This window comes from Argiope bruennichi, chromosome 8, assembly GCF_947563725.1.
Source record: "Argiope bruennichi chromosome 8, qqArgBrue1.1, whole genome shotgun sequence".
Lineage (NCBI taxonomy): Eukaryota > Metazoa > Arthropoda > Arachnida > Araneae > Araneidae > Argiope > Argiope bruennichi.
The window spans coordinates 68,440,857-68,512,945 of record NC_079158.1 but is presented as its reverse complement, the minus strand read 5'-3'; the positions used below and the strand labels follow the sequence as shown (position 1 = coordinate 68,512,945).

Genomic DNA, 72,089 nt, shown 5'->3' with positions numbered 1-72,089 from the left:
TCCACAGAAAGAGTTGTACCGTGGCCAGTGATGGCACTTAGAGTTCAACTTTAGTTCCCGCTAATGTTGTCGCAACAGTCCGGCTATTCATATTAAATCCATATATCTTATGGATAGGGCGGGTGAAGTAGTCTTGTATGGTTACTTGACTTACTATTGCTTTCGCAATTGAAGGAGGAAGTGACTCTTCCGCAATTTTTGATGCAGTCTTGAAAGTTACTACGACGCATTTGATTAATATATCTTGCTCAGTACATTTTTCAAAGTGCTCTTGCATCGTGGAGTGACTTTTTAGTGCCTTTGTGCCAAACTTATTAGTATCTAATCTATCAACTTTTGTACACAGTAGAAATAAGGCTTTACCTCATGCTCTTAACTGTAAATAAAATCAAAATACTGATTATCGCTCTACCGACAGGAACCAAGATTCATTCTCATGTGAAGCCAAATGCGCCACTTGAATTTAAGTTTTGCGAACTATTCTGTTCTGCTGACGGAAAAGGTATGGCTTGTTATGGCGTTAAAATTTAAGTGTAAGATAATGTATAATGTCACATTAGATGCAATACGCAACTGCTTTTTCGAATGAAACATATATACATCTATTGAATATATTGAATTCATTCTGTTTAACTGTGTCCTATCCAAAAACTCTGAAATGCTAACAAAATTCCTATTAATTATGACAAAAGAAATTTCTTGAGAGTTATTCACGCATATAAAAAGAAAAAACTAAGCATAATTAATGATTTCCTTTGGCAATCAGTTGATGCCCAGACTGCATATTTGAAGTATGTAAATGATCTGAAAAAATTTGCTCTCTCAATGTTGTACACCTTCCAAGTAGACAGCGTCGGCATGGGATAGTAAAAATTATGGGCAATTTTTTACAGTAAACAATGTTTTTCCGCTAAGAGTAAAAGTCCAAATATCTCTTAAAGTAATTTTTTATTCTATTATAAAACTGCACAGTTCTTACCTAATATCGTTTAACGTTTAAAGAGTGATGTAAATAGGGCTGTCGTTGCAAAGGCCATCCTTCAGATTTTATCATCTTTGTAGACTCGAAATTTGTGTTAAATGTTTGGTGGCATTATCATCTTTCCAGTTAATAGTAGAATAGCGTATATCTTAAGTACCAAATACATGATCATTCTTTTTATATTAGTGGAGGTTTTATATTACGAAGTGCGATTATTACTAGCAAAATTATAACTCAGAAACTGAGCATTAATGAAAAATTGTTCATAAATTCTTCAAATTTGAAAAAAATATATTAATACACTAATTTAAAACATGATAAAAATATTGAAAACTGAATGTAAAACAAATTATAAATAATAGGATACTTTTAATCAGTTGATTACATCGAATAAAGGCATGCCGCTTCTATATGTATATTGACCTAGTCTTTTATGAATAGATACAATTCAGCCATCAAAATTAATGATGGAAGTTTGCATTATGTAAGATTTCAAACTATTCTGGCTAAAAGTGAATAAGAGCTGTTTCGTACCGATTGCTAAAACAAAGGATTTATATATGTCCTGGCTACGAATAAAATATTTATGCTTATATTTCAAAATGATGATAATACCAATGTCGGAAATGATTATGATAGCGGCTGTAAAATAGGACATTCTATCCCACCATAATTTATGAGCGCATTACTTATATCTTTTTCTTTTTATAACAGTCATGGGAAGGGGAAAGAATAGATGCATTATCCACTTCTGTATTACATGGTACTCAAAGAATAGTATGGTCTGAGATGTCCGGTGTGTTTAAAATGTGGAATAAAATAATATTCCGAAGAAAGCTATCTAAAAATTTAAGCAAATATCTTGGAAATTATGATATGTTAAAATAAATTTGATACTACTACTACAGAAGCACTATCCCAATTATTTTTAAAATACTTTTTGTTAAAAACAATAACAATAAAAAAATAATTGGAACAAAAATAAGTCACCTTGCCAGAACCTTTTTTCGTCAGTACACCAATAGTGAAGATGGCCAATGGTGGCCCATCAAACGTATTATTGAACAGAAATCCAGCTTGACTTATGCTCTTTGCTTTCGTCAAAGCAAAAGCAATGCAGATGCAGATGGCTCCATAAGCGAGAGCTGTGAAAAAAACCCAAAACATTGGAAAACTTAAAATGTGTTTAAGAATTTCCTAGCAACGAAGGTTTGGCGGATGCTAAATTTGAAAATAAAATAGATTACCATGTTGAATCAAAGATGTTATCTAATAATATGATGATTTTGATCTGATAATTTAAAAAATAAACCTTAGTGTGAAATCTATCACTTTATGGAACATCGAATTGAAATTTTTTCTACAATTTATCCTCTACTATCTAGTATTATAAAAGTTCAGTGTAATTCATTTACTAATTAAAAAAAATGTTATTTCAGTAGTATATTTTAGCATATTGTTTCGAATCTGAAACATTGCTACCCAACACAGTTAGTGCCATCGTAAGAAAGATAGTTTTATGTACAGCTCTATTGGATGCTGCTTGTATGTCGGATCGATGACCTCCGGACTTGGCGACTATTTGGTGACAAATTGAATGATATTAGAATCTTTAGGAATTTTGGCGACAAGACCGATAGGAGACGAATTATGTTGATGTTACGAGATTATTCTGTGATCTACTCCGGAATCTATAAGAGGCCGGCAGACTAACTGGTTCAGGTGTGTTGAGTCGCACAGTTAATCAGCGTTGAATCAGCGACAAATTAGTTGGCTTAATCCAGCAGAGCGCAAGCAATGTGTAGAACTCAAGCGATTAGTATATTGAGAACTGAACCGTGCCTTGAGAACTCAAGCGATTAGTAGATTGAGAACTGAACCGTGCCTTGAGAACTCAAGCGATTAGTAGATTGAGAACTGAACCGTGCCTTGAGAACTCAAGCGATTAGTAGATTGAGAACTGAACCGTGCCTTGAGAACTCAAGCGATTAGTAGATTGAGAACTGAACCGTGCCTTGAGAACTCAAGTTTAGTTTTGAAGCAGCATTGAGTCGTGTGTTGAATAGTCAGTCGTATAGTAGAGAGTCGGCAGCTGAGTACAGCTAAAGCGAGGAGACAGCGAAGAATAGCAGACCTTTGAAGAGACGTTAGTGAATTCACTTTCTGGAGGGAACTTTGTTACTATTACTGTTATATTTTCGGTGCATTCGTGCATTAAAATACCAAATCAAACTATTATAAATAAAAAGGAGAATCAATTTTGTTATACTCACAAAGTCCTTTAGCTAACATCAAGGATTTGTTTTCGTTCCTTTGAAGAGATTGGAAGATGGGATGAATGAAATCTACGACCGTGATGGTTGCTAAAGAATTCAGAACGGAAGAAACAGTAGTGAGAGATGCACTGAAAATTCCTGATAGAGAAAGCCCAGTGAGTCCAGGAGTGGAATGAAATGTAGAGATGAGAAAATAAGGTACGATCTATAATGAAAAAAAAAAGATGAAGATTAATAAATTAGAATGAATAACTATCGTAGGAAACGTAATTTTGTTATTGTAAAATGGTATATGTAATGGTATTTTTTTAATCTAAATTAAATTCTAATTAATTCCCTAGTTGTTATCTTAATTTAATCCTTATTAACTCAATTCGGAGATGTTCTCTTATATCCTGATCCAATTCCTATTTTTTATTTAAATAATTCAGCATGCGCTCTATAAAACTACTCACTTCAGCGTTTTCTCACGCTCTAAGCGAAGGAATAAAAATGCACAATGCTTAAAACTTTAAATGAAAGTTCCCTAAATTTCCCTTTTCTAAGACTATACATGTCAAAGGAATCCCTATTAAAATCTCACAGTAAAGAGTCTGAAGGAAAAAAATTTGGTTTCTTTTGCTCTTCTTCTGTTGTGTCGCGATGTAGATTTCGTTGCTTCTTCCTTGTACATAAATTAGGCCTCTCAGCATGGAATAAATCAAAGTTAAAAATTCAAAAGTGTCTTCTTTTCGATCACGCAACTGTTATATAAAGTTTGGTAACTCTAAATCAAGCGGTCTAAGTTGTAGAGCGCCAACGCACACTACAGATATACATTCATCTTTATTATTAATAGAATCGTGATCCTCTATCTATACTTTTTAAAATAAGTGCAACCGTACATGTACGTTGTCTTTGGAAAATAATGAAAACTTTACTTTCTCTTTGTCTTTACATTTATAATTCTATATATCGATTCCTTCTTCAAGTATCTTTAAGTTATACTTGTATATAATATATAGAAAATAGATTGTTATTTATTTATTCTTATAATAGACTTATAATACATTTCTTATAATACACTTATATTCTTATATGTATTATGAGAATACAATATAATATTCTTATAATACACTTACAAAAATAAGCTGAAATGATATTTTTTACATTAGATTAGTATGATAATGAGTTTTGTTAAATGATATGAAAATAAACAAGAATCTTAATTCACTATCGTTTCAAAAGGCACTTTTATATTTGACAAATTTATATTACTACCAATAACTAGTAATCGAAAAACTTACTTGATCATATTTTGTTAATCCTGTTTCTCTGTTGTTCAAGATTGGGTCACACATAAAATAAACGGCATACAAAATGACCCCGTGCAGGGAAGATAATACGCACAGCAAAGAAACAAGTGGGGCACTAATCAAAAGAGCCCTGTGGATTAAGAAAATTTTACATGGTTTCTTAAAATTTTAATAAATTGATACATAGTTTATTCAATAACTATGCAAGTTGAAATAGTTGGAATTTTGTTTATTTTACAAAATTTAGATAGCACCAAATCTTTTTTTACCCTTTAAATTACTTCTCATTTGGAGAATTTTCTTCACACTCAGTTTCTATAGTTTAAAAAATCCATGCCGGCGTCCTGGCATAGGGGTAGCGCGTCTTTCCCGTGACCTGGGCGTCCTGGGTTCGAGCCCCGGTTCGGGCATGGTTGTCCTTCCTGTTCTATCTGTGAGATGAGTGAATGTGCCCCCCCCCCCCTGTAAAAAGGGGTTGTGCAAGCGAATGTGATGCGTGAGTAGCTAAGACGTACTCTTGGCCCTAGTTGGCGCTACTAAAATAAGAGACGCTCCCTCGGCTTAAAATCACTGACTTCGTCAGCGAGCTTGTCCATGGCAAGTGCCATTATAAACAACAACAACAACAAAAAATCCATGAAAGTTCTTTATAATCAACCCATTTAAATTTTCGCCTTATTTCACGTTTCATCTTCTGCACATTATCCCAGTGTCAATACTGTTTTGCGTATTAGAATCAAAATAATATAATCGAGTTTTATGTCTGATGAATTGGGGGTGGTGGGTGATCTAGCATAGTAATAGAATCATAGTAAAAAATTTACAGGTTTGAGAAGAGTCTTGTGCATAATATTCTAAATTGCAAACATCTTACCACAATCATGATCAGGGATCAAATTTACTTCATCATCAGTCATTCGGATAGTAAAATATCGATCAGAAAGCACAAAAGGTTACGTAAGGAAGATGATTATCTTAACCTTTTCATTCTTCGTACTGTCATGGAAATATTTGATCCTCTGAAAAATGTCTGCTTTATTCGGTTTTCTCAACGAAAAATCTTTTACATTTCATAAATTTTCTTAGAATTCTTTTTTTCATACTTCATTAAAAATTAATTTTAAATTTTTGTTTTCTCTGTTCATTCATATCATTCGTCAAGTCAGGAAAAAAAAAAAACACACACACACACACCAGCGAAAGTGGTCTTCCAAAAACGTTCTCGCATGCTCACTAATAAATTAGTCATATCAGTGAATGCCTTACAAGGCACTCGCGTACAATAGTTACGAAATATTAACTTTTGGCGTGAATTAGCGTTTTTACTGTCATCTCTTTCGAGTTTTTTTGGCGATTAATCCTTGCCATGCTATTAATAGTACCTCAAAATCGAATTTTTATTTTAGACAAGTTTTTCTCAATTAATGGAAGCAAAAAATTGACACAAAACTTCACTTATAGTCAAATCTGTAGTTCCATACCAGATTTGAAATATTTACATCATTGTGTTTTTGAATTATCGAGTTTACCTGAAAATGCAGACCGACAGACAATTAACCCTTCAATAGATTTGTCACAAAATTTGTCAGGTGTCTGCTTTATAGATGTTAAATCTGTGTAACGAATTTTAACTATACAGCTCACTTCGTTTTGTAATTATCGTGCTAACTTATATTCGAACAGCCGAACAGACGGACTTCCTCTGAACAAATTTTACTCAAAATTTGATAGAAATTTACCACTGGTGTAAATGCCGTATATCAAATTTAAACCATCCAGCCCAAAGTGTTTTTTGAGTTATCTTCGTCACAGATAGACAGACTGATGAACATTTTTTAAAAATATGTTAGTACCTTCTGCTACGGGTTGCATTTAGCTTGATTTTGGACTTTCTTTACAATCTATTTTGATATGCTGTTAACTGCAAATTCAAATTTCATAAAATACTCATTGGTTTTCAACTGCATTCAAACGGAATTCAGTTCATAGATATAAGAGGAAAGTTAAATTGCGTCGTATTGGTGCAAGTTAATACACATTTTTTGCTTCTTACAAATAATGTTCGTAATATTAACAATAATTTTTCTTTTGCTGGAAATAATTGTTCGTTTTTTGCTTTATATATTATTTAATACATTATTGAATATTCTTATATAAGATTTTTCCTGAAGTCACCATTTTTTCATGTATTAAAAATTTGTCTAATTTTTGATGGGAAATTTCATGGTTATTTAGATAATTTTGGATTTCAGGACGATTGGTTTGTCATTTCAAAGTTAATTAAGATTATCAAAGGTAATTTAAACTTTTTGACCACTTGAAAAGTTTTTCAATTTGTAATGCATTATTTAGTTGATTTTACTAAAACTAACATATTTTTTAATACTTTATTTCTTGTAAATTGACGTAAGTATATGGATCAGTGCATTGGACAAATTCTTATGTGTACAAGAACACTGGAAAAATTTTTGTATTCAGAAAGATTATGTAAAATAGAAACACGTATGTACACTGAAGTGCCAGAAAAACTGTTACACCAATCTAATATGATGTAGAGCGCCCCACGAGCAGACAGAAATGCCGCAACACGGAGTGGCATGGATTCAACTAATTTGTGAAGATATTCTGTAGACAGTTCAGACCCTGATTCCTGCACTGTCCATAAAGCCCTGAGATGGCGAGATGATGGAGATCTCCTAAGAATAGCACGTTGCAAAACATCCCAGATATGCTCGATAATGTCAGGGGAATTGGTGGCCAAGAAAGGTAACAAAATTCAGAAGAATGCTCCTCAAGCCACTCGGTAGCTACTGTAGATCTGTGGGGTGGCGCATTATGCGCATTATTATCCAGGAACGCACAGAGGACATGAATGGATGCAGGTGGTCTGAAAGGGTGTTAAAAGGGCGTTCCTACGACCTGTCCGCCTATAGATGAAGCACGCTTTCCCCTGTTTCCCCTCTCTTGCAGTTTTCTGCTTTGATGTTTGTTCAGTTTACCGACCCCAGAAAACCGCAAAAGAAGGTCGAGGGGATGGGGGAGCTTGGCTTCGTTTATAGGCGAACAGGTCGTAGGAATGCCCTTAACATACCGCTGACTTGTCATAGTTGAGTCTAGACGTATCAATGGTCCCATTTCATGCCAAATGAACAAGCCCCATACCATCACAGAGCCTCCAGTAGCGTGAACAATTCCTTGTGGGCATAAGGGATCCATGGAATCATGGGGTTTCTCCACACCCGTACACGGAGCGATACAATTGGAAATGTGATTCGTCAGACCAGACAGCGTTTTTCCAGTTATTAATAGTCCAATGACGGTGTTGGTGTTGCCCTAGACAAGGTGTAGAACTTTGTGCCGCTGAATCAACAATGGTACACGAGATGGTCTACTGCTATGAGAGCCCTATCAATTAAGGTACGTGCGCTGCCACTTGTTAATAGGCCTGCATTCAAATCCGCAGCAATTTGAGGAAGCGTTGAACGTCAATTTCATGTAACGATTCTTTTCAGCCGTCGATGATCCCATTTTGTGAAGGTCTTTTTTCGGCGTACCGCCGTCGGAGATTTGAAGTTCTACTAGAAACCTGATATTCGCTGTACATACTGAAAATGTACGTGCGCGAAAATCCAAATTTTATCGCTACTTCGGAAATGCTGTACTACATGTTTCATACGCCAACGTTTAGCCCCCGTTGAACATCACTTAAACTTCATGGTTGTAACAGCAAGAATCGATGTAATAATATCCTCAAATATCTGTTGTCTTATATACTCACAGTCGACCGCATCAGTTACGCTGATTGGTTGAACATCTCCATTATTTGCATATGACCTGCTATACCAGTTTTTCTGACTCTTCAGTATATAATAATTGCTTTATGATTTTTCTTCATATTATGAAGTTAAAAGGTTTGATAATTAATTTTTTTAATATGATAAACCACTTTCCATTTTATATTAGAACAGACAAAAACCAAACAATAACACATTTTCTTTGTACTCAGAAAGATTGTGCAAAATAAAAACACACTACTTGAATTAAATTGATAAGCACTTGCACTCAAAATAAAATTATTAGAGATTTATTTAAACATTCAGATATGCTTAGATGTACGTTTAGGTTTCATTTGAAAAAAAAGTTTAGTGTGACTGAAATAAAAATATTACTTTCGTTTTTAGGAACATAAATGTATTAAGTACAGTACACTCCTGAGTACCCAGATTAATGTGGCGGAAGGGTAGACCGGATAATAAAAAAGCTGTATAAGCCGGAGTTCTATGAACTCATTACTTTGCCCACCAATATCAGAAGACAAAGTTTTTATACCAAAACTCACTGTTTCAACACGTATTTTCTCACCTCGATAAGAGGTGAGAAAAGGTAAGCCCTCCATTTATCTCAAGCCAAGTAGAATGGCCGGGGGGATCACAGAAGCAATTTCCGGTTTTTGCTGTTACACCAGAATCTAGTCGCTGTATAGAGCATATTTTCTCCTCTATAATCACTACAACTTTTTTTTTTGTTTATCACCCCTTTTGAAATATTCTCTGTGGTACACTTAAAAAACATTAAGTATACCCCAAGAACAATTACGAATACAATAAGTACTGTGCAGTGTTGTAAGCAGAACAGTGGTAATAACTGAGGTTCGTTACATACGCACGAAACAATGAACAACGAGCAGAATTCTGCTCTTTTCCTATCATGACTTGTATTTTGCACACGACACGTAGGAGGATCGTAGCAGACGCCTGCTTTCAATTGCCTTGGCAATGCTGCCAATGCAACGAGTGCTTTCATCATTTGAGTACAGTATAGAAAACTAGGCCGAAGAATACGAAAACCAGATAGTTGCGAAACGGATATTCGGGAGTGTACTGTAGTTGACTTTATCCAAATACTTATAATTTTATCATACAGGTTTTACATATATACCTACAACTTTATCATATAGGTTTTAAGTATATGCCTATGACGTTATCTTGCAAATTTTATTCGTATTTTAAATATTATGAAGACTTTTTCACCCTATATCTTACGAAGTTTTCATGCATATTTTATTCGTATACCTACGACTTCGCTCTTTCAGTTTTGCTCAAACTGAGCAACCGTTGAACTCCGGTCTGATTGGCACCGTATGCTACAACAGCAAAGGACATTCCTTGAAATAATCCGTTCCAAAATGTGTATCTTGTAGTAAAATCTGCTTGGAAGCTGTAAAAAATTTATTTTGCATGATTTTTTTTTAATAAATGAAAAAATACTTAAAAATGTTACTCATAATATTTAAAAATATTGCTAGCCACTTTCAGCAATTTAAAATCTAATTATCATTGTCAGATGTAAATTCTAATTAAGTTTAAATTGACTTAATTCTTTTCTGGCTTTAGTGGCTAAAGAGATTGCTTTCAAAACTGAGAAGGTCTTTAAAGTGCACATTCTTATCAGTATTAATATATATAATTCTTTTCTAGATGCTCTAGAAATAAATCTTTTTATTCACCAATTTCCTTTCCTCGAACTGTTATGTTTCCATGTTTTTTATCCCTCTGTTTCTTATTTTCTTATTTTTCTTATTTGATTTAAAATAAATAATATAATATTAAATAAAATATATTAAATAAAAAATTGTCTGAAATCTAATCTATGCTTTTCTTGATAATAATTGATATTTTTATAGAATAGCATTTAAGATAACATATAAAATAAATAAATAAAAAGAAACAAAGTGGTTTTTTCACTAAAACAATGAAAAAAGCAAACATCGAAAGAACTCTAAAAATAATTGTATATCTATCGTATACATTATATGTATATCTTTCTATTAATGCAACTTCAGATTGATTACTCTCATTATTATTATTATGTACTTCTAAGAAACTATATCAGTCTTTTTTTTCATATTAAAAGAGAAATTCATCGATTATAACACAATTTTGAATACAATCTTGATTGTTAACAACAACAAAAAAATAATATTAAGAAACCATTAAACTGAGCTGCCATTATGCTTTAAAATATAACTTTATTTCTATAATTAATAACTTTAAAATTGGAAAGCAGGAATCTACAGAAATCATTTCTTTAAAATTACGTCTAGATAATCTATATTCGATTTTTTAAAGCTTATAATTCTTTTATAAAGAAAACGCAGGAATATCTGGGTTTCTTTATTCTTTGTTTCTAGATTTGCATTTTTGCAAATCTAGAATTGATAACTAGCATCGTCTCTGCTTATTCGAGGCTTTTAGTTCTATAAAGTGTAATTTTTAGGCGACATTGGTTCATGTTTTTTAAATTTAGAATGAGCATACTTGAAGGCATTTAGTCTTCCTCCTTCTTTAGAGCGGTCCAAAACATTCGTCCATCCGCCCGCGTTCACGATTCCAGCTATGAGTAGTATAAGGGCAGTAAAAAACATCAGAAATGTTTGAAAAACATCTGTCCATAAAACAGCTTTCAAACCTCCCTGTTAAATAGGAGAGTGTCATTCCTCTTATAAGAATTTTTTTAAAAAAATTATTGAATTTTTAAATAATCTGCTTCTTTGAAACATTATATTTGATAACCATATATGAATTATATAAATAAATGTTATATGTGGATTACAAACGCACACACAAACTTAGTTAAAATTTTAATCAATGATAATTGGGCTAAACTTGATTTCGAAATTGTTTATTTATAAAATATTATATTTTTATTATTAATATAATTCTTGAAATTAAGTGTGAAATTTTCTTTAAAAATTCGATTACAAATTGATTTGAATTTCTTATTCTGAAAAATTAATGAATGTTATTAATTTGATGAAAAAATTAATATAAATTACATTAGAAGCAGTTAAAAGAAATGACTGAACTGAAGAAAGAATCAAAATCAAGAAATGAAAGAATCAAAATGAAATAAACTTTCAGGTAGAATAAAAATTAATAGATTTTCATAGAATTCAAAATAGAAATAAAAAAATACAGGAGAATAGAATGGAATATAGTATTAATTTTATAATATTAAATTGATATTTAAAAATTGTCTTTTGCTAAGTTTATAAAGAAGTCTTTTTTTAAAAAGAAAGAAGTGTGAAAAATAAAAGGAATTTAGAATTGTTTGTGCTATTATTATTTCATTGTGAAAAATTAAGAAAAATATCTTTATTTCACAGTAAGTCATAATATTCATCTTTTTCTGGTAATTAAAGCATTTATAAATAATACCATTTTATAAATGATATTTATAAAATGGCATTTAAAGTAATTTAATGTTAAAATATATGAATAATACAAAATAAAGCTAAGGTTAATTGCATATTTTCTCATTCATTTTAAAAAGATACATATTGTTACATCTTATAAAATATATGAAATGAAATGTATTACTTACGATTGCACAATAAATTGAACATATCGTTCCAAACACTAGGATTGATATTTCTATGGGCAAGTCAGTGACTGCATTTATAGCTAACACTGGAGTGTACAGAACTGAGCTATTCCATAATATCTAGGAAGGAAAAGCTTATTTGTGAAGAAACTCAAGACAAGATTTACATAAGCAAATAATTGAATAAAATTATGAAAACTTACCATTTGAATTATGAACATAGTTGAAATGATGTACCTTGTAGTCTTATCAAATCTCATTTCTAAATACTGAAATAAAAATTATAGTACTTGCATGGATTAAAGTAACAATTTTTAAATATAGAGAAAGACATTTTTCTTTTTAACTTTAATAGATTATCAAGAAGTTTTATATGTAATATATTATGTAAAAATTTGAATTATAAAAAAAATGAAGATTTTCTTCGATATAATAATATAGTGAACAGAATTGAAAGATTGTCTACAGTTCAAGCGAATTAATAAACCTCATTATAAAATGCAAAATACTCCTAGTTATAATACAAAATGCATGAAAATTGCATAATGTAGCGATTATTTTTCATATTTTAAAATTTCTTTTTCCCATTAAAATACAATTTTTTATATATATATTTCCTATCTATATTACAATATTAATTACATTACGATACATTTCCTATTTATATATCTTATTTAGGTATTACGAATTTTTTTTATACTGAGCTATTAAATTTTATTCATTTCATTTCAAAAATAATAAGACATTCTAAAAAAATAGTTTAACATAAATTTGCTTAAGGAAACATACATTAACATAAATTTGAATTGCATAATATTTGCATACTTTAACATAAATTAGAATACGAAATATAAAATGATTTCCATTCTATTTATAATGATTAAATTGGAAGAATTTAAGTATTGTGTCTTAAATAATCTTTTATACTACAAATTGCAGATTTATATAATTTCCGAAATAAATATGTTGAACTCACTCCTCTATTTGGCGCACCACAGTTGCTTTCTCTTTTCTTCTTAGTCTGTCTAACGCTAGTGATTTTCATGTTACAGATATCGTTCTAATGCTATTAATTGTTTTTTGCTATGGAGGACAAATTCCAATAAAAAAAAATGGTGTTTCCGTTTGAAATTTTGTCACTATAACTGTAACAGATTAACTGTTGTTCTTCATATGATTATTGAGCGCATACCACAAAATACCTTGAACCAAAATTTTATTTCTTTCCTGTGAATGGTATAATAGTTACGATCTCATATATGGGGACATTTTTTATAATCCCTCAGTATATATGTTTTAATAATAAAGCATCTTCTAATGAATTAAATTGTTTTAACGTAGCAAAAACATTTTTTATTCAACATTCATCATTAATGCATGCTGAATGGCGACATTTGTCAGCGTAAATCTGAAATTATAATATTTAGTTAATGAGTGAGAAATAATGATATTTAGTTAAAGAGGGAGAAATAATGATATTACTACACTAAACGACTTTAAGAATACTGATATTTAACGATGAATATCTTCATTTGACAAATATCAGCGTTTAACAATAACACATATAACTAAAAATGATGTTTTCATTGTTGAATCGATGGAGTATCGAACAAAATTAACCAACTTCTAGTAAGACGTACCCACGTTACCATTCAGAAAAACATAAATAATGTAGTTTATAAAATGTTAAAATAACATTTATTACAAAAGTATCGTAATATGAAAAATAGACATTCCAATCAGCTTACCTCATACACTGTACATACACCACATTGGAAATAAACAGGTATGAATACATATGCAGCTAATATCATACCAACACCGATACCAACACCCAACATCCAATTCTGTATGCCATACTTATAACTCTCAGCCGGTATACCTATTGTCGTTACAGAAGAAACCATTGATGAAGTGGCAGACATGATCACTGGAAGCATAGACATGTTTTTTCCGGCCATGAAGTATTCTCGCATTTTTCCGGTATCTTTACCAATAGATTTAAATTTTATGCCTATTGCCGTTGAAATTATAAGGATAAGAAATAAGATTAAATAATCAAGAGTTCCCAAATAATATTCAACAGCCATGGTCGGATCTGCAGTAGGGCCAAAAGAGTTTCTTAACAGGATTTAATCAAGATCGTTCTGTGTTTAAATATCTATGCAGTAATGCACACAAAAGAGATTTTTTATTTTTCTAATGATTTTATGGTCCATAAATTTGGATTACGATGTTAATTGGGAGTCGTGTTTGAGATTTAAGAGGTTGCCTTCAGTTTTTAGCATTGAATGAATCTGTAAATTACTTCTTGATTTATGCTTGCATTCTGTTATTAAAGAATAAAAATATCAGCCATAATGATGGGATGAGCAGTTTAAGTGATGTAAAGAAACAGAAGAAAAACTGCTAAAAGTAATAGAAATAAATAATTGGTATTTTTTTTATGTAAAATGCTTTATATCGCAGCTAATAACTGGTTTTATTTTTCAGAGTATTCAAAGGCTATGTACTGAAAATAGAATTTTTTGTATAATTTTGTGGACTAAGAATCGGATAGTAATAAAATAAAAGGGATGTCCTAATAGATTAATATTGTGTTGTTGTACAACTGACAAAAAATACCTTTTATAGATTTAGAATTCACAATTGAAAATTATACATAAGCCTGCTTAGCTTTGTCTTGGAAACTGAACTAACTAAAATTCATTGTATAATTGGCGGTTTATAATGTAATAATTAATTATGGAAACATACAGCATTTTAATATTTTTGTTTCAAATTCGTTCTCTGTAATATAATTGCGTTATATCTATTTTGAGCATTTGGCAATCATTGTCAGCATCACATTGATATTCAATTTAGTTTATTTTTAATAAAAGAATACAAATACAAAAAGTTTCTTCATATGGACCCATTATAATTTCATCAATGCAATATTTATCTGATGCTAAAACACAATCGTTTTTTATATTTCTAGAAAATTCTCTCTGTTATTTGTCTATCTCTCTCTACATATTGTTTCGGATTTTACTACTCCGTCGTGGACCTTTTAAGATTTGATGGTCGATGTAGAAATAAACAGTTCTTTAGTAGAAAACAACGACGACTTTTATTTAAACGAAGAACACGAGTAAACAGACGTTGTCGAGACAAATACAAAGACGACAACTATATACAGCCGAGACGAATACAGGAAACACACAGTAGCACACTACAACAAACAGTAGCCCACGAGTCGTAATCGATAGTTATAATAGCCACAGCACACAAAGCGACCAGATAGAATTCAGTAGAAGAGGGAATCTTCATAGCTTCACTCTACGGTCTCTCCAAACGGCTGTAATTCTCCACTGTCTCCACGCTTTAGCTGTATCCAGCTGCCGACACACTACTACACTACTGGCTACTCCTCACAGGATTCGATGCTGTTCCCAGAATAAACAACGGGACTCGGCACACAGCTCAGTTCAGCAACCGCTTGAGCTCCATACAACACTAGGGCTCCGTTGTTGCTTCTTTTCCTCTCGACGACTCGTTTCTCGACTCCGACTGTTTACTTTTCATTGCAGCTTGAGGCTTCCGGCCTTTTATAATTCCTGGGAGGCGGGCTGAAAAAGTTCGGGATCAATCAGGAGTATCTTGGTTCTTATTGGATGGATCGCTAAAATTCTCGAAGTTTCCAGCAATATCTATTTTGTCACCAAAGTCACCAACTTCGTCGCCAAGTGGCCAAATGATCCCCAAGCTTTGAGATCACTGACGCGGCACCCGATCAGCACCTAACAGAGCTCACCGTGAAACGGTCTTTCTTAAAATGAAACTATTCATGCTGGGAAGCAACATTACAGGTGTGTAGCAATATATTATAAAAATAAATTTTATTTACATGTCTATTTTTATTCATTCAAAAACTAAATTTATGTAAATTTTTACTTTTTTTGGCGCATCAATTAATTGTAAACTTTTTCATGTATTGTTTTAAATATCTTCATATATAAAATTGTCTATTTGAATATTATATAGCTCCACAGCACTGAATGAATTCAAGCACAATTTGGCGCATGTATAACTTAATATCTAGAAAGATTAATTATGCTATTAAAATTTCTCATTTCCCCATAAAAGAAGTTAAATGGAAGTTAACAATTTTAATGATTTTCTGATCTACCTTTGCAACTGATTATCGCACAAAAAGCTCTTAAAATTAGTTTTTTAGTAGCACATATTCCACTTCTGTGCAATTTTTTCTGTAATTTTTCCATCGTTATTAGCTTAATTATGTAGAATGAATATTACTTTATACACGGATGCAATAATTAACTTTCAAACACGTTTTTTTTTAAATTATTGAAATGTCTTTAATTATTTGCTTAATTTTGATCCATACCTTAACACTTTTAAATTTTAATTCTACAGCTATCCTTTTTCCACTGGGTGATGTTTTTACATTTAAAAAAATCAAATACCAATTATTCCCATAAAATTTATATATATTTAAAATAATCCCCAAGTTCCAATTAATAGAGTTGATATAATTTTTAAAGCAGTTTTTCATATGTAAACTTGTTTTCAAACCAATTGGTTTATTTTTGGAGTAAAATATACAACAGTTTAATGGATAGTATATTCTGAGTTTGAATCGCCAAGTAAACCCGAGAGCAGTGAAAATAAGCATAATTAGTAACACTTGAAAAAAGTTTCTCCCCTTGGACTATCTCGCATACTTGTATAATGAGGCGAGTTTTGCATAATAAAGAAAAACGACTGCGCGTTTTAAAAGTTTTCCCCTAGATCATTATTATAGAAATAACGTACATCTTCAAAAAAGGAACAGAAAAGATGCTAATAAAAAGAAATGATAATGATGCCAATTATTTTTCTTTTATCTAATTATGTCTTACGAATAATTATTTTAAATCAATATGAAGCAAAAAACTTTCCATCATGTTTCAAACAAGAAAGTTTCCGACAAGCTACATCTCACATAAAACATTGAAGGTTTCGTTGTTGAACAATTAAATTTCTGCAGAATATAAACATAATTACAAATAAACAGAATAATCTGCATCATCAACAACAGCAAAAAATCTCAAAAGAGGGACAATTAAATTCACAATTAATAGATGATCGTTATTCCTAAAAAGATTATATTCACTTTTCTGAAAAAATATATTTGAAACACAATGGTTTCATTTTATTGTTTGTTAAAATAATCTATATTCAAAACCACAAAAACATTCAGTTACCGAATGTTCATTTGGAAAGTAAGTACTGTTTCATTGTACCCCCCCCCCCCTCCGCAACGTTGCGGTCGGCGTTCCGTGCAAGTGCACCTTGTTCACTGGCTCTCAATTGACGCCATTTTGGTTGTTCTACGTTAAGTTTTCAGTTTGCTGTACATATTTAGATAATTACTGATCCCACCGACTTTAAGATTCGCGCTGTAATTCAATTTCTGAACGCAAGGAATGTGAAACAGTTGAAATCTGTTGTCAAGTTAAAGAGGCTTACGGTGAAGACACGATGAGTGATGATATAGTAAGAAAGTATGTTCGAATGTTTAATGAAGGTCGTCCACGATGAGGCTCGGAGTGTTTGGAGTTCTGTTGTCAGCTGATGAAAAACTCCATGAGAATAGATGTTTCACAATGATGATGTTTTCAGACGAATTTCTTCAAATATCATGTACAGTTTTGTGCGAAATTGTTACAGACCGCTTAGGTTATTACAAAGTGTGTTCCCAATGAGTTGGCGGGAAGTTTCTAAGAAGGTATAGTAATAATATTACAGCATTGAAGAAAGATAATCGAATCTCCATGGCCGAATGGTCATGGCACTGGTCTCATAATCATTAGACCTTGAGTTTGAATCCCGCTAGAGACAATGTTGCTCATAGTATGTGTAAATATTTAATTCATTGATTTTATGTTTTCCTTTATTTCATGTTCCAGAAGATACTGGACATTTCATTAGTTTACCAGACAAGTGTTCTGGACTTTTCTTACTGTCTCCAGAAGAGTATTCTGGAACTTTCCCTGCTTGTATTAAAGCAGAGGATTTGTCAGTCACTGTATTCTCAGTTGTTTGTTTGTTTCTTATGGCACTTGCCACTGACAAGCCCGCTGTTACGAAGACAGCGATTTAAGCCTGAGGGGGAACGTCTCTTATTTTTTATAGCAGCGCCAACTAGGGCCAAGAGTACGACTTTGCCACTCACGCATCATTCATTCGCTTGCACAACCCCTTTTTACAGGAGGGCACATTCACACATCTCACAGATAGAACAACAGAAGAACAACCATGCCCAAACCGGGACTCGAACCCGGGACGCCCAGATCACGGGGAAGACGCGCTACCCCTATGCCAGGACGCCGGCCTGTATTCTCAGTTCTGAGTTAAGTTAATAAATTGGTTTAGCTCTACTTCTTGTGTGCGTCATTGAGTTCAACACTAGAGTATCTACGTGACAATATCTATGAAGAAGGTCATAGTAGAAGGTATGTTCAAACACTTGTCATAGCTGGTAACTCGCTATGACAAATGTTTGAACATTGGCGGAAGCTATGTAGAGTTTAAGGTAGTAAGGTAAAATACTTTAAGGTATGCTCTTTCGTGTAAAAATAAAATTGTCTTGAAAAAAAAATTTTTTTTACTATTTTTTTTTTTCAAAACGGTACTAGTAATATGGTTTAGTGGCATAATATTGCAACTCATGCAAACCTTCTAATGAATTTAACAACCAAGATATTAATCAATTATTGATAATTCTAACAAAATATTTAGATATACTACCACTTGAAGTGAATTTCAGCGTAATAGATGGATAATGCGTAATTAGTAAAGCTATCAAGTTGATAGGAAAACTTTTCAAGTTGACAGACAGTACAGGGAAGTCTAGATAATGTATTATTTTGCTCAATTAAGCAAGCTTAACTATGATCGTACTAAACCTATTGAAGTCATCGTGCATAGCTTTCTAATTATTATCAATGATTATAATCATTGACAATAATTAGAACAGTCATTAACGACAGAGAATATTGAAGATCATCGATGCTGCATGTTTCTATTAAAATAAATAATCTATTTTGATAAAAAGTAAGTCAGCTTATGACTGACTTGCTTCGATACCTATATTTATAGCAGTTAAAATTCTTAAATTGATTGCTTTTAAACTTATGAGCTATGGTATATGGTCAGTGATAATTTGTAGCGAAAGTTTCTGTATATTCTTATATCCGGCTAAATTATCTTGAATATAATCTTAATGTAATTAAAAGCATTTGAAACATTTGTAAAGAATTTTTTTAAGTATTCATAGAAATTTTATTATAAGTATGGAAGTTTTTTAATTTATGGAATGAATTTAAATATAAATTGTATTTCAAGCTATTCCTCGATATTATATAAAGTGAAATGTAAATTGCATTCAATTCGTTCCTCGGCCCTAGTCAAGTAGTTAGATTCAGCCCTGTAATTTTTTACATAATATAAAGTTGAATTATCACTGACATATATAGCTTTAAAGGTAGTCCATTATCAGTATTTAAGTATAATTTAGATAAAATTTATTATTATATTTTCCGAAATTTGGAATCATTATGCTTCCTGATATCTATTTTATTTACAGATAATAAAAATGAAACTAACAACAACAAATGTACAGGTACAAACAAATATTTTTTATTTTATATTATATAAAAACAATATCTTACAAGTTGTTTACATCTCTTTCTTTATCTGCATAGTTGTAGTTATAACATTTTTTTCATAAAAGTTTTTACATTTTTAGGTTAAAAATTGTATGACAAAAAATATAGAAAGTATGTGAAAATAATATTGCTTTAATAAAGAAAACCCTTAAACCTTACATGCACTTATTTTCAGTTTAACGATTTATAAAACATGCTTTAAAAAATGTATAAAAATATGATAGAATAATGGCAGTAACAACTAAATTAATTTTCAAAAATTCTACCTTATCTCAAAAAGTAGATTCATAAACAAATAAAATAATGATTAAAATAAGAAAATGAAAAATTGTTTTTCTGAAAAAATGAAATAATTTCAAATAATTTTATTATTTAACCTTCTCTAATCTTTGAACATGATTAGATAAATATTTTGAATTACGTACTAAAATGTTAAATCTATCAATTCCACTGTATGATGAAATGATGTGGTTTTTCAACAGTTTCTATAAGAAAATATAATAAATGAATAATTTGGAATAAAGGGATTTTCGATACTCCTGTAAAAATTACGCAACGAGGTATTAATTTGCGTAATCTTGAGTTTCAAAAACTATGAAATGAAATTTAGATTCATACATATTAACGCATGAAATCTAATTGAATACATGCTGAAGTCTCAATTACAAACGTGGAACTTCTAACGCTTCAAAAAAAGTAAGCTTATTTGGTATAATATTTGCATCAAATACTAAGAACACTTCATAACAAAATAAAAGAAGTAAATATTTTTAGATATACGAATTGAACCGGAATACGGATCTTTGATTTCCGGTGTTTATTTCAAGGAAAATAATAATTTATATCTATTATAGTTGAAATTAGTTACAGAAATATTAAACGATTGAGTGCGGTTATGGATTTGTTTCAAATTGACCAATATCAAGGGGATTTTATTCGATCATTAGAGGTGTTTTTAATGCTGGTATACAGCTTACAGAACTCATATCTATCACCAGTACCTTCGATGGAAAATTCACCAAAATCGCTAAGAGGTATAGCATATACAAAGAAATGTGTGTATTGTTTAAATTTATGATGCCACAGAAGCATAATGGTACTTGAATTGTCTTAGAGATTGACTGAATTGACTTTAATATGACTGAAATAGAAATTTCCACACAAATTATTTTTGGTCGACCAAAGAAGGTAATTTACGATTGACTGATCGCGGCTTCTCCATGAATTCATCACAAAAGATATTTAGCCTTTATGGATATACACTGGTGTATAAAACTTAAGTAATAATGTAAATTTTAAGCACGTAGCCATGAAATTGCAGAAAAGGGGTTATTGCGATCAGTGCAGTTAGCACTCAATTCAATAGAAAGGTGATGCGTATGCAAATGTCAGGAGCAAAACATCATAGGCGACGTGAGTGAACGCAAAACGCGTACAGTCGGTGCGCGCAGCTCAAGACTACAAGGAAAGGAAGAACGGAAGTGCAATTAAAGACATTCGCTACAAGTGCAACTGAGTTCTATTGTGAAATATATCTAGAAGAAATCATCTGGATGTCTTCACACGTGGAAGAATGATCGGAAAGCTGGAGGAGGGGCGCAGTTTGACCAGTGTAGTTGAAAAGTTCGGAATCAACAAAAGTGTCATTTCGCTCGCTTGGGAAGCTTTCCAAACCATAGGTATAGTTCTTAGAAAGGTTGGTGGTGGCCGCCCTAGGAAAACAACTGCAGTGGATAACCGATAAATCGTCTTATAGGCGAAAATAGCTAGATATCAGTCAGAAAGCGCCGCTGCTCAGCAATTGTGCACAGCAACAAGGCAACAATTATCGCGGTTTACTGAGGCCAGACGTAAGGTGGCCAATTCGACCTCCGTCCTGAACGCTGAATCCCTCGAAAATTGGCCATCGGTAGTACAGTTTAGAGTAGTGTAAGGAGCACGAAAACAGGACATCTCATCAATGGAGTCGTGTCCTCTTTACAGATTAGAGTCTTTTCAGTGCCCCAAGCGATTCTCAACGCCATTTGATTTAGAGAGAGGTCGGGACACGGTTTCATCCCAGTAACATCACGGAAAGAGACTGCTACGGTGGTCCTGGAGTTGTCGTCGGGGAGGAATTTATGCTGAATGGGTGGACTAAGCTCCTCGAGTTTGTGGAATCGGAGATCGCTATTGTAAGGAGGTGATCCATCCTAATATGCGTCTGTTCGGAGGTGCTACTGGACCCGACTTCGTTTTTATGGACGACAGTGCACGACCACACATAATTGATGATGTTCATCAGCTACTGGAAAGTGAAGATATCACTAGAAGGGATTGGCCAGCATTATCTCCCGATTTAAATCCGATAGAACATGTGTGGGATGCATCGGGGAGACACTTTGCGGCACGATTACATCCTCCGGGAAACGCCCAACTACTGAAACAGATGCTGATTGAAGAATGTGCCTTCTTACCTCAAAAACTGTTGTACCGTCTGGTGCTGAGTATGGACAGACGGTGCGAAACAACCATTGCAATAAGGGAAGGGCATATCCCATACTAAGGAACATCTGTTTATTGTTCTTTCTCTTGAACAGACAATAAAGTGTGGAGATACTATGAATTCAATAAAACTTTTTTTTATTTGATTCCATACTATATGCATTGTATTCATTTTTGCAGAACTATACTTTTGTCATTGTTTAAGTACAAAATGTTGTCTCTCATTTCTGAATTTCATGTCTCTCGGATGATTTCTCGCGGAGTTATGGCAAAAAAGCACCTGTTGCTTAAGTTTTGCACACCAGTGTAATAACATCATTCTTGGACACGGCATGACTATGGCCATGTATCTTCATTAAAGAGCTAAGATTCAATACAAAAAGTGATTCTAGATGAAGCTTCATATAATTGCTCTCTCCGAATAAGGAAAACAAGTACCTTGATGGAAGAGAAATTCTTGGAAGATTCGTATTGGATGTTTACTATACTTTACTGCATATTAGAAATGGGGTTACTGTAAGAATACAGTTATAGGGATGATGTTCATGGACTTTCTTTGAGGTTTGTCTTAAAATCTATTAAATATTGAAATATTTTCGTCTAGAGTTTGAAAATATTAAAATGATATACTCTCAGCCAAGAAACACATACAGGTGTCCTGAAATAGAATGATGATTTTCAGAAATGCATAAAGGGAAAATGATTAAGATAAAAAAAAAAGCAATTCTTGCAACAAATTCAGTGACAGAGCATACGTTTTTCCACTTAGAGCTTTTGGCTATAGTCAAGAAATTTGTTGACAGATGGTGATGCAGACAGGATCACGTAAAAAAAAGAAATAATTGAAGATTACATCACAATTTTTTCACATATTTCAATAAATGATTGGAATTTTCCTACAGAGTCTGCTGTTCAGTTCTCTACTGTCCGTCCAGTCACAAAACACTTCTTTTAAAGTCAAAAGAGTAAACCCTTCTGAGGCTGTGTATTTTGATTATTTGTATGCTGGAAAAACAATAAAAGGGACTTTCAGCCACATCTATCGATAATTTTTTGACCTAAAACCAAAAACTGTGGGAGGAAACATTTATGCCCTGTCACATGAATTTGCTACAAGAATTATTTTTTTTAACCTTAGCGGTTTTCCTATTATGCCTTTTTGAAAATCTTCAGTCTATTTCCGAACAACCTGTATGTTTCAAACTTCTAGTACATAAAGCAATGTATGAATGTATGAAAAAAAACGATTAAGATTTCCATCTTTACTAAGAACAGGCCAGGTTGAATAAAAAAGTCAATTGTTAGATGAACAAGTCAAGTTGTGTAAAGATATTCTCTGTAAAAGGCAAAAATGAAGAAAATTATTGGAAAAGTGCACGATTAATTTATCTTAGCTCGGAACTCAAAGTCTGAGATATATGAAGGTGTTCGAAGTTATTTTTCAGTTTTATAGACAATTTGAACGGAAGGTAGTCTTCGATATCAGCTTCATAATGAAAGTTTATATATATCCAAAGCATTTGTTATATCTTGACAACTTCAATAGTTCTTTCAAATCCGTTCATGGTAGTCAAAGCTGCTTGTTCCTCTGGTGTTCCTGGCGGCTCATGGAGCCGAGTTCTTCTTATCCATAGTTTTGTTATTGGACTCAGACATTTTGAATTAGCAGGGATTACATTGTATCTCCAACTCCCTGTATAAAAATATTGCTAATTATATATTTTTAAATACGAACATGATTTATTATAAATATGAAATAAAAATTATATGATATATGTTATATACAAGAATGATTTTGCTGTGGCAGGGTTCATCTAAGTTTCAGAGTTGCAATCTTCCATACATTATATTAAAAATTTAATTTTTCGTTTTAATCCGATTTAGTAATTTTCTCACACTTTCTTTCTTTCCGCCACAAAATATCTCCGAATAGGGAATCTCTAGGATTTCCTATTCCTCCGGATAGGGAATCTCTATCGGTTCGATGGATATACGTGGAAAAATTTATTAAGAAAAAGAAAGGGTTTAAGTTTACATGCAGGGCATAAAATATTAACGCAATAACTATAAACAATGCAATGATGAAAAAAGGGAGTGTCTGGTGGGGAATATTAGTTCAGGAATTTTGATGAAGTTAATATTTCTTGGAGAAGGGCTTGATTGAGGAAAGAGACAAAAATTATTCTGGGCTTGTGCCTGGGGAAATTAGATCTTCGCTATCTTGCAGAAACCCCACAAAATATCTAGTTTTGATTTTGGACATTTTGTTTGTCATCAAGTTGATCTACCAGATTCGTTCGAAGTCGTGGATGGGTTTGCTGAGATGAAAAGATGTGGTGAGAAGGCAGCTAATGATATAATAAAGTGAATCGGCCACTTGCCCACAGCCAAAGTGATCCGATTCTTTGATGTTGAATTACTTGAAGTAAGAAGGAAATGGGCCACGGCCGGTTTCAAAGATTATATCGTTACGGATTTCCCTCCACTAGGTTCGTAAAGTCAAGCGGTTCGCCTGTAGTGGGTGTATGGTGTAAAACAGACAACAGGTTTCGACAGCAAATGACGATGTTTCTGTCTTAGATTTAGATTTGTGTCAAATTTTGAATGAAATTCCTGACAAGAAAGTCTGTCTGTCGGGTTGTTTGATTGCAAGTGAATTCAATAACTATAAAACGCAAGAAGCTATATGGATAAAATTTGATACACAGATTCAACATCTAAAATTTAGATACTTATCAGATTTTGAACTAAATCCGTCAAATCGTTAATCGTCTCTCTGTCTTTACTTTCGAATGCATGTAAATCCAATGGTTTATATCAACAGATTTTTGATAAGGGATTTTGTGACTTCAATTGTAGTTACATATCAAAATTTGGTGTCAGCAAGCTGACAAAAAGACATCAAACTACATATTTTCGAATTAATTCAGTAAAAATGTATGTTCATCTAAATTCCCCAAATGTATGCAGAGGAAAAGAGAATAATCTGTATTAGAAATGGATCTTTATTGGAAAGTAATCTTTTCAGAGGGACCACTCTCGTTGGCTTTCAAGAGTATGCACTTTTTATTCTTTAATCCCCCCTCGTTCCTTCTTTTAATTAAAAGCAGAAATCTGGTAGACGAAAGGAATGGTTCCACTAATTTAACTAGAGACCTTGCGTGTCACTAAGAGATATCTCATAGTCATTTCCAGGATTTATTCTAACGTCATGTTTATAGATCAAACATTTCGTGTTAGACGAAAGTCATTAGTAACAGAGATGCCTATTATGCAGAAATTAACACTTTGAGAAATTTTGCCGTTTAAAAAATTAAAAATATTTATTAGGAACTATAAATCGTACATTAATAATTCAAAAGAAGATTACTTACCTGTGACTAAAATTGCGAAGAAGACGGCACACAAAGTGAAGAAAAGCCCGATGGGAGCAATCCACATAAATGATATTTTATACAAAATGAAAGGATCGCTGCATTAGAAAAAAAACTGTTTAGAATGATAAAATATCGAATTTTTACTCACAGTAAGTGCTAGGAATCCAGACAAATCAATTTATATGAGTGCAGCATTGAAAAAAAGTGACCCAAGTAAATTTATTAATGTAATTAAATTAATTGTGTATAATATGAAATGCTTATACAAGGTAAAAACAAAGGCACGTGACTTGGAATTCTAAAAATAGATAATTGCTAAGAAAGTAAGAAAATGACATGAACTGTCCTGGAATATGAAATATTAATATTCAATTGGAAAATGTTTTTTTTTTCTTTCTGTTTTATTGATGAAATTCTGAAAAACAGGAATATTTGCACTGATGGCTTTAGAAAATATGCAGAAGTTACACGTTGACTTCATTTCGAATTTATATTCATTTATTATGTCATAAATCCAGTATTTTTCTATTCATATAATATTGTAAATAACTTTTAGATAAGGTAAATAGCTTTAAGAATAAAAGATGCGATATTATAATAAAAGGACGTGAAAGCGAATTGAAAAAACAACTAAAAACATGGTTTTATTAGTATACTAGAAAGTAGAAAATAATTTACCACTTTGCTGGAGTCGATATTCTGATGACAATGCGCATAAATGTCAGTAATTGTTAAATGCAATTCCTTTATCGCGTTTGATTTGGACGAAAAAACAACAAAATTTGATGTCTAATTTGTATATGAAAAGAAGCCAGTTTCTTTTGTTGAAGACTGTTTGGAAAATACCATACAACGTAATGTTTTACTTTTTAAAAATCTATTTCGGTTCATAAGTTATTTTCATATTTTAAAAATGTATTATTAAATTTTCTGTTTAGATATGCCAGCCTTGAATTGAAGTCAAGATTATCATAAATAATCGTTATTTTCTATGAGTATAAACGCAATTTCAAGAAAATGGCTAATAGTCGGTGTCTTGGATAAGGCGGCGAAGTATGAAATGATTGGTAACCATCATATTAAATATCGTATCACTCTTTGAAACTATGAGATGGCATCTAATAAGAAATATATAGAGACAGTTAATTGTTTGCCATAAAGAAAAATTATATTCTATTATCTTTGAATTATTAATTTATTTTAATTATCTATTCCAAATTACGTTTCATATCCCACCCTAACTAACAATCCTAACACCCCTAAGATTTCAATCTACTGATATAGTTTGAGAGCATCTTGGAATGAAATATCCTGTCTCTTCAATTATATAAAGTAACTTGACTCTTTGGATTAGTTGAGTTTTGCTCTGAAATGAAAAGTTATCCAGATTTGTTTTGTTTCACCCGTTTATTTTCTTACTAATAATTAGTTCATATTAGAAAAATATGACAAATTAGGAGCTTTGCTACTTGCTTGTTTTCGCTCGCTAACCTCGATGTTGCCCGATGCCGTAGATGTTCGATTCTGTACCCAATGTTCTTCAAGTTAGCAAGTTTTTAAACTCTACTGGGCATTCATTCAACGTGGGAGCTTAATCTTTCCATAATGATAACATACATTAGTCAATCGGCCCATTTCCGATTCAAAAGTCAAAGACCCACAATGTGAACATTCTTTTCTCATATCTCCAATATCTAAATATTGATTCAATTTTTCGCATTTTGCCGCCCATTTAGCCGCTCAATGATCAGATTTTCTTTTCAAATTGGCAGATTCCCGTACGGTCTTTTTTAGCATTTTTTCATCATATGATATCGCTGGATGACCCAATACTATTTTAAAAAACAATGCAGGTAGGGTTTATACAAAAACCGGTTTTCGAATTCAGTATTTCCAAAAAACTGGTTTTAGCCGGTTTTCGAATTTTTGTAAAAAAAAAAAAAAAAAAAAAAAAAGGGAATAGGGAAAAATATTTTATTTAATTTATAAATTTATATAAAATAATAAAAAACAAAATCAATGTCAAAGTCAAAATATAAAAAAAAGAAGAATTATATATACATATTACTTACACAAAATTACGAAAACTAAAATAAAAATTTAAAATAATATTTATATTATTTTAATTTCTCCTAAGAAAATAGGATTTTAAAAAACATAAAATATCCATTGAACAGTGGCTAAGTCTTTTTCTTATTTTGAACACAATATTGCCTGAAATTGAAAATACTCGTTCACTAGCTACTGAGCTTGGTTTTATAGTTTTCATGGCATCAAATAACAAATCTAAGTTTTTTGTTCTTTTATTCATTGACTTAAATAATGAAAATTTAGCTTTCAATGTCTTTGGATTTTTAAGTTTTTTTTCAGGGATTTCAAAAAACTTTTGAATTGATTTTTCCATGGCTTCTTTTAAAAAACTCTGATGAGTAGTTTTTTCGATTTGCTCTTTATCAGAATCGGTTTCCATATAAGAATTCGGAAATATTCTAGACAGTATCTTTTCAGATAACTCAATAATTTCAGTTTTTGAAGCTAAAGAAAGTACACTAGATTTCTTCGTTGAACTATAAATGTGCAAATACAGCAAAAGAGTTGATAATTCTTTTCTTTCTTGAATTCGTTCTTCTAAAGCATATAATAATTTCAAACTTACTTCAGTGTTTAAATTTTTTAGTTTATTTAACAGAAATTCAGATATATCTTTTCTTAATAAATTGATATCTAAACCTTCAGCTGCTAGACAAATCGGTCCCAACCAATATTTTTTTTTTTTTTTGAAGAGGAATATTCAGGCGTTTAGGAAAATCGGTTTTCTTAATTTTAAAACCGGTTTTTCAAATATGACAAATTTACTTAAAAAAAAAAAAAACCGGTTTTTTAAAACCGGGTTTGAAATACAGCCAAACCCTAAATGCAGGGTTAGCATGTGTATTGGTTAGGTATTCATACGATTAGTAGCTGGGAGACTAAAATATTTCGTTATTCGATAAAGGATACAAGTCGGAAAACTATTCATTAGTATTTCCACAAATAGTGTGTCTTAAAAGTAGAAATAAAAAATGATATTGCTTTAAACTTAGTTGCTTTGTTTTATATTACTTTGTGTTAATTAAAGCTTTATATTTCCTTTTTTGCCACTATTTCACCGTCAAGGGCAATTTAAATACTTACTACGATGTAATAATATTTTTGATTAAATATTTCAAACAATACTGTCGAAACAAACCTCAAATGTCATGGATCAAGTGTCTCACTATCTATCCATTTCAAAGTGAATAAAACGCATTGATTACTTAATTTTTTTATTTAATATATATATATATATATACTAGCCGCCTTTGGCGACCAGCCGGTTCGCCCATCTTAATGTTCGTTAAAATTTTAATAATTAAATATTTTATGCAATTCCTACTTTAATAACTTCTTCATCAAAATATTTTAAAACTTCAAATTTTGATATATAATTCACTCATAATATTATAAACGCCTTCAGTCACAACGTAATATATATCTCTCTAATTTTCTGTTAGTTCCCGTAGAATTTATACTATATATTAAAGTGGAAAGGATTAATCTGCAATTAATATAATAATATTTTTTTACTGAAACAAAGTATTTTTTTGTAATATGATTACTGAAAAGAGTCACTGAGCGTTTAAACTTTATGGGCACTAAAGAATATCTTTCCTAATTTATGTAATATTTCAAGAATTTGTCAACAAAATATTCTCAGATTCATCATGACCAGAACGATTCATTAACAATGTTTAATTTTAAATGCATCAAACATTAAGAAAATAAAACGAAGCGTTTAAAATAATCGGTTGAAAACAGGTTAAAAAAAACTACTTAAAAAACGATGTACTTAAAACTATAAGCGTATACAAAAAATATATAACTAACTTAAATACAATTTAATTACAAAAACATGCAACGAACCTAAAAATAATTTAAATCGAGTCCGCTTCCGTTGAAATGTAAAGAATCATAATACAATGCGCATGCGTGAATTTTCAACGCCAGTTGCGGAACGCAAATGCGTGATTTTTTCTACGCCAGTTGGGGTAACGCTATGCAGATTAGAAATTTTTAATTTCCTTTATTCTGTTTTATTTTAATTCAAAAGTACTTAAGAATGAATCTGAAAGATCGATTCATTAACAATGTTTAATTTTAAATGCATCAAACATTAAGAAAATAAATAGAATCGTTTCAAATAATCAGCCGAAAAATCTTAAGCCTAGCCTCATGACTGTTGGGAAAAAAAATTGATGCCGTACTCATTTGGCGATTTGAAGATTTTTTTGGCGGGAAAGTTAGTTTTTAATTAATAATTAAAATTCTAATTAAAAATTCAAAAAAAGGGCTATCCTATCTTTTAAGTTAGATCAAACTGCACACGGTGTGCAAATTTGATTAAAATCGGTTAAGTAGTTTAGGAGTCCATCGCGGACAAACAACGTGACACGTAATTTATATACATTAAGATATATATATATATAAATAAATAAATAAATAAATATATATATATATATATATATAATTTTTTTCTGTCTAACTATCAAAACAAATAAAGTATAATCTCATATAGAATGGCATTTTTTAAAATTTTATCCAACCAAGTTTCTTCCTGGTGCTCCGGATTAAAGTTCAGAAACTGTATTTATTTTAATACTCACTTTTTAGCTGGGATAACTGGTGTAACTTCTGCGGCACATTGTTCTAAACCGTCGCATGCAGAAGTGACGTTTTGAAAGATGGAAGTTGAATTGAGAGACGAACAACCACTTGAATCAACTGGCAATGAAGGTGAGTGATAACCACTAAAGACGATTCCGTAACCAATCCATCCAGTCATAGAAAAACCCACAATGAGTCCAAAGAGTATACACTAAAAAGGCAAAATTCAGTAAACAATTTATTTTACTAATTTCATATTGTTGGAATTTCTGACCTAACCCTAATGATGTAACTCCTTTGCGCATGCGCGCTGGTGACGTCAGGAAAAATTTTTCCCATGATCCCACAGAGTAAGAGATGTAAGTTAGAAGCGGATAGCGAGAGAACGATCATGTAATGTTAACGGACTTAGAAAATTTTTTCGGGAGAAATATCCACCAGGCAGCTCTAATCGATAATATTTCGCTAAAGTGCTTGATTTTTGCATCCATTTCACACTACGCACCCTGGATCAGATATAATATTATTTAAAGTTTATTATTGTATGCAAATACTTTTAGACTATTTGTTTTATTAAGTCTATAATTTGTTTGCTTTGATTTAGATTTTTGTTTAACACTTTAAATGTGTCATTATCTAGAATTAGGCATATATATGTATAGATAGGCATATAAATAATTTTAATTGAATTATTCTATGCAGTGATTTAAATTAAAATTTTAATCCTTTGAGTGATTAATTTTATCAAATTTTTGAAACTGCAATTATTAAAAATAAAAATTTACACTATTTTATTTATTATCTTTTTCTCCTACTGAATCATATGTATTATCTTACTATATATATATATATATATATATAAGTAACCAATCTAAAGTAAGAAAAAGTTTGAAAACGAAACTAAAATGAAAACGAAACAAAACAGTTTCGAAATCGCAACTAAAATTTATTATCTATTTAAACTAAAACCAAAAAGGAACTTCATAGTATTTAGAGAGCGCAATTGCAGCTACTTCTAAAACACAGATGAATTTATACAAAAGTATTAGAATCAAGTTAATAGGAAAAACAAAATCAAATAAAAATTAAACCAAAAAAATTATTAAAAAATATTAAAAAAGAATCCGGCCTGAAGACTTTTTCAAGGGTCACCCTCAGGCAGGGATTCAAATAAAGGGATTTTTTCTGTGAGGACATACAGACATTAAGTCTAATAATGATTCCTCGTGACCCGAAAATCCCCCGAAATTATGCTCAAGAGATATACCATTTTAACAGAAAGGAAATACAAAATAACAAATTAGAAAAAAACCACAAAGTAAAAATACAATGAAAACAATAACAATAAAAACAAAAACAGCATTAAAATTAAAATTAAAATTAAAAACAAAAAGGCCAGAACATACCTTCCAACAGTGAATGAAACTTTAAACAATCGATTGTGATTTCCTGTTTTTGAAAGTTAACGGTTAAATTATGTAAACAGAGGTAGGCACCCAGCGCCATCTATTGAGTGATCCAATATGCAAGTAAATTTCTATTTTTATTTAAGCCAAAAGATTAATCCCAAACCATACCTTGTTTAATTAAAAAATTGACATTACAGTAATTTCTAGGAAAATCATTTTTAATTAAATTTTTAAGGAGGATATTTGATGCTTCAATATAAGAATTTTTATTATTGCAAACCCTTTTGATCCTGTTAACTTGTGAGAAAATTAGATTTTTGAAAATTTTAGAGTTTAGATTGGAATGGTAGTTACATAGTTTTGTTATTTTAAAGTTGAAATCATCCCTTTTATCGTATATACCAACTATTGTTTTATCATTAGCAATTTCGATTTTTAAATCCAGAAAGGTAGCCTCAAGTTGATTTATATTTGTATCTTTTAGAATTAAATCTTTTGGATAGCAATTAGTAATAATATTAGTATTGTCGAAGTTAATCAAAAGTAGGTCATCAATATATCTCCACCCGTTTATTAAATTATATTTAATTATTTTTTTCTCATAGTAATGCAGGAAAATATTAGCTAAAGCACTTGAGAAAGCTGTCCCCATTGGAATGCCCTTGACTTGTTTATAAAAATTAATACCATTAAACACGTAATTTTCAGTAATATTAAAATTACATAACTCAAGCCAGTTATTTTTAGGAATGATATTTTCATTTAAATATTCGTCATATATAAAAGTGCAGACCTTTATTAATTTTTCATGAGGTAGATTAGTGTATAAATTTTCGAAATCAAAAGTATTAAGTTTATTAATGTTGTTATCTTTAAGAAAATCCAATACTTCTTTGTTACTAGAAATAATAAAGTTGTCTTCATTTTTTATTTTGTCCAGGATAATTTTTAAGTATTTAAAGAAATGTTTACCCGTATAGTAATTATAACTACCAGTGCTACAGGTTACGAATCTGAATTTTAATGGATTTTTATGAAATTTAACTGTTGGGAATAAATAAGGATAGTTAAGAGAGCAAGTCTTAGTTTTGGTTTTTTTTGCAATGCTAGCTTTTTAGAAAATTACGTGTTTAATGGTATTAATTTTTATAAACAAGTCAAGGGCATTCCAATGGGGACAGCTTTCTCAAGTGCTTTAGCTAATATTTTCCTGCATTACTATGAGAAAAAAATAATTAAATATAATTTAATAAACGGGTGGAGATATATTGATGACCTACTTTTGATTAACTTCGACAATACTAATATTATTACTAATTGCTATCCAAAAGATTTAATTCTAAAAGATACAAATATAAATCAACTTGAGGCTACCTTTCTGGATTTAAAAATCGAAATTGCTAATGATAAAACAATAGTTGGTATATACGATAAAAGGGATGATTTCAACTTTAAAATAACAAAACTATGTAACTACCATTCCAATCTAAACTCTAAAATTTTCAAAAATCTAATTTTCTCACAAGTTAACAGGATCAAAAGGGTTTGCAATAATAAAAATTCTTATATTGAAGCATCAAATATCCTCCTTAAAAATTTAATTAAAAATGATTTTCCTAGAAATTACTGTAATGTCAATTTTTTAATTAAACAAGGTATGGTTTGGGATTAATCTTTTGGCTTAAATAAAAATAGAAATTTACTTGCATATTGGATCACTCAATAGATGGCGCTGGGTGCCTACCTCTGTTTACATAATTTAACCGTTAACTTTCAAAAACAGGAAATCACAATCGATTGTTTAAAGTTTCATTCACTGTTGGAAGGTATGTTCTGGCCTTTTTGTTTTTAATTTTAATTTTAATTTTAATGCTGTTTTTGTTTTTATTGTTATTGTTTTCATTGTATTTTTACTTTGTGGTTTTTTTCTAATTTGTTATTTTGTATTTCCTTTCTGTTAAAATGGTATATCTCTTGAGCATAATTTCGGGGGATTTTCGGGTCACGAGGAATCATTATTAGACTTAATGTCTGTATGTCCTCACAGAAAAAATCCCTTTATTTGAATCCCTGCCTGAGGGTGACCCTTGAAAAAGTCTTCAGGCCGGATTCTTTTTTAATATTTTTTAATAATTTTTTTGGTTTAATTTTTATTTGATTTTGTTTTTCCTATTAACTTGATTCTAATACTTTTGTATATATATATATATATATATATATATATATATATATATATATATATATATATATATATATAATATAAAGCTTTATATTAAAACTGTTTATGTTGCTTCAGCCATATAAAATTCTTTATGGTTTTGCACTATTTATCAATATATGCTTTATTAATCACATACTTCCACAATTACATATATCACTTTCATTATTATTTAATTTTTGTATATTTCTGATTAGTGCATATCCAAAAGCAATATTTTTTTTGCTCTTTTTTTCAATTATAACACTAGGAATATGATGATAAGGTTTCATAAGGAATATAATAATCTTACATATCTTATTTTAAATTCATTTATAAATTTTACATTATTTTATTCTCTATCAAGTCACTCATGTATTGCATAAATTTTTTTAAATGTATATAATTTTAAATTTTTATTATATTGTTGTTTGAATTTTTGTATTACTGATTACTTCATGAAAAATAGCATTGATTTTCAATAATGGCACAATGTATGTTATATTTTATGTATATTTGGTTGTAAATTTTATTTTGAACTTTCTATCTTGTCAATCTAGAGTTCTATTACTATTCTGCAATTTTTTTCCTCAAAATCTCTTCAATTATATTGTTTGAGTTTTTGTATTATTAATTAGCCCAGAAGATTCAGAATTTGTTATGCTTTTTAATTTTTATAATTTGTATACAATGGCAATTATATTTATGTTGCGTGAGTTTAAGATATTTTAGAGAATTTATCTTTTTTTCTTTTTCTTACCTTGATTTTTATCTTTTCTACCTATACATTGTAAAACTTTTGTAAATTCTACATTAAATTATACTCATAATAATTTATTTTATAATTTCAAAATTTGTTTTGTTATTTTGATATATTAGAAAAATGTTTATAACTTAGTGCAGTATTCATCTTATATTTTGTAAAGAGTAATCAGATGCATTTTGTAGTTCTGATGTCTGTAATGAAAATTTCAAAATTGTTTATAATTCTTCTAATTTATTATTCTCATTCAGTTTTACATTTCAGTACACTTTTTCTTTCACTTAGCTTCGAAAAGTGTCAAGCAAAAATATCAAAATATTTATTGCTTAAAATAAATAAAATGAATATGATGATATAAGAAATCTCTTATAATGTTTCTATAAAAACACTAACATTTTGGTATGGCAACATAATATATCTTATCAGATTTTTATAAAAATATAAAATTATTAATATTTATAATTCATAATTTCAAACAAAAATATTGAAACTTTTATTTAAATTAAAATGTTCAGAAATCAAATTTTTAAAAACATATTTGCATTATTTAAATATATCTGAAAGAATGAGATAGTAAATTAAATTCTCTGAATTAAAAAAAAAAATGCTGAAAAATCTTGGCAGCTACACCAGTAGTTCTGGATGGACAAAAGTTGAAATCATATGAGTTATTAAGGTTTTTTTTAAAAGAAGAAATGGTTAATAGTTATTCTTTATTTCCGATAAATGCATATCAATCATGGTGGTGAAAACATGTAGATTTTCAATTTTATCTTACTTGCCTAACTACAGAAAACTATTTCAGCAAGACATGACCAAGATAGTTATTCCATGATTGACTCCCTTTTGAGTATTTAGTCATGTTAAATTTTATCTAAATATTGTTTATTTTTAAGAATCCAAAGAATTTGGGGAGGGGATCTTGTTAAATTTTATTTTTGTCTCTTTTGATAAACATTTTATTATTAATTTAAACTGATGATTTTTTTTCAGGTTATCTTTCTCTGATGCTACCATAATAAAAACTTAAGTACTCATCAAACTTAAAGTATATGCAGTAACAAAAAGTGTATATGTTTTAAAAGAAAGTCCCTGCCACTGAAGGAAAAAAAAAAATGCAGCTGCAGAATAGTTCACGGTTATCCCAGTTAATTGACAAATGGCTTTTTTTCCTTTGCCAAAACTGAATTTCAAAACTATAATTCATTATTATTATTTTTTCAATTATTTATTAGACTGAAATAAAATTTAAGGAGTGATTGAAATCAGTAGAAGTTTATCCCCTTAAATTCCTTGCTCAAAAAAAGGTTTTAGATCAAAATTTTGCTCCATTAATAGGATGTAGATGCTTATTATATTTAAAATTATTATGTACTTTTATTGCAAAAATAGTTAAAGTGATTATTTCCTTAAAAAATACATTGATTAAATGGAATTTGGATTGATTTCATGCAATCTTTAAGTGGAAGATTTATTAAATTCTTAGAAAGGTTAGGAAACATGATGTAAATAATCCTGTTTTTTATGAATTAGGATTAGTATGATAGGAAATCTTTAGTATTATATATAATTATTGTATTTTTTTTTATTCTCACTTCAAATTACTACAAAAATAAGATCTAGAATTTGTAATTTTTTATCAGCTCATCTTTCAATTTAAAAAAAAAGATCTTCTTTTAACTAAAATACTCAACAAAAGAAGATATGAAGAAAAACAACAGCTTCGATTAATATGCTGGTTGATACTTCCTTGTTGCTCAAGAGCCCTTTTTAAAATGATTTCAAATGTTATTCTCAGAAATTCCTCAAAGGAAGATAAATTTCTTTAAATTTTCTAAATTATTGTATTAAATTCATATATATGGGTATTTGATTACTAACATTTTTAAATAAAGCATTTAAAAATTAAAAAAATAAGGTAAACCTTTATTTTACTTTAAACATAAGGAAAAAAAACATAACCATACTTTCCTTACTTAAATCATCAATATAGTACTGAAGATACATTAATTTTACTGTCATTTTTCAGGAAGTCTCATTAAATATTTAAGAAACCAAAAATCAGCCCTATTTTTAAAGTTAGAATTATAAAACATTTTATTTATAAAATACTTTTTTAATTAACTTTCAAAATACATTAAAAAAAAAACGTTCCTACTTTTTTTAATAGTTGTAAATGATAAGATATAACATTTATGATTTTCTAAACACGAAAATATTCTTCATCTTGATGATGCTCCTGACGTAAGCGGATAGCGAGAGAACGATCATGAACCATAGTGAATATTACTTATTTTCTCCAGTAAAATCGGAGCATGCGCAGAGACACTCATTTCTGTTCAGAAAATTTCTAAGTTCGGTAACATTGTATGATCGTTCTTTCGCTATCCGCTTCTATGCAAGTTTAGGTTTGAGCTTTGGATTGAGAAGTGATGTATGTTGAGATTTAAGTTGAGGTTCGCGTTTGAGTTGTGGATGAAGCGTGTATGATGCAATCAAAGATGGTTTTGTGCTGTGTAAAGAATTCGTGCATGTGAAATGAAATATATGTAAATATTTTGTATATAATTATCTGTGCCTGTGTCCTCGTCCTGCAAATAAAAAAAAGATGACAGAAATGAGAACACTTGGATTAATGATTTCAATGTTCATGTTCACGATCTGATTCACCTTGGAATACCTCGATTCTATTTCATTTAGAAGATCCCGGAATGACAAGGTAAGAGAGAAATTTTTCTTACATTTCGAGAAATTTGAATTTGGGGCCTAGAAATCCCAAAACGTATGTTATCTAACAAATAATGCGAAGTTCTCTTATTCCGTAATTTATTTGCTAATGACAGCTTATTAATACTTTGTATTGGAACTTTGGGTTAACTCTTTCAATCAATTCATTAGTTTCTTTACTATTTGATAAGGAAGTAGATAAATTGGTATGCATTATTATATAAATATATAATCTCGTTTTCTCGAGATTATATATTTATATTATTTTCTTGAATCTCGATTTCTTCTTCTAATAAAGAATACATTCATACAAAGAATTCATCTAATAAAGAATATTATATGAAAGAATTCATATAATAAAGAATAATACATTCTTCTAATAAAGAAGAATGTATGTATATATTGACAGTGCTTTACAAGACAGAGCGTTGTATAGATCGAACTCTCATAGGATAGAGCGTTTGAGCGAGAGCTATCAAATTCGGAATACTTATATTTTGGAGGATGGCGATTATTTTTATAGTTTTAATTTATAAAAAATTAATCGAGATTTTGGGAATTCTTTTTTTTTGAGATAATTGCCGAAAGTATTATTGTATATAATTAAATTTCAAAATTAAAAAAATCTTTTGAATGATACCAATTTAATTGTCGTACATTCCTCCTGAAGTCTGGAAATTTTAAATTTCTTTTCATTGTAGCTCAGAAATTTAAATAGTTTTCATTATTACAAATACTTAGCTGCTTGATTTTCTTTAATTGCTATACGAAACGGAAGAAGGACTCTGTTTAATATCTGCGAACTACACCACACGTAAAAAGTGTAAATTCACAATATAGTAAGGAAGATAAAACGAAATTAAAATTTCTTCATAAACAATATTGTTTGATATAGATTACCCAGACATTAAAGTTTCAAATGGCACTATGGAGTCGAGAGATTCGATTTATTAGAATAGTTCATGAATACAATGAATTCAACATGTGTAAGAATATCAAAATAGCATGACTTTTAATATCTGCCATAATTTGATGCTAATTTTTTTTTTTTTGGAAAAAAATCATTAACATTAAACTATGCATAAGGGGTTCAAATGAAAGTAAATACAAACAGTATTTTTGCCAATCAATTGGGTGCCAAAGATGGATAATAAATATAATTAAATAAGTAATAAGTTAAAATTCTTTTTATTATGAGAAGACAATGCTCGTATTTCTCATGTCAAAGTTCCAATTTGTGTGTTAATGAGACAACATACTATTTTAAAAGTTTTTTATATGACCAGGTATGCCATTGCGAATACCCTGGATCCGCTTGGATATTTGAATTGTTAATATAGAACAGTGGAGCGCACAGCCAGTAGTATTTCATATTAATTTATATTAGTGAGTAATTTTTTGAAAAATCACCGTAAAAATGATCTATGTTTACCGAATGGAGGGTGAGTAGACATGAGTTATTGGAGTGAGTGTGTTATAGATGACAGATGAAGTGCACAGACTGACCAAGTTTAGATTGGTCGTCTCTCAAGAGAGTGAAGATCATATTCAGAGGTAGATTTAGACGATATGTGGTCTCATGTAGTGTAAACTATTCAGTCTCTCTTTCAAAAAATTAGTTAATTTAATTTATATTTCAATACATTTTTAACTTAATCAATATATTAATGATTTAATCAATATTATTTTTTAATATAATAACTTTGTGGAAATATGAATGACTATTTGTTTATCATGATTCCTTACACGGTAGTATTCATGTTGATAAATAATATTATTTAACCTTCTCATTCCTAAGATCATTCGAGTTCATGTGTTTCAGAATATTGGAAGCTCGCGTTTCTTTTTCAAAAATAATGATAATAAAAATAATTCCTCTTTTCCTCAAAAACTACAATGACAGCTTGTGTTCTTTAGCGATTGATATATAAAAGAGGATCTCACTTAGCCGATAGGTAATAAACAAATATATTCTCAGACGTCTTTTAGAATTCTCAGAAAACTATCCTATCTCTCAAACCTTGAACAATTCAAACGAACAAAGCGCGCTCCGTAGGTATTCAATAAATTACACTTAACGAAAGAAGAAGAAATTTAGCAGTCATATTCAGGCATTTCGGGCATCCACCATAGTTCCTTTGAACAGGCATTTGAGGCCTTTTAGTTCTAATAGAGTTAAATGGACATTTGAATTTTATATATAATGTAATAATTAAATTAAGAATATAGAAACAAGAAAAATGATACTTGACATAATGTTCATATTATCCTACAATGCAGAATTCATAGAATTTGTAGTTTTTACAAATTTATTTATTTGGTTACTAAGCTGGTAACATATTTCAATCGACTTGTTTGTGGCTCTCCTCAATCCAATAACTCTATCTTTTCGCCGTTTGTCTTATAATAATTTAGCTCGCAGTTTGTTATTTATATGAAGGATGTTATTTATATGTAAGAAAAGACTTTAATCTCTGTCTTTATGTTATAATTTAGCTAAACAACGCTTTGCATTAAAAGTTGTTTTTAATAGTTCGAAAATTTGGATAAAAGTTTTGATGCTGTACAATATCCGATGGCTTTCAAACTTACGAAAGTAAAATGTGGTATAAAAACAAACTATATATTTATATGAAAGAAATGATTCATTGTAGTTCATTATGTTGATACCATAAAACCTTTGCGGTTTTCAGTTTGTGTTGTATTTTATTCTTACTTTTTATGACATCAGAACCTCTTAAAGAATACGTAACTGACACACCTTTAAGAACAAAACACCTTGGTTTCATTGAAAAAAAAATTTTTTTTTCTCATACAATGAATGTGAAGTAATATTTTAGTCCTAAGTGCAAGTTTATTGAAGACATGACATTTTTGCTTGAATTTTATTTTTATGATTTAGATTTTAATTTATAAATTTATAAATTATATACTTTATTTTAAGTAAAAGCATATATATATATAATTTTAAAACTCTAGAATATCAGAAAGTGGGAAAAGAATCGATCGATTCAAAATCTAATCACTTACAATCATGAAATAAATCAAACTAAATAAAAGTATATAATGAAATTTTAACTTACTTTCTGAGTACCTTTCCTTGAAAGTATTCCTACTAAATAAATAGCGAGCATAGGGCCTTCAGTTATGCCTATTAGGGCGTTGTTTACTGCTACCAGACTATCAACCTTGGCAACAGCAAATGCAAAACAAATGCATAGTATGCCAAATAAAATAGCTAAAAAAGAAGAAAATAAATTATAGGCATTTACATCAACGATTTTTTTATTATTAAAGACACTTTATGAAATGATTAAATTTTATTATCATAGAAATATTTCATTTCCCTAAATCGAATTTTGAATTGTCAATTTTCTTAGAAGTTTGATGTATTTCAGTATTGAGAATTTTTTTCTACCTCGGTAAATATTCCGAAGCTCTCTTTTCTTAAGACTAAAAAAAAATCAAAAAGACATTTTAAATAGAACTTGTATAATTTTCTATTCTTGAGTTTTTTACTTTATTTTATCGAGTTAAATTAATTTTAGCAGCATTGCTTGCTTTAATTGACTCATTGCTTTGAGAGTGACTCATTTTTTTCATAAGCCTTTCTGCAATAGTACTTGATTTTTGATATTTAATCAATTGTCAAGATTTGACTTCTCTGGTTATGACACTATCTATAAATACACTTCGTCTGGTTGCCGCCAGGCAATGGAATATATATATATATATATATATATATATATATATATATATATATATATATATATATATATATATATATATTATGTGTTGCTAGTGGCAAAACTGGTTATTGCTTGTGCTACATTAAATTGCATTTTTTTTTTCATAATTTTTCAATAAATTTTCAAAATATGAGCATTAGACTGACTTATATCTAAAATTTATTTCTATTCGAGAAGTCAAGTGCGAACATACTAGATAGCATAGAAAAAGGACATATATTCAAATTTTATTCAACTACCTAGCACTTTGTATTTTGCAATTACCGAGTTCACTTGTACTCGAACAGCTTGCCAGACTTCCCGTGAATAGATTTCGTTCAAAAATTGATGCAAATCTAAATCTTTAATCGTAATTCTATACACCAAATTTCAGTTGTCAAGCTCAAAGTAATTTTGAGCTATCGTATTCACAGGTAGACAGGTATAATGCCAAAAATGTGTTTTTCGGTCTCGGTGAGGTCTGAAATATGGAAACTCGTCTAAATCTTGAGCATGAATTTTTTGACATTCACAATACTTCTTCTTTATTTCATATATGAGAAATTAATAATAACTAGCTATGAATAAATTTGATTGTAATATCACAATAAGTGAAATTTATGGCAAGATAATTAGTTGTTTTATACAAAGTCCATACTTAAGAAATATTGGAATTGAGTTTTCTTGTTTCCGTTTGAGGTTTCTTGCAGATATAATACTCATTGAACAGATAAATTTCCAACATGAACTACGGAAGTTTTAATTATTTATGATTTGAGAATTTTTAGCATTTATTATTTTGAACATGGGGATTTTAACATTGATTAAATAAGACTTGAGAATTCTTATCATTAGTTAGTTCAAATCTAATTGCATTCTTTAACGGAGATATTCCCATTGAAAACAACTGATTTGAAAGGTCAAGAAATTCACGTGATATATGTGGTAAATTAACTCCACGAGAGGGCACTCTGAGTTCATCCGGTGATAGCCAGCAGTCGGAAGGCAGAGTTCAGAGTTCAGTAGACGAGGAGAGAGAACGTCCGTCCGCCGAGAAGGGTGCGACCGGAAACCGAGAAGACGTGATACTCTGAGAAAGGGCCGAAACTGGAATTCTTGCGTTGAAGAATTCCTCTGCAAATGCCAGTGTACCACGCGTAGGTGGGAAAGATCCCTACAACATCAACTATCCATCTTCATGTAATATAAATTCCTTCATCATTGAATTCTCATTTGTAAAGTTCATCAGAATCATCAATTGTTAATCAAGAATAAAAAGATTAAGCTAATTCAAGTGGACTGATGCATTAAGACCCATCACACCCACATATATTTTATGTGTCCTGAACAAATTAGGTTTTCCCGTTTCTCTTTCAAACGGAAAAGGGATGTCATATAATGGTACAACGTGAGACAAAAGAATTGACAAATGTACCAAAATCAAGAAATTGATGGTTAATGAATGTTCACGGCAGTTAGATAACAAATGTCATATGATGCTATGATTGCCATATTATGATCATGAGTTAAATGGATTCTATTGGAAAAATGCAGAAAATACAAGAAATATAATCTATTTTCATTTTATCAATAGCAAGCTTAATGAATAGTAATCAAAAAAATTTTTCTTTTAAAGCAAAGTCATTTCTCCAAAAAGAGGCAATTGGTTAATAACTTACATAAAGCTTTCGCTATATATACTACTCGAGTATCGCTGAGCTTTTCAGTCTTGCACATCGGTTTGATGAAGTCTATTACAGTCACTGTAGACAGAGAGTTGAGAGCTGAAGAAATGGTGCTGAGAGATCCGCTGAAAATTCCCGCAATACACAATCCAGTTAATCCTGGTATTGAATGCAGTCTCGTAACGATGTAGTAAGGAATTACCTTCAAAATGAAATTTAAAATATCTCAGTAATTAAAATAAATATTTATTCAAAATCAAGGCGCTTGGACATAGATTGAAATGAAAGTGGACACTATTAAAATAAACTCTACAATTCCTAATCAAATTTACAGAATTGTGTACCTTTTTCTATGCGCAAATTTATAGTTTATAACGTTTTGCTAGAATTTCCGCTAATGGAAGAATAAATTTAAGCGAACTTCATCTATATATTCTACATCTGAGGTAGAGATGAAAACATTGCAACTTTCCATTAGCAAACATTAATTCTGAAATCTCCAGCTTTTATATTTTTTTAAAAGTTTGTATCAGTGATATTAGCTACAATGAAAATTATCTATTTAAAAACAAGAATATTTTTAATGCGATGATATTAAAAATCATCCCGTTCTATTTTCATTAAAAATTAAATAGCAATTTGCCGGAGAATTTATTCTCATTTGTTTTTGGAATTTAGCACTTATAAAATATGTATTATTTTTAAAGATTTCGAGTTTTTCTGATCCATTTTTTCTATTAATAATGTAAAAATCATCAAGTTTAATTTAATTATATTACCGTTCCGTTTGAAAGCAGTACTAGGAATATTTTGGAATAGACCTCGTAAATCAGAAGTGTAAAAATCTTTAGACTAATGCACTTTTAAACAGATTTTTTAAAATTAACGATAATGTAAGCCTAATTTTTTTACCGAATTCAAAAAGGACCATGGAATGATGGCGTAATCTCGAACCATGCGATTTTGGAGATTGATAATTTCAAGATACAGTTTTGCTCATTAAAGCTGTTGTTGGGTGTGAAGCGTCCACGTGGTTTGGTGGCATGTAATAATGAAATAAAGCTTGATAATGTTTTTCTAAATCAATCCCGGTGATAAATTTCTAGATATGCATCAGTTTAGCTAGTCCGTAGCACAGAATACTAATTAAAAAGTAAAATTTCAGTCGGACTAAATATTTAAAATCACTTTAACGAAGTCTTTGAAATTAAAATTGGACATAGGAAACTGTAGCATTTAAATATCTCTGAGATTTATCAAGGTCATGATAAGGTGAAAGTGATAAGGCTCGATTTTGAAACTGAAATTTTAGGTTTGAAATCCGAGTTTTGAGTCAATGATGTGTGTGAGCACTATTATCGTCAAATATGATATCAAGAGTAACGCATCCTGTCGCTTAGAAGTTAGAAAGGGGAAAATCGATTCAACTGATACCCTTTATTTGATTATTACACGGATTATTCTGAAATAGCCCCACTCTGGCACGAAACGAGGCGTTCATATAACTAAACATAACACCGGGTCTACTTTAAGCATAGAAGTGTTCATTTAAATATAGTCTATGTTCTTTTATAATTGAATATAATTTTAGAGATTCACATACCTGATCGTATTTTGCAATTCCTGTGTTTGCTTTATCTAATATTGGATCGCAGTCTTTGAATATCGTAAACATGACCAGGCCCAACATGTTGCACATTAAATAAAGCACTGCAACAGGAATGACACTACAACATAGTGACCTGAAAATAATTTCAGTTGTAATATATTTAAATAGTTAGTTGATTCTTAAAAAGTATTCTACTCTTGCATTTAATTCAATGAAATCAAGTTTTTCTCCTTCAAAAAAGGTTGTACATTGCAATTCGAATGATGATGAAATGATATATATATATATATTGTTACGAATCTGTGATGCGGCTTCCCAGCATAGTTGGTTCCATCATCAGAAAGATTGTTTTACAGTCATCTGCATTGGAAGGAGTCTGGGTGTCGAGTCGGAGGTCCCCGAGCTTCTCTACAAAGTTGGCGACTTGGCGACGAATTTGGCGACTTTGGCGCCAAAATCGATTATACCCGAAACATCGAGAATTTTCCCGATCCGTCCATTAGGAGTCGAGATACGCCTCGAACGTTCCTGATTGGTTGAGAGGCTTCTAGCCCCGCCTCCTGAGACCTATAAAAGGAGGCAGCCGCAGCTGCCAGGGTAGTCGTAGTCGGAATCGACGGTGAAGAACTGGCCTTCCAGAGATAAGCGGAGCAGCGACGGAATCAAGCTAGTGCTGAACTAAGCTGTGTGCTGCTGTTTGCACGTCTCGCGGCTGAAGATAATTGTCTTCTCTGTGCTATATATAGTTGTCTTTGTGCTGTTCTGTGTGTCTTCGTGTAAATAAACGTCGTTGTTCTTTTTCTACTGCCGCCTGCTGATTGAGCGTTGTCTACACCATATAACTTCCCCTATCCAAACGAACCCGGAAATTTCGTAACAATATATATATATATTTATATATAATTACATTAGACAATGTAGCGGTAAAGCCTAGATAGCTCAGAAAAAAAAAGCAATGATGCAAAAAAAAAAAAAAAAAAATGATGAATTTGCTTTATGACTGGAAATATTTGAAATGATGTATGAGCAAAAGTTCTCAATCTTTTAAAATTTTGTGAAACAAATTTTTTTTTTTAAAAAAATCAAAAATTTGTGTAACGTAATGAAAGCATTTTTCAATTGAAAATCAACATGTCCTGAATGGATTAGTCATCATCAAAGAATGAAGTATTTTAAATGTCTATAATTCAGTTATATTCACGAATGGGACTTCAATACCATGATAAAGTGTATTCTATTTCTCCTAAATTCCTTACCAAATATCTCCTCGTATATAATCGAAATTTTATTAAATGAATCAGTTATCGGATATTTAAGTTCTGAAAACATTGAGATACTGTTCCAACAACAGGCTTTTAAAATTTTAATATATTAGGAATTGAGCGAAATCGTTTGAAACATTCCATCATTACAAACATTAAACATGTCGTTAAATAAATAACTGAAACATAACAGTAAAAGAGTGATTAAAAATGTCGTTTGCAGTACTGATTATTTCGGAATTGAGCCGTAACCATTGTTTGAATTTTATATTAATAAAGATTTTATACTTACCATTGAGCTCTCTTGATTGTGCTCAAACTCAATAATCGCTGCACCTCTACTTGACTCGTGCCGTAAAATGCCATAGAACCAACTATGCCTTTGGCCATTATATTCAAAATTGTGAACCTCGTTGTAAAATCCACTGAGAAACTGTTGAAGAATCAGAAATCATCAGTTTTTGAAAAAATAAATATCAAAAATTTCAGAAACTAATTTTTCTTTATATATTTTGAGATATTGTTTGGAAATGCAATATGTTAAAAAGTAAAAAAGGAAAAAAATTAGTTTTTATTAAAAGGCTTTCAGTTTTTTAACAGAGATTTAAGAGGTTTTCATTATTTATATTGCTAAGAAACATTTCAAAAAATTTAAAAGATTTTAACCATTTTAAAAAACGGATTTAAATACTGGAATCAAATCTAAAAGCAAAATAATAACTGTTTCTTCAATATTTATTTGTCTTAACCAATTTATTAAATATTTTACATAATATTCGATGATAATGCTTCAAGTATATTATATAAATTTTATTCTATAATAAACATCGTTTACAAATTGTGAAATCTTGTTAATGAAGAGCACCAGCAACAAATCAGTAGGAACGGTCTCCTTGATACTTTCTCGCATGCTTGCATACCTATTTATGTTGCTTCTTATGGCACTTGCCATGGACAAGCCCGCTATTACGAAGACAGCGATTTTATGCCGGTGGGGGAACGTCTCTTGTTTTTATAGGAGCGCCATCTAGGGACAAGAGAATGACTTAGCTACACACACGTCACAATCCTTTTTATGGGGCGGACTTCATTCTCGCATTTCATTCACTCATCCACAGATCGTAATTTAGACCTGAATCAGAGAACGATCACCCCTGATCCAGTGATCCCTGCAGATTCGTTCGAGTTACTCTGCTCAGTAACTCCTTCTTCTCCAAGAGCCAACATTCGAATGACATCACTCTTTTAATGACACTCGCACTAGTTGTCTAGAGCCATCTATGAACGTTTATTTTCTAACGCTTCAAAATCCAGTCACTACAATCATATTAAATATTTAAATCTGAAAAGATTAATTAAATTATCTTCTATTTTAATTTATATCCATTTATTTTTGAAATAAAATATTAAAGAATAGAACTCATAAAAACATTTTATCAATATAATCAATCTATCTCTCCGTTTTACTTGGAAGCTATGTTCTTTTGCAAGTTGAAAAACGTGGTGAACCTTATTTTTATTCAGAAAAAATAATAAAATCTTCAATATGTAATTGTAAATGAAGCATGGGGCCCATTCGTACTATCACATGATGTTGCGCCTTTTCTCCATGTTCTTCTTGTAAATGGAAAAAGAATGGTGTGGATAAAACAAAGTAGAGTTAATAGCATGCATGGTGATATTTATCACATGACTATGACGTCACCTGCTTTTATATCCTTTTTATTACGGTCAACTGAACTCCATATATAAAATGCGATTCATTTTGGGTTATTTGAACAGCTTCTTTCGCTTTCCGTTAACTCACTGAAATGCGTTGAATTTCTGTTGTCAATATTTGAAATTAGATATTTCCTGAAAAGTGACATGTTCATAAATATTTTTGTGTGTTCATCATCATTGTTGTTGTATTAGTTTGGTAACAGTATAAATATAGACAATGAAAAAGTGAATTCTTGACATTTAAGGTTTTTTGTAACCGCAAAAGCAAGAATGCTTTAAGCCCTGAAGAGCTATTTGAATATGAGCTATTTGAGAAATTAATATACAAGACAAAAACGCAAAGATAAGAATGCTTTACAAACCCAGAAAAAAGATATGAGCTATTTAAGGAGGTAATATGTAAGTAAACGAACAGAGGCACAAATGGTTTGTGAATTGACATGCCAGATAAGCTACGCCCGTCATACCATTCGCGATTAATGATGATTGAATTCAGTGTTGATCACAAATAATGAACTTATGTCCACTCGTAGTTATAATAGAGAAATACAAAGTGCTGAATTTGACCATTTATGAGCATTAGATGAGATTTCCCCTTTGTTGCCGCTTTCATGATTCGGTATCTTCCAAATTAGAGGAAATATTACACTGATTGTATTTCTTCGTCGATTTATTATTCAAATAGAAAGAAAACGATATTTTTTTTTATATGATAATAAACGATGACAAATTTTCAGAGTACAATAATTTTGAGCAAAAGTTGTGATGAAGTTATTCGGTTGAGCTACCGTCAACTACCAGATAGGCAGACGACCATTCTCAGAACATTATACTTTTTTGTTATAGGAATGACAGGGGATTTTCTATTAAGAGCAGCTGCCCCTTAACTGAATTAATTAAAAATACTGTTGTCAGATGGAAAATTTAAAGCACAATACAGACCAGAAGTTCCCAGAATTGTTGAATCTAAAGAGGTTGCCAACTGCCAAAATAAAGCTAAGTCACATGTTTTTTGATTACGCTGCAAAAATGGTTAGACAGTAGCTAGAATGCCTTACACCATTTTCCATAGAGTCGTTGGATTATCATATGTTTTATTCATTACAAAATTTTCTTAAAGAAAAAAAGAATTAAATTCCCTGGAGTACTGTAAACAACATTTTGAGCAGGGTATTTTTTTTTAAAACAATAATTCAAGGATCTCCAAAAAGATAAGGGTTAATGAAAGTTTCAAAAAAGAGAAGAAACCCATTATCAAATAAAAGGGTAAATAATTTTTTGAAAATCCTGTTTCTCATAACAAAAAAAAAATCGCTTCATTCATTTAAGTTGCATTTATAAAAGCAATAATTTTCTTAATTTTTAACATTATGTAGTTCATATTTTAAAAAATAGGAAATAAAGATTAAGTATTTACAACGCTAATTTACAATTTAAATTTGACTCATTTCATTTGAAATTTATTTTCATTAAATACTTTATTGTGTTCGAAAAACAACAATTTTTTAAGATTAAATGGAGACTTGTTAAATAAAATATATGATTTTTATAAACAAACCACACAGAGCAGTTGCAGCTGTAATGAGAGAATTATATTATCGTCAAGGCTGGTAAAAGGTGTTATTATTGACAACATGACTGATTATTTCCTTTGTTATTTAAGCCATATTTGTTTATATAGATTTATAAGTGTTCTGTTTCTTAATTATTTGCTGCATTTCAAATGCAGAGTGACACAAAATACTGCAAACAAGTACACAAAGTTGAATGAAGAGTTCGTTAGATTCATAATTTCAAAAATTTTGTTAAAAGATCTTTTTAGTGTATAAAAAAGAATAGAACTTACAAAACTAAAAAAAGTAATTTAAATGCTTACTCGAAAACGTCTAGTCTCTGACCTTCTGATGATGTTTTATATACATTTGTAACTCCACCTGCTTCTTGGACACTGAAAACGTACACTATTACGAGACACAGGAACATCAGAGCTGACTGAAAGACATCTGTCCACAGAACACCTTTCAAACCACCCTAAAAGTAGCAAAGACATTGTTAGATCCTGTAAGACTAGAAATACAATCACAATAAATAGTAACTATTTCATGAGTAGAATGTAGCATCCCTGAAACTATTTTAAATCTTATTTTCTCCTTTTAAATCCTGTTTGGTTATTTTTCAACATTATGAGCTCGATGAGGAATGAAAATGAAATAAACAAAACAAAGGAAGAAGAGAAAATGCATCATTAAAATTCTACATCAAATCAAACAAATTATTAATTCAACAGTCAATCCAAAAATATTAATTTTCAGTCACGTTTTAATAGATGCACAATAGTGGAAAGTGAAACCAAAGATTCCTTTCAGTGAATTCGGAAATGGCTCGCTGACCAATTTTGACTATATGACAATTGCTATATGCGAAAATCCTCGAAATGTAGAAATGTTTAGAGCTCAAATATAAAGAATAATACTTCCATATTTTATTACCGTTGCCATTCATATTTAATTCATTAATACTGAATTTTTCTTTCAACTGCTGCCCGTTAACGAATAAAAATCATTAATTGAACAAGTTTATCTGTTATTAATTATATATATATATATATATATATATATATATATATATATATATATATATATAATATAATTGTTGTAAATTTATAGTAGAAGCTGGACCTATCGTGTAAATTGATGGATAGAAACTATGCCCATTTCCGTAATGTGGGTTACTGAATACGAAAAGAGATGATTCGAGTTATACGAAAAGAAATGAGGATAAATACTTTCATTTAAAGATACTTCAAAACAAGATTTTCCCAAAAAGTAAAAAAAAAAGCCTTTATTTCCTTAAATTTTGCATTTAGATGCATATTTCAAATTACAAAGCTTCTTTAAATGAAACGCAGTAGTTGTATAAATAATCTTTGACTTCTGTAGAAATCGGATATCAAAAGTTTAAAAAAGTAATTTTTATACAACTTCCTTAGTGTTAAAGTGTCAACTAGTAAAACGTTTCTCTTACATTCGACTATGCATACAAAAAATCATTCTCTATATTCACAAAAGTTTCAAAAATCGGCTTATTTCTGAATTTAGAGATGCTTGTCATAAATTTATATGGAAAAGTTTGTGTTAACAATTCAAATTTATTCAATGTATAAAAGCTGTAATAAGTAAATATTTGTCTATCAGTATATCATTCAATCTTAATAATTTGAAAGAAATTTGCTCATCCTGCATATTGTTTTTACTTTGATTGATTCATAGTTGCAATTTCGATTTTATAAAGAAGGGAAGAGAAACAGGAGTAATTGAACATTTAAGGTATCTTTAGAAGTAATGCAATTTCGAACAAGAAAATAAAATTGTTTGCTCCCATCTGTATGTATGATATTAAGCATTCTTAAAATAATGTGTTTGAGTAACGAGGAACATTTTGAAATGTTTAAGATTAATACTGTATGTATTTGCAATGCAGCTGTACATTAATTCAAATATTATAAAAGGAACGCAATTTTGTATAAATGCAGAAGATGTTCATTTCCAACGTTTTGTAAATACTTCAATTAATGTATTATTTGACCATTTTTTGAAATTTAATAAGAGATAATAAATGCATTATAATTATATGTTTCCAACAATTTAATAATTTATTGTAATAAGTATATTATGCCTGAAAGGTACAACGAAAAACTAGGTCAAACGTCAACCTGAGGTATGAAAAAGTGATCTAAGTCAATAAAATTGCTCTTTCATATCTCTGCACATTTTGTAGGCAAAGCATCAAACTTCGTGTGTGAATAGATGAATCTAAGAAATATGCTTTACAAATTGATACTTTTGCATTATGGAGGCCATATAAAAATAATTTATTGTATATTATTTGTAACTTTTTTATATTAATCATCTCCAAAATCAAACTGCATTTATATACTTTCCGTCCTTATTTAATGAAACTTTGTAACTGGAAATATACGTCTAGGTACAATATTTAAGAAAATAAATGCTTATTTAGAAAATAAACGGTAATTATTTATAAACGCTTTGTATATACGTGTTATAATACACTACAACATTTGAATAACGGTGATTCATTATTATGACTGATTCTCATACACAATCGATGCATTGATCTATTTAGTAGCATATTACATCACACATCTAGGGATGACGAATATTTTACGAGCGGTTATTACGTAACCAATATCAAAAAGTCACAAATACCAGTGATCAATACTTTTCAAAGAGGGGTGTGATTCAAATCCTTGATACTATCTTACTGGTGATATTTCGATTACAGGTCTTGGATCACGATATTAAGTAACAATCGATACGATCTGTGAATGGGTTGAAAAGTGAACGAACCGGTTATTCTTGGCATTATCATATCATTGAATTGCTGCATATCACTGAAATTTATCGGAGCGGTGACTTCACTGGAAAGTGTGAAGTCACCGCTCCACTTCATGGGAGTGACCTCGATTCTCCGATATTCGCATTTGACTATACACTATTCCATTAAGATCCTTTTTAATTTTTTGTGACATGATTGAATATAGTCTGTTTACTACTGGCGGCATCTATTGGTAGAATATATAACTAAAGTAAACATTTTAAAGAAATGACATATATTTTTAATTCAAAATTTTCAGAAAATGGTTTACTTCATTAAAGAAATTAAATAAATAGTTCTAAAAAATCAAATTTAAGAAATAAACTGAAATAGATAAATTAATTCAATCACACGTTACTTAAATTAATAAATGAAGTATTAATTACAATTAATAAATTTTATATTTAATACTAATTAATATTTTTTTATTACTAATAGGATTGAAATAACAGATATTTGGAACAAATATTTAAAAATAACAATAGCAAAATTATTTGTTATTCAAAAAATCGTGGATTATGCATCTCTACACACATCACCACAGAGATTAAGGCAGACAGGTGAGATCAATTTACCACTAATTATTTATAATCAAAGCAGGTATACTACTATACTATTGATATCAGTTACGGTTATTGGATAGATAAAGTGAAATACGATTCCAATGAAATACGCTACACGTATTTAGAAACTAAGTAAAGTGATTATCTCAAAGTGATGACAAAAGATTGAAGTGAATAGATTTGTTTACATATCTATGCCAGACAAATGAATGCGTTTCTTCACATCGTAAATTATGGAAGATAATATAAATTTGGAAATGGACATAGGAATTGGATAGTCAAAGCGAAATACGATTCCGATTAAGTTGTAGAGTATTTAGAAGCCAAGTAAAGTGATTATCTCAAAATAATGACGAAATATAGAAGTGAATAGATTTGTTTATATTTCTATGTCCGAGAAATGAGTGCTTTTCATCACATAGAAAATTATGAAAGATAATATAAATTTGGATATGGACATTGGAATTGGATAGTCAAAGTGAAATACGATTCCGATTAAGTTGTAGGGTGCCAAGTACAGTGATTATCTCAAAGTAACGACAAAATATAGAAGTGAATAGATTTGTTTACATTTCTATATCTGAGAATTGAATGCGTTTCATCACATCGTAAATTATGAGAGATAATGGAAGTGGAGAGATGAATTTGGAATTGAAAGTGAGTTATTTCATTACTTAATTACCAAATAGCCTAACATTAGTCATAATAATTTTTATATGAAACATGTTATCCAAACAATAAATAATTATAATAACCACTGAGTGAAAGAATCATCCAAAAACTATCGAATGTTAAGCAATTATTTTTATAATTTTATGATCCCAAACATATCAATGAATATTTCTGAAATTTAATAGGTAATTTTAATATTTAATTAATGTCCTGACAAAGTTGATATTACAATTTGCCTGTATCGGTTTATTTGGTTATCACAGAGACACGTTGTGGTTACCCATTTGGCATTTTGTATTCTCAAAAAAGTGAACGCTTTGAGAATTTTGAAAATGCAATTTGTCGTTTTCATATCATGCGATGAATGCTATAACTATGTAAATGTAAAAATGGCGAATAGATGCAGAGGTGTAATTGGGCTTAGATATAAGAACTTATTAAGACAACTTAATTGTTGCAAACAATTCCTAGGTGCGACATAGAATTTCCTTCAGGTCTTAACTTTTAAATGCCCTAAGATTCAAATTTGATACTGAACTTTTAAATTGAATTGTACAGTTGCAATTGGTTTGTTTTTAATATTTTACAGTATATATATTACCATTGCATAACGTTCTTTTGAACAAAACTTTAAAAAATATACGTCAATTGTCAAAGTTGTTCAAATAAATGACATTTTGTTTTTCTTACCGTATTGAGCGAGTGATATATTTAAGAAAAAAGTTTAACAGAATAAATATATGGCGCCTTTTATTTTTCCAAAAAATAAAAATACTAGTGAGGTAGGTGAGTACCTTATTTTTACTACAATCTAATTATTTTCAGCAAAGGCCTGCTTTGCTTAAAGAATTGATACTGCTTTTTTTTTTAAATAAACATATAAAATATGTATTGTGATTTTTTAAAATTATTTTTCCTTTTATATGGCTACTGCAATGAACACATAGATATTAAAAAAATTAATTTGGAAAATCAGGCTTCTAAGGGTTAAACACATTCATTGCTATGAGCATCACAGATAGATCATACATACTTTCTAATTGTACCGAATTATCTATGTCATTAGATGATACCTTTTTTTATTGTAATTAAGAGTTAATAAAGAAGAGGTCATCTAATTAGATAGGTGATCTTATATCATTATTGAGCCGTGGCAATAAACGTGTTAAATAAAGTAATAAAAAGCATTAATTTATATTTTCCCTCATTTTTCTGATTTAGTTATGACATTCGCATCACCGTTGATATGGGTAATCGGAAGCATATGTACTAATTAGTGAGCGGTAGATATGTTTTACAATCTGAATATTGTCAAAACTCAATCTTCTAAAGGAAGGCAGATTTTAAGTTTTTTACGAAGCATATCAGAATAATTATTAAGTAAATTCTTATAGAATTACAATTTGACTCAATTTTTTTACTAAAAGGATTTTAAAAGAATTCTTGGATTCTTTCCCCGATCATGGTCCATAAAAAGCTTTGTATAAAATTTTTAATATATTTATATTAAGATTTCTGTTATCTGTTAGACATTCACTGGCTCAAAATTAAATTTCAACTTCATTGACTTCATTTTTGACTAAAGCATCTAATACCTCGTTAAGAAATTTTATCGATCTCTTTCACCATCTTTCCAAATCTTATGAATTTAGGGATAGAAATTGTGAAGATGGTGGAAATTTAATTTCCCGTCGTCAGGCAGTGCGAGTATGTCTTGATTTTCTAGACAAGAAGAATTTCTTTTTAATTTATTAGCATAAATTTTAGAAATTATAAATGAAATTGATTGTTACGGGATTATTACGAACGAAAGTTATTCAAATTCTACTTACAACAGCACAGTAGAAGGAACAGACTAAACCAAATACAATTATGGAAGCTTCTATAGACAAGTCTGTAACAGCACTCAGAGCGAGAACAGGCGCGTACAATACGACAGACATGAAAAGGACCTGAAAGAAAACCCAGCATTTTTCATGTTTTGATTTCCAATTCAAAAATTTTACAGAAATGATAAAAAATGTATTATACTTACCATTTGTAATATAAATAAAGCAGACACAGCGTATCTCGTTGTTTTGCCATAGCGTATCTCAAGAAACTGGAAAAATATATAAAATTTTTTATTCTGTATACTTTACTTAAGTAAAAAGCAATTCGTATTGACAGTGCAGAGAAACTTTAGCATGATAATTAAGGCACTTAAATAAATTGGTCACTAATTGGGCTATTGGAAAGTAAGAAAAAATTCTTCAAATGAATAATTTTCAAATGAAATAAGAAGAAACATCTCTTGTGTAAAAACGATGAAAATCATGATGGATGCTTTCCACGAAACTTATATTTATTATTGACGAAGCTTACAAGACTTGCAATCATATGACTTAGCATTCGACGGAATTATGCATAACTATAGAATTTTACATCATGATTGTTCCGCTCACCAGATGATTGATCCCCAAGTTGTGATTATTTTTGCAATCACTACTCGATACTAGCTCACTTCGTTTGTTAAAAGTTAATTAAAATTAATTGTACATGATGATGTCGTGTCCGCGTTACCACGGAAAGGGCATGCAGTAGCTTCTGAGGGTAAGACCCCTGACCACCCGAGGGCAGAAGTCTGACTTCTAGCTCATATGAAGATGAAACTCACACATTCGCTTGCACAACTCCTTTTTACAGGGGGGCACATTCGCACACCTCACAGATAGAACACAGATGAAGAACAACCATGCCCGAACCGGGATTCGAACCCAGGACGCCCAGATCACGGGGAAGATGCGCCACCCCTATGCAAGGACGCCGGCAGTTAGTTGTACATTTCTATTAGTAACAAGAATTTGCAAATATATTCAGTATATTTTGCCAGTATAGTAAATTAAATTTCAAATTGCATAACTGCTAACATTAATTTTTCACCAGTCACTAAAAATTAATGGCGAATTTCTAAAATAAATATTTTCTGGTAGCAGATAAATATATATGTAAATGATAGAATATATAATTCAATAAGGATTAAAAATCAAAAATGAATTTTTTTCTTCCCCATGATTTTATAATTCATTAAAATTTAGTCGGCATAATATTAATAACATTGAAATAACCACCGCATACGGTGAATATTAACAGGATTCATTTAGTCATGTCAATCAATTTTGATGAATTAAGATAGCTTAAAAAAGATAAGTGTATTGTACAAAGATATTATCATAATATTTAAAGTTATTCTTGAACGATAATAATAGAAATTATGAGTATTTGCTTAGCTATACTTCAAAAATGTCGAAACTAATTGGCGATATTCCTGTAATTTTGGTTCCAAAAGAGTTTTACACCTCAATTCCGTTCATTCCAATTGGATTTTCTTATGAATGATTACTTAAAATCTCCATTTTGTTTAACTTTTCGTCTTCCACGACTTTGATTTATAATGAAAACTATTAGGCTTAAAGTAAATTTTCATATTATCCAATTAAAGAAAAAGCGTTTTCTCAAATTTTCCGCCGAGGAAAACATGAAGCAATCCGAGCGTACGAATTTTTGTCAAATGACGATAACATATTCGGCATGATTGGTTGAGTGGAAGAATGTGTAATAAAACTATTATTGTATTCTTCTAAAAGATTGAATTGAATATCTAGACTATCTATAATCTTTGTTTTATTAAATCTTTTAGAGTTGGCAACGCTAGCATTATTATTGTAGGATTTTTATTGAATGATCAATATGGAGATGTATCATCTCTTAACATCAATTTATATATGTAAATATCAAATAATATTATAAATGTGCTTCCTTAATATATAATAAACAGATGTTAATAAAGTACCGACCATTCGTCCATCCAAAATACGCAAGCTACCACATCAAATTCACAACATTTATTCAGGCGTACTGCATTAGAAAAGACAATATACCTTACGCAATATTAAATTTCAATCATGTTTTTCAAGCTGGCGCATGTTGACAGATAAATGTTTTAAATGCAACTGTAAACTAACTGTACCCTTTTAGTTTTAAACATCTCAGCCAATCAAATGTTACAGGCTATCAGATCGGTACATGCGAGTGGCCGAAAATGAGGAAGAGACTGGCTATAGACATAGTTGTCCTCGGATACTATTTCATTTGTTGCATAGGCGCAGTAATGCGAAAACTGCATTCCATCTCTATTCAAGTTTTTATATTATTTAATCTTGAACATTTTCCTGTGTGTACTCCTGTAATTAAAATATATTATTGGTGCATTTGAAGAAAATTGAGTTTAAAAATAGCAATACCAGACGCTGTGAATAATGAAATTCTACATTTAAATCAAAGTTTATTTAATTTCACAAGGCATTTGTTATATATTTGAAAAGCCAGTTAAAAAACTTTATAGGTGATGCCATCGTTTTTTGTTTTATGATAATGGTGGTTAGAGTTGTTACTGGCTGTATCGGTGCATCAAGGATATGTGTGGTACCGAACAACACTTCGCACAGAATTTAACCGCACTGCTGCAACAACACAGGACGTTGCCACACATTGTTTTTAAGTGTTTAACAACAGTACTAGCTGGATGGGTATTCTTAAAGATAATATTCCAAAAGTCAAAAAAAAATGATAGGTCGAGAGATTTGAATAAGCAAACATGCAAGTAATTTTTATTGAGAATTCTCTTCGAATGTTGTTTTTATTTTTTACACAATTGCAGCATTCTGTTGCGGCACTCATAAAGATTAGCAAGTGTTGAATATCAAGCTTTTTCTTACGTTTAGATTAATCTGTATTTAAAAAGAATTAATTTTTATGTCACCAATATCATGTGTAATGCGCAGTAAAATTCTATAATAAAATCAGCTGTTGCTTAATTTTGCTGACATTCTATATTTAAAGTTTTAAATTTATAATGTGAAGTTAGATATTAACTGTAAATGCAACACATTTTAAATTTTTTTTTAATGCCCGCCTTACACAGAAACGTATTCATCATTGAAGATTAAACTGGATCGGTATATTCTGATTACAATTATGGAAAACAGCTTGTATTAGCATCAATCAAAACGATTTTAGATTCACTTTAACAATGAAGTATATTACTTTAAAAATGTATAAACAATACTAAATTAAATAATTAAATAGATATAAATAATATAGGTATAAATATTACTTTAAATATATATAAATATAAGTAATTTTAAATTTCTTTTTTAAATAGAAATTTAAAAACGATAAAAAATATGCGACTAGATGCAAGTGTAATCGGAATTTTTTTTAACTTTAAGGTGCATTAAAAATAATTTTAAAAAATAATATTTAATATTAACGGAAGTCATCCTAGGGAAATCTAAGAATTTGGTCAATTTTTTATTAATAATAATTATTTTAAAATCTGGCTTTGAAGTGCACATTCCAATCTCCAAAAATGTATATGTGCCAAATAAGTTACTCTAAATCACATAATAAAGGCTTTTTATCATTTTATATAGGCAAACAGTTTAAAGACAGTTCACTGAAATGCATTCTAAAATTAAAAATGATAATTACATATCATTTTGTTCACTTTTAAGATTGTAACGTGAAAGTTACAAAGAAAGAAAATAAGAACAACTTGAAAGTAGCATATTTTGTTACCTTTTCTAAGGTTTTCACTTTATCAGTTTAAACTTCTACATGTGCCAGGAAGGATTTGGGTCAGAGAAAGAACGGCAGACATTTTATAGGCAATAAAAAGTTTTTTGGCGTCTTTTCGACCGTTTTCAAAGGATTCTTTTTATCGATTGGCTGTAAAATATCTTTTCCGCAATGTAATTGAATAATTTTTAATATCTTCTACTTATTTTTTCCGACATTTTTCCTCTTTCTGTAAACAAAAATATAGGTTTGTGAGCAACAAACCTGTATGCTATTCATAAACTTTGACCTTTAACTAAACACGTATACTGAATTTCGCAGATGCTGTTTGAAGAATATTACTAATAATCCACTTTTCAACATTTGAAGCAGGTCATTCACTGTACTGCTGCATTTATCAAATGAATGTATTATTATAGAGATAATAAAAACTACTTTACGCTTTGCAATGTTTATCGTAATTTTTCAAACATGAATCTTTGCATTTGGTTGATGAAAACGTTAATAAAGGTTATAGAACACCTGCCAACCATCAGCTGAGTCATTAAATGGACTAAGGCCTTTTGTTTCAACATCCTATGGATGAAAAAATATTAACTGTAGAGAACAAAAGAAATTTATTATCGAAAGTTGCGTACACTCGCAAATTACTTTTCGACATAATTGCCACAGAAAGGCATTCATTAGAGGCATTCAATAGTCTTAAGCAAATTTTTTTATTATGTACGTAGACATTTGTAATGAAGTCAAATTACATCAGTATACAATGCTATTAAAAACTTAATTATCTTGGGCAGTTTATTTTAATAATTTTGAAAATGGAAATCGTCTTGAAAATTTGTGTCTGTGAATTTTGGAAAATATCAGTCAGACATTTTCAGGACAATCGCATGGACCTTTGAGAAATTATTTTATATTTTTTAGATCGTTTTGAAACTGTGGTATATTATTATTTTTAAAAAATTTAAATAATTATTTTCTGTTTTAAATATTTGTATGCTTGAAATTTTGCGATCGACTTCAAATAGCTTCGAAATGAACTAATGACTCAGCATGGTGCCATCTGTTTGTAATGAAAGTTTTTAATCAATTGCGAAATTAGTACCGAACAGACAAGAATGCGAATCAATATTGCATTGTCATTTAATTCTGAACTATTTTTAAATTTTCAAGTCTGTAGCGTATCAAGAAGTTAATTTAAAATCGATTGCAAAATTTGCACCGAAGAGTCAGACAGAGCAGAATGCAAGTAAATAAATAAAAACGTGTTAATATTAAAAAGTAGCTTTATTGGCCACCAAAGTCAAAGATATTAAATAATAAAGATAAACTTTTTGCTAGTAACTGCTAGAACTAGCATTTCAAAATCATAAATGCGACGAAAATGTCTGTAGGAACTATTTTAGGTAAAAGCATGTAGGAAATGTTTCTTCTATTTATTGACAGTTTGCGCTGACTAAAGGATGTTGTATTTCTGCTATCAAGCTTAGAATTTAAATGTTTTTATCTAGACGGCGTTTTCGCCAATATTTACATATACCCACTGACAATATTGTTTTAATTGTATTTGCTTGATGTCATTGCAAACACGGAGAATGGAAAATATTTTAAAACTTAAGTGTCTTTTTTTATTATCTCAGTGGCGAAAATGTATTTCAAATCATGAAATGATAAGTACTATTTATGGAAACAATGCTATAAATAAAAGAAAAGAGTTGCAAATGTAATGTGAAAATATAGCTTCGGAAATTTTAGGCAAAATTCAGCAACTCTTATAAGTAGGTTATCTGTCGTTGATGACTACAAAATAAAAAAAAAGCATTTATCTCAAATATTTGATAGATTTCCACCTGTGTAAACAGAAAGAGCCTCGAAGTTACGAATTCGACCTTATAAGAGCAATTGATGTAGTTTATCTTCGTTATCCGGCTTGATGTTTGGATATTCCCTAAATTAAAAAGAAACACACTTTGAATACGCTATATTTCGACATGAATTTATAGTTCTGAAGCAATGAGAATTGACATCTTCAATAATGTTGCAAAAATAGTAAAGGTGTGACTAGAATGGGCAGCCAGCAATCATTCGAAAGGCCAATATCCATGTCTGGGAAAATTACGTTGTGTTGCTGATGGAAATGAAAGGATTTTGTCTGGAAGTGAAGATTTATGAGCAATTAGTACATCGATAAAAAGCAGCACCAATAATGGCATTAGATTGAAGCAAGTCATTGACCAGAATCATCCAAAACATGGGCAATCATAAAGGGTTATTTATTTGCCAGGATAATGTTAGATCACAAGTATTTTCGACCGCTAGGTGGAAATGGTTGGAGCCTGGTTGATATGACTTAAGTTATTCTACATATAGTGCTGATTTGGTAGCTTTTGAAGTAGCATCTGTAATAAAATTCGTTTGATAGAAAAAAATCAGTTCTCTGAAGGTTTGTATACAGCACCTTCAGCAATTTTAAACGATAAGGCGGTGAAGTTCTGTAAAACTAAGGAAAATGAAACTTCTCGAGTGATGAGAAACTGTTATGAAAAATTAAAATGGTAGGGCATTCCGAGATAAGACGATGTTAGCAATAGATCGCTATTAATGAATTCAATCGTTAAAGTAAATTGTTTTTCTTTTTTATGTCATTAAAATGGCCTTTTCTTGTTTTGTACCTTATTGGATCATATTTTTTTTTATTTTCATATATTCAATATTAATTTATTATTTTAAAAAGATAATGCAAAAGGCCATCTCGCCCTTATAATGGGGCACGATGTAACGAGAAAGCTGAACATTCATTCATTCGCAGCTCATTCCATATGTAATTTCATCGACACACATCTACTTATAATAAAGATGCATGTGTATGTAAATTTCAATAATACTTATCATTTTGCCATATATATATATATATTTTTTCGTTTTTAAAATCATTTTTTTAAAAAATATTTTGTTTATTTTTCAATAATAAATTTTACAAAAAATAAAAAAAAATTTAACCTAAAGATTTAGCTATCTGTCACTGCAGACTAAATATAGAAAAGTGTAATTTTCAGCACGCATTCGTACGGAATGAAATAAATAGGAAACCTGGTATTTTTAGGAAAAAGAAACAAGAAAAATATTTCTGTGATATTCTTTCAATAAATTTATATTATTGATTCAATAATTCTGTATTATTTAAGATAGAGATGATTTATATGCATAGAATATCTATTCTAATTGAGGTTCAACTGCTAATTTCTAAACCGATAGTAATTGGCATCTACTTCTATATGGAAAAAGGGTCTGAACAAAGAAAAGAATTATATTTTGTGCAGTTTGAGTCAATTAATTTTCAGATTAATTATACATTTTAAATTTTTCTGCGTATAATGTAATAGCTTTGTTTCAACTAAGAACTATATTTAATATATTTTTTATGTAGTAAACTGAATGATTATTCAATGAATAATTCTCTAAGGTCTTGCATAAATTATAAAAAATATTATATAAAAAATGAAATTTCAATATTGAAACATTTCATCTTCTCATATTTAAAAAAAATCCATTTGGTTTCAGCAAAATTGCTTTAAAATTGCTTTAAAAATTGCTTTTAAAATTGCTTTAAAAATTGCTTTTAAAATTGGTTTCAAAATTGCTTTAAAATAAAAGTGCAAAAAATTTAATCACTTGTTTTATTTTAAACTTTAAAATTCAGGGTAGGAGACAGAGCATTAGGGAAACGGATAGTATAGCTACTAGAATGGTGTAAAGCTTTTAAAATAATTAGTTATATAACTAACAAAATGTGAAGTTTAAAAGATTTTACAGAGGAAGTAATTAATAACGTTATATAAAATACCTAACTGAATATTTTTGCTATTCTTAATCCCGGTGAGCCAGCTGATCGCCAAAGGCGGTTAATATTATATAGTTAGCTAATATTATTAGATGGCTGTTCGAATATAAGATAACGCAATAACTACAAAACGAAAAGAACAAGATGAATAAAAGTAAGTATTGCAATTGTTATAAAATTCGAACTCGAGATTTTATTAAATCTCCAAATTTCAGATCTCCTCGAGTTCAAAAAACGTATTTTTGCCATTCTGTTTGTCTGTCTCTCTGTGAACACCATTACGCATAACACTTTGAACTGGTCGGATAAAGTCTGGTACATGGTTTTAGGATTAAATTTGTACATATCCATTAAATTTTGAACAAAATCCAGTTATAGAATGTGTGCCAGTCTGGATTTGAGTACAAGTGAACGACAAGAACAAACTATAAAAAGATAGGTAGATGAAATTTGACAAAAAGGTTTAATATCTTTCAAATTTTGAACCAAATTTAACAAGAGGTTGACCTTGTCTGTCGGTCTATATGTTCAAAAACATTGAAACGCGACAACTCAAAATCGTAGTGACTTAAATATATCAAATTTGATAAGGAATTTTGTGACTACAAATGTAGTTTTGTGCCAAATTTTTGTTTTTGTCGGCAGTAATAATACGCAAATTCGATTATTGGATATTTTTAAATGAATACCAGGGATTAATCGCCAAAAAAAAACTCACTAAGAATGACATGAACAGTTCCTAAATATTGTACGCCATTACCATACAAAGAACTCTCTGGAATAACATCTGTAGTGAATAGCATATAAGCCAGATAACAACTGCACTACCCGAGCAATTGCTTTTGTATCGTGGTCATGTTGCTGGGCTGCGAACCACAAGGTCCCAGGTTCTATCCTCACGCATCTCAATTCGCCACACATCTTTATTAGAGAATATGCGAAAAAGTTTTCAGGAGATTACTCCCGCTGGTTTTCTAAAAAATCTAATATATTTCTAAAAATAAAGATAATAAGTTAGCATGTCAATTATCAATATAATTAGTTTTGAAGCAGGCGTCCTGGCATAGGGATAGCGCGTCTTCCTCGTGATCTGGGCGTCCTGGGTTCGAATCCCGGTTCGGCCATGGTTGTTCTTCATCTGTGTTCTATCTGTGAGGTGTGTGAATGTGCCCCCCTGTAAAAAGGGGTTGTGAAAGCGAATGTGTGTGAGTTTCATGAGCTAGAAGTCAGACTTTTGCCCTCGGGTGCTCAGGGGACTTTACCCTCAAAAGCTACTGCCTCCCTCCCCTTTCCGTGGTAACGCGGACACGACATCATCATCATCATTAGTTTTGCAAGATTTCCCTGAAAATTAATTCATGTGGAATATATTAATCTCATTTTACTCAAGTCTACACATTTCAACTTAAAAATGTTTTCTCGGTTTGAAACTAGGTCATAAATCGTTTGTGCTTACATTCAAAAGTTCCTGCAGTAGTGGAAAAAAAGCAAGACCACCACCAATCTTCATTCTAGCATTTTTTAATATGCATTCAAATAAAGTAAATAAATCACCCCATTTAAAATGAAATACATCCTTTTAAAAGTAAAATTGACTTGAAAATTTTATTAGGATTCCTATACATATTAAAATGTGCCCCCAAATTTAAATATTATCCTTGGTTGACGTGAAATTCAAAAATGGCAAAAAAAAAAAAAGATATCTGTTTATTATTAAATTTCATCATCATATTTTTATTCGTTTTAAAAGTATGAGTAAATATAATGAGTCTCTAAAATTAAAATGAAATTATATAGATATCTTAAGAAGTAAATTATTACTTTGACATGTACTTGATATAGTCATATGAAGTGATTATGGTAATTTAACACATATTCTACATATATTACAGTTTTATAATAAAGTTTTATTTGTGATATAATCAAACAAAATTAATGATATCTAATTTTCCAGTCACAACAACAGTGATAAATTGTTAAGGAAACTGACGAAAAAAAATTATTTCCTATAAGAACATAAAATCTCAGTTCATATCGACGAGAAGTTTCGAATCACATTAAATTTTTTTTCCCTATAATAAAGTGCTCTAAAGGAGCTATTACTCAGCGGAACAAACAAGTCTGATTTCATATTCGAAGTAGATGGCATTCAATAATTTGATACAATGAGATTTTCTTCTATTTCATTGTTATATAAATTTTATTTCATATTCCCAAAGTTACTAAAGAAAGTAATGATTATGATTTGGCATTCAAATTTGATAGATAGGGATTATTTGCAGTAGTAAACATTATCTGCTGCTTTATAATTATATAAAATTTCCTTTTATAAGAAGTTATTTAGAGATATAACGGCTCTGATTTGGCATCGGAAGCCGATATCGGAGAATTATTTGATGATATAAATCTTTTCTTTCTTTTTCAAAGATATTATTCTTTATATTCGCATATAATCTAATGCCATTTTTATATTTCTATACTAATGACATGGAATTCGAAACGGATATATTGTAATTGCAATATTTTATTCAGTAAATATTACTTTCTGTATTGTAAATATGTTTTTGGTTTTCTATTCCCAAATATACCAAAAGTAATATTGATTATGATTTATAATTCGAAATAAATATTAAGGAATTATTTGATGTTACAAACATTATCTTCTATGCAGCTATTCTTTAAATTTCGTTTATTAATTTAAACATTTCCAAAATCATTATAGAAATTAAAGAGTTGGGTTTGGCATTCGAAACAAATATTTTCTTTTATCTCTTTGTTCTATAGTTATCATTTTAACATTCCAAAAACTATAAAACGAAGTAACGACTCTGATTTGGCGTTATTTGTACATATATTATGTACATAGTTGATCTAGCAAGTATTTTCTTATATTTCACAGTTATACAGTTTCGATTTCTTTTCAGTGTTGCTACTAGAAATGATAGATCGCATTTTACACAACTGAAATGAATATTAGAAAATTATTTGATGTAGTACATAAAAATGTAGTCTATTTTTTTTTGTTAAATATCAATATATCAAAAGTTATGTAAAAAAATTTTTGCGTTTGGAGTTTTATAGACTGCAATTGTTTTGGTTTATTAAATGAATGGGGGAATTGTATTTTAATATTTTATCTAATTTTACAGATTAAAATTTCAGATCAATCAGTGTGTGGAAAAATATCGAAAGTAAAAGAAAATGTTTTAGAAGCATAGAGTTTCATATTTAATTTTTCTTTTACCATTTTCATACTTCTGAAGAAAGATATGAAATGAGATAATCAATTCCAACAATCTGAGATCCGTGAGCTTAATTGTTAGTAAACACAATAGAAATTAGAAAATGATAATGAAATATCATTCATATAAAAATAAATTTTAATTTATTATAAGAATTTTCAGTAAATTTATGCAACTATTTAATTTTTGTTATTTGTTATATTAATTAAGAAAATTATAAAGATTTATTTTTTAGCGTCTTATAGTTAAACTTATGATTTCAAAATAAAAGAACATAACTATTTTGTTGATTTTTGATCTTCCTATAGTATTTGTTTCTACAGCAATTAAATTTTAATTTATGAACAAGCAAAAGAAGTAGATAATATCCTTAATCCTTAATATTCGCATCTAGTTACTATTAGTTAGGACGTTTATCCTGCTAACAATATCACAGATATGATTGTCACAAATTAACTAAGGAAACATGCAGTTTAAAATCACATGCACTTTAACAGAGTGCTCAGATATAAAAAAAATTATGAGCTAGACTTTAAATATAAATATATAGTAACATTCAAAGTTTTGTTTTTTTGCGATGGAATCTTCTTCATTCATAATGTTCCAAAAACATTCACATCAAAATTAATTACTAAAATCGGATTGAAATAAATAGCGATCCACTAACAGAAAAAAAATATGAATATGAATATGATGAATCACCATAAATATAAAATTCTAATTCAGCATAAATAATAATAATAAAAAAGCAGACCTCAGCTCATTGACCTTTACTATTTATTTGAGCTTAGGTTTTTATTTGCAATTCAAACTTAAAAAGAAACCTGTCTAAATTCCTTGCTGCCGAAATAGGAAGTTGATATTTTTACATCTAATAATGATGTAGCTCAAAAGAGCTAGAGTATTTTTAACTCTTCCCTGAATTCATGCAAGTAGAATGAAAATTATTTTGATATTGCTTTTTCAAAATTAAAAAAAAATCTTTGGAAGATAAATTTAAATAAGCAACATAAAATTTATTTTATAATTAATTTTCCTAAATTGGAAAATTGTCTTTCGAGCAGTATTAAAATAAATTATATTTTCAGAAAGAGGATAGTTATAGGATGAAAAATTAATTTACCTCATAGGTCGTCGAAACTCTACAGTTGAAATAAACAGGGGTGATGATCAGTGCTGCTAAAACTGTCCCAATTGAAAATGGAACTAAAAGAAGAGCGAATTTCAGACCAAATCTGTATGTTTCCATTGGAGTTCCTATTATTGTGACAGCAGACAACATAGTCACAGTGATGGACATAACAACAGGAAATATGGACATATTTTTCCCTGCCAGTAAATATTCTCTTGTAGTTTTTTGTCGATTTCCAGTAAATTGAAAAGTAATGCCGATAGCCGTTGAAATAACAAGCGTTAATCCAATGACCACATAATCAACCCAACCGAGATGATAATAAGGATCCATTTTTGTTGTTGTAAAGTCTTGAGTGTTGATTCTAAAGAAAATTATCAGAACTGGTCTGAGATGTTGTCAGGAACGCGACAAATCTCAAAAGACAGCTGTTTCTTTCGTGTTTAGTTCACGTGGAAAGCACTTATTTTGTTTTGAGTAATATGTCATAAAATCATATTGAAGAGTCGTTACTGACATTAAATTGCGATAAAACGTTTCCAATTCTGTAATGATACTGTGGAGCGTGGATAATTCTAACTTAATGGAAACACTATAAAAGGGGAGTTAATGCAGAAATTTGAATGAAAGAAAAATAGATTTAAAAAAAAGAGGCGGAAAAGAAAATATTTAAATTAAAAAATATTATAAAGATATATTTTAAGTATTTAAATGTTTTGATAAATAACTGATAATCATTTTTTTAAAATTTTACTATTTTACTAAATTTTTTTAAAAATTACTAAATTTTACTAAAAATATGATAATTATTAAAATTATTTTTTAAAAATAATCTTATTTAATCAATCAATAATTTTAATAAATAATCTGATTCCAAACTATTAATCTGCAGCGTAAAAACAATTTTAAATCCAAAACTGATAATAAAAATTTCATTTTAATATTTAACTATTTTAATAAGAAATTCGTAATCAATAAATAAACACTGTAGCAATTGCGTTACTCTATCTTATCTTTTGGATAATAGATGGCGATGCCTGATTAAGTACGCATCCCAAAGTGCATTGCGATTGTAATTATAATGAGATGTGATGCTGTTTTGTTGAGGTGCGAGCGGAAATGTTTTGTCTTGTCTTTCACGTTTTGAGTGAAATGTAATCATTAAAAAAAAATGTTACCGTAAACATACATCCTTTTGCTTTCACTGCACGGGACATAATGATTTTCAGTCCACCATAACACTAGATAATTTTGTTAAATAATATAATAATAATCATAATGATATTTTAAATAATTTTTAAAATAATAATTTTGACAAGTAAGTCGACAATTTTAACGAAGAATCCAGAAAAAAGTATCTTGAATAAAAAGCCTCACAAAATTATTTATTTACATTTAAGGAGAACTCAGTAAATGGATAACTTTCATTAAAGTAATCAATTCATAAATAAAACAATTTTTGTATTATTTTCAAATTAATCTAAATAAACTATAATCATAGGCATTAAGCCAACAGGAATTTTAAGGATTTAAATTACTAACGAATTCAAATGAACCAAATTTCTCTTTAATATCTTTCCGATATTGGCTTATTTTTTACTTGATGTGATTTGGAACATTTAATGAGATGTTAAGCAAAACATACCATGTTCCTTCAATTCGGAAATTTACCTTGGAGGAATTAAATGTTTAGAGAATTTTATGAAACTGTTTACCTCTAAATATTCTCTTCATTCTGAGCACAGTAGAACTTCAATACTATACCAATCAGTCCCCAATATTATTCCGGCATTAGCAGAAAGGTCAGCAAGTTGAGTTAAAATGAAAACAAGTCGCTATATACCGATGTAAATGACCAATGACAACATAAATGATAGATTGCTGTTCATTTGTAAAAAAAATATTTTGCAATGTTTATTATAATAGCAAAATTTTGCATATTTTGGGAAATTAAGATAAGTTTCATTTTTTAAAATGCTATTTTACTCTTCATTTCAGTATCTTAGACGTCCGCTTTTCGACGGTTCTATCGCATTAAGGGATGAGACGCGGAAGGAGGACCGCATTTCCGGTATTCTTCGCCATTGTTTGACCTTGATTTTCACCCATACTTTTTCCGTTCAATTTTTTTTTTATTTTTTTATTTTTTTTTACGTGTATGCGAGTATCTTGTCGTTTCTAACCATATTGTTTTATTTTAATTCAGTCCACGAGTAATCTATTTTACATTTTTGTTAAACGTAAGCATTGACTCCTTTCATCTCTCCTCTCACCCCTATTTTGGCGAATAAATCCCATTCTAACGCATGCGCAAAAGCGCGGAGGGTTTTAGAATCCGTTGGCAAACAATAGTAGTAAATGCTTCATATCACATCTCAAAATTAGAGCCGGGGCGGAGGCATTACATTGGAATAAAAATTTAATCTAATTATGATGACTGATTAAATTAAATCTAATTGTGATTAAGTTATTGAAACATTAAAATATTGCATTGCCATCTCTAATGCATAAATATATAAAAAAAATTAAACCTCTGATGGATCAGAAAGGGAATAAAAATCAATTTAAAAGACTCTGTGCTATCTTTTACAAGCATGAAATAAATAAAATGAAATGAAAATATTTAAAAATAAACAAGGGCTTATATTAGCTTGATTAAGTAATTGTTTATAGCATTAAATCGGATAAAAAAATCTGAAATGGATCATTCGAAAGTAAGAAAATAGTTCAAGGTAAATATGGTTAATAAAAAATATATTTTATTTGTTTTTCATCTTCTGCTTTTGATTGACTCACAGTAACGAACTTTTTTCAACTTTTATAGCTAACGGAATTTTGTTCAAAATACTTTTCTCGTTAGATTGTGGACTGTACCCAAACTTTTATAAAAGAAGGGTGATATTTTTTTTCAAAAATTTTCCTTTGTGTGCAAAATTAAACTGAATTTATAACCAAATGAATTTAACTTCTTTGTAACAGAAGATTCATTTTCTAATTAACTTATTTCATTGATTTTTAGTATAATGAATCAAGCTTGCTCCGTCTACTTTTAATTTATTTTTACAATAAGTTTTTAATTTTGCAGCAGTGACAATATACATACCGAAAAATTATCTAATATAGCCACATCATGCATGAGAATAAATTTAGTAACTGAAAGATGAAGGTATTATAAAACATTTTATTTTTTCATTTTTAATGGCCAAACCAAAAATTGAGCAATAATATGCTCCAAAATTATTGAAGAAAAAATAAAAATTTTGACTATTTTTTAATTTAAAATCTAACAAAAACTCTTAACTTTTTTTTAATGAATACATACTGCCGAAGATTAGTTTAGTTTAGTTATATTAATGTCCAGTTTTAAAGCAACACTAGGGCTATTTTGGGACGTACCTCGTAATTTTGAACCGTGGTCAGATGACGAGGACGACACCTCAGCTGGCACCCCCCTCTCGACACCACGCCACACCAGCGGGAGGACGTTTGATCAGGACGTTTAAAACGTGCACCAGACCCGCTTACACGACGGTTCTTCGGTGGAATCGTGTCTCGAACTTAAAACCGTCCGGTTCCGAAGCCGAGATCTTACCATCAGGCGACCGCAGCCCCAACTGCCTGTAGAGCATTTTGAATGTTTTTTTTTCTTCGATTGAGTAGAATCATTAATTAGCAGTTAGTATGATAGCCTGTAAACATTAAATATCAATACTAGAAACGGTGAATAGTCATTAAATATTTTACAAGACTGAAATTAATGCAATGCGACTCATTTTGAATGAAGTTTGATAACATGTTTGAACTCGTCTAATAAAAATTCAAATATTGTATATGTAGTATTATTCAAATATTGTATATGTAGTAGTATGTAATATTATAATTATTGAACAGAGATAACCAATAAAGAAATAACCGATAACGTGTTTTAACAATAAATACTTTATTTTATGAAAACAATGTAATAAAAACATAGCTATAAAACTTCATAAGATATTTGTTGAAAACAAAATTATATTTGAAAGACAAATATCTTTAGATAAGATACTAAATATATATGGATTTATCAATGTACAATCTGTATATTGATCTTTTTTTCTAAAGGAAATAACTTTCGTAAATATTTTTTAAGAGTTATATAACAATTGGGAATTATATAAAATAAGAGAATACGAGAAATTGTTCTCAAACAAATTATTAAAAATTTATTCAACAAATTATTAAAAGCATTTTAAAACACATTAATGCTTGCAAAAATTAAGCAATATGCCTTTAAAAACTTTTTAATGCATTTTTATAGCGTTGGATGCCATTTCTATATTGGAAAATTTTGTAATAAAAATGTCTGAGCTGGAACGAAATTCTAAAATTTAATTCTCATTAATGACTATCTTAGTTTAAAGATCTAATATAAAATAAAAATCAAGCCAGCAATTCTCAATAGACTAAGCGTAGATTAGAAGAAAAAAAAATGCATCTTATAATCATCTGAATAAGATCTCTAAGAGGCAAACGTGGACTGATAGAGAACTTTGGCTTCGGAAGACAGCGAATTCGAGGTCCGATTCTTATAAGGATTTGTTTTTGTTTTTAATGAGTTTCTATCTAAAATCCTGTTCACTTTTTCGTATTAAACAACCTTCACAATAAATAGATCCTCGCCTCCCCTCCAAACAGTTCTTATCAATTACAGGAAATTGATCTATTAAAATAAACTACTCCAATAAATGAATATTTTTTTTTGTTATAAAATGTTAGAGGCATGCAAATTCGATACAGAAATAATTATTTATTTAAAAAGTTTGTTTTAATGAAATCAGTTCACAGCATTGAACAGATTTTTTTTTTATTTTGTCACGTCCACTGAGCTGGAAACAAAATGTAGCAAGGGTTATTTTCATATATTATTTTAAATTTTTATACTAACCAAGGCCATACATTCAAGGTCTAATCCAGAGAAAAGAAATATTTTGGCCAAATTTACAATATGTAATAAGAATCATATAATATAGAAAAAGTGAAAAACAAAAATAATAATTACTGTTTTTTTTGTGATATATAAGTTTTTTAAGTCTTTGACACTAATTCAATTTAAATTAATTCTAATTCTCAGAATAACCTTATCCCCTTCCTCCATAATTATATACAACTGTACCCACTGATAAGTAGTTTCAAACAAGGTAATAATCACATAGTTTTTTCAAACCGTCAGAATAAATGTTTATAAAATACAACTCTCACAATGCATTTATCTTAAAATAGTTGTAAATATTGACAAGAAATTTATTCATTGAAAAATTTTCTAACTTCAAATCTAAAATTAAAAAAAAA

At 29.8% G+C, this 72,089-nt stretch overlaps 2 protein-coding genes across 2 annotated transcripts in view; both read right to left on the bottom strand.

The window, feature by feature from the left end:
• LOC129981735 (putative sodium-dependent multivitamin transporter) overlaps positions 1–14,034 on the bottom strand; it is an 18,300-nt gene extending 4,266 nt beyond the window's left edge. Inside the window, exons 1-8 of the mRNA XM_056092703.1 lie at positions 13,685–14,034; positions 12,140–12,205; positions 11,937–12,056; positions 10,871–11,025; positions 9,630–9,770; positions 4,545–4,683; positions 3,256–3,463; positions 1,973–2,127 (exon numbers count right to left, since the gene is read on the bottom strand). Coding sequence (XP_055948678.1) covers positions 1,973–2,127; positions 3,256–3,463; positions 4,545–4,683; positions 9,630–9,770; positions 10,871–11,025; positions 11,937–12,056; positions 12,140–12,205; positions 13,685–14,026 — 1,326 coding nt within the window. The 5' untranslated portion in view covers positions 14,027–14,034. The remainder of the gene's footprint in view (positions 1–1,972; positions 2,128–3,255; positions 3,464–4,544; positions 4,684–9,629; positions 9,771–10,870; positions 11,026–11,936; positions 12,057–12,139; positions 12,206–13,684) is intronic.
• A 5,793-nt stretch (positions 14,035–19,827) lies between these two features.
• On the bottom strand, positions 19,828–67,168 carry LOC129981596 (putative sodium-dependent multivitamin transporter). Its single transcript, XM_056092502.1, has 11 exons — positions 66,753–67,168; positions 54,963–55,028; positions 54,760–54,879; positions 49,174–49,328; positions 45,868–46,008; positions 44,308–44,446; positions 42,699–42,906; positions 40,375–40,529; positions 30,195–30,406; positions 25,510–25,607; positions 19,828–23,828 (listed from the first exon to the last, which is right to left on the bottom strand). Exons 1-11 carry the CDS (start codon positions 67,092–67,094, stop codon positions 23,659–23,661), a joined length of 1,806 nt encoding a protein of 601 aa, XP_055948477.1. The 5' UTR covers positions 67,095–67,168; the 3' UTR covers positions 19,828–23,658.
• Between the last annotated feature and the right edge of the window lie 4,921 nt (positions 67,169–72,089).

Excerpts from the sequence above, each read along its gene's own strand:
- LOC129981596 (XM_056092502.1), bottom strand. The coding sequence starts at position 67,094 with ATGGATCCTTATTATCATCTCGGTTGGGTTGATTATGTGGTCATTGGA. Across the intron at positions 55,029-66,752 it reads GAGTTTCGACGACCTATGAG|TTTCTTGAGATACGCTATGG; the intron begins GTAAATTAATTT and ends ATATTTTTCCAG. Across the intron at positions 23,829-25,509 it reads CTTCGCAATTTTAGTCACAG|GGAGTTGGAGATACAATGTA; the intron begins GTAAGTAATCTT and ends ATTTTTATACAG.